The sequence below is a fragment of the Chlamydotis macqueenii genome, chromosome Z (genome assembly GCF_036417535.1).
Source record: "Chlamydotis macqueenii isolate bChlMac1 chromosome Z, bChlMac1.mat, whole genome shotgun sequence".
In the NCBI taxonomy this organism is placed as follows: Eukaryota; Metazoa; Chordata; class Aves; order Otidiformes; family Otididae; genus Chlamydotis; species Chlamydotis macqueenii.
In genome coordinates this window covers 23,267,849-23,328,796 of record NC_141593.1, presented here as the reverse complement: position 1 = coordinate 23,328,796, position 60,948 = coordinate 23,267,849, and the positions used below count along the sequence as shown (strand labels likewise).

General features: G+C 41.2%; 5 protein-coding genes across 14 annotated transcripts in view; all 5 read right to left on the bottom strand.

Moving 5' to 3' along the window:
* Positions 1-2,866: 2,866 nt before the first annotated feature.
* Positions 2,867-24,935, bottom strand: CDK7 (cyclin dependent kinase 7). 8 transcript variants are annotated; one of them, XR_015261406.1, is made up of 13 exons: positions 24,735-24,935; positions 24,239-24,298; positions 22,984-23,017; positions 21,078-21,145; positions 19,182-19,250; positions 17,463-17,573; positions 16,276-16,394; positions 15,133-15,232; positions 13,267-13,353; positions 11,460-11,609; positions 9,617-9,764; positions 3,674-3,827; positions 2,869-3,186 (listed from the first exon to the last, which is right to left on the bottom strand). XR_015261406.1 is itself a non-coding variant. In XM_086770021.1 (12 exons), the coding sequence occupies exons 1-12, from the start codon at positions 24,792-24,794 to the stop codon at positions 6,470-6,472; spliced, it is 1,032 nt and encodes a 343-aa protein (XP_086626147.1). In that variant the 5' UTR covers positions 24,795-24,935; the 3' UTR covers positions 6,253-6,469. The 8 variants fall into 8 exon arrangements, 2 of the variants coding, with proteins under 2 accessions (XP_086626147.1, XP_086626148.1); XR_015261407.1 differs by lacking the exon at positions 17,463-17,573 and having other exon boundaries at positions 2,867-3,186; XR_015261410.1 differs by lacking the exon at positions 21,078-21,145 and having other exon boundaries at positions 2,870-3,186; positions 24,735-24,759.
* Positions 24,936-25,400: 465 nt separating this feature from the next.
* On the bottom strand, positions 25,401-31,009 carry KGD4 (alpha-ketoglutarate dehydrogenase subunit 4). Of its 2 annotated transcripts, none has more exons than XR_015261494.1 (4): positions 30,882-31,009; positions 30,009-30,072; positions 26,952-27,174; positions 25,401-25,663 (listed from the first exon to the last, which is right to left on the bottom strand). XR_015261494.1 is itself a non-coding variant. In XM_086771141.1 (4 exons), exons 1-4 carry the CDS (start codon positions 30,918-30,920, stop codon positions 25,646-25,648), a joined length of 324 nt encoding a protein of 107 aa, XP_086627267.1. In that variant the 5' UTR covers positions 30,921-31,009; the 3' UTR covers positions 25,401-25,645. The 2 variants fall into 2 exon arrangements, 1 of the variants encoding a protein (XP_086627267.1); XM_086771141.1 differs by having other exon boundaries at positions 26,952-27,154.
* A 314-nt stretch (positions 31,010-31,323) lies between these two features.
* CENPH (centromere protein H) lies at positions 31,324-39,017 on the bottom strand. Its single transcript, XM_086770806.1, has 9 exons — positions 38,874-39,017; positions 38,716-38,771; positions 37,134-37,182; positions 36,630-36,704; positions 35,902-35,958; positions 35,234-35,297; positions 34,899-34,950; positions 33,541-33,704; positions 31,324-32,104 (listed from the first exon to the last, which is right to left on the bottom strand). Exons 1-9 carry the CDS (start codon positions 38,999-39,001, stop codon positions 32,012-32,014), a joined length of 738 nt encoding a protein of 245 aa, XP_086626932.1. The 5' UTR covers positions 39,002-39,017; the 3' UTR covers positions 31,324-32,011.
* CCNB1 (cyclin B1) lies at positions 39,012-43,611 on the bottom strand. Its single transcript, XM_086770613.1, is given in 8 exon segments — positions 39,012-39,604; positions 39,688-39,826; positions 40,102-40,212; positions 40,499-40,608; positions 41,002-41,269; positions 41,666-41,824; positions 43,033-43,203; positions 43,432-43,611. Coding segments are annotated over 8 exon segments (1,731 nt in total).
* A 3,457-nt stretch (positions 43,612-47,068) lies between these two features.
* Positions 47,069-60,948, bottom strand: part of SLC30A5 (solute carrier family 30 member 5) — a 19,881-nt gene continuing 6,001 nt past the window's right edge. Inside the window, exons 6-16 of one of the 2 annotated variants that reach the window (XM_086770126.1) lie at positions 60,376-60,463; positions 58,203-58,283; positions 56,845-57,011; positions 55,933-56,221; positions 55,357-55,565; positions 54,501-54,658; positions 53,746-53,875; positions 52,055-52,280; positions 50,435-50,661; positions 48,395-48,523; positions 47,069-47,783 (exon numbers count right to left, since the gene is read on the bottom strand). In XM_086770126.1, coding sequence (XP_086626252.1) covers positions 47,613-47,783; positions 48,395-48,523; positions 50,435-50,661; positions 52,055-52,280; positions 53,746-53,875; positions 54,501-54,658; positions 55,357-55,565; positions 55,933-56,221; positions 56,845-57,011; positions 58,203-58,283; positions 60,376-60,463 — 1,875 coding nt within the window. In that variant the 3' untranslated portion in view covers positions 47,069-47,612. Of the gene's footprint in view, positions 47,784-48,394; positions 48,524-50,434; positions 50,662-52,054; positions 52,281-53,745; positions 53,876-54,500; positions 54,659-55,356; positions 55,566-55,932; positions 56,222-56,844; positions 57,016-58,202; positions 58,284-60,375; positions 60,464-60,948 lie in introns of both variants that reach the window. The other variant, XM_086770127.1, reaches the window with a different exon arrangement.

The following is a 60,948-nucleotide window of genomic DNA, read 5'->3' as shown; positions in this document are numbered from 1 at the left end:
ATCACCTAGGAGTCTTACTTGTGTGTGGCTGCAAGACCATCCCCACCTCACAGTCTAGATGGCAGCACGCCATAATAAACTAATGACTTCCTAATTTTATTTTCTAGAGTATGCACCAGCACCTGGATTATGGACCACTTCTCCCTAAATCCTCCTAGGTAGCCAAGGGCTTCTGGAACACTTGGACATCTTCTAAAAGTCTGTGTATCTAGGAATCGCACCAGGACCAGCTGGCACAGAACAGTATAGCCCAGCTGTAGACCTGACTAAAAGCACGTGGGAATAGCTCACTTAGACACGAAGTTGCACCATCAGCAGTGGCAGCATCCCAGAGGGGCTTTGATGCTTGGCTCGGTGCAGGAAGCCCAAGGGCAGGGCCCGTTCCAGTATTTGCCAAAAGCACAGAGAACGGAGTTCTTGGCCACTAAACTTTACTGATTTGCATCTCCAGTTGCTACTCTGCTTAAAAACAAATAAATAAATAAGCACATTACAATAATGGCTGCAAAGACTCCTATGATGGTTAGAAAAAAGGTAACTTTTATGACATCTTTTGATGTTTGAGCTTTTAGGATCTAAGTTTTCAAGCTGTTGTCAGCCTCTCTAGGGGCTGGAGACTACATCCCCTAGTAGCAGCTTTCAGAAAAGCATTGGTTGGCTTGGAATCTAGTAACAGACTTACATACTGTGGTGTTTGTTACTGCTATAATGGGATCAACACCTTCCAGATTGTGTGTGGAGGTGCAGGGAAGCACACAGAGCAACTGTAATAGCAAAGAGTGCACTGAATGATTGGCCAGTGCAAGGTGAGAGCAACCTGCAACTATACATCTCTGAGATGGGTGGAACAGAGATTGTCAGTGCATGTGGGGCCAGACACGCACGTGTAACTGGCCCTTCCAGAATATCAGGTTAGTCATAGTGCTAAATGCTGGTATCTTCCACTATATCTTTATTAGTGTTCCGTAATTCACACTAATCTTTTTTTAGCTGGGACTAGTTATTTAAAAAAAAAAAAAAAACTAAAAAAGAAAAAAAAAATCAGCGCTGTTAAGTAGTAAAATTGGGTTAGATTCTAATAAAATGAAAGGTTTTAAATCACTTGTTGGACTTGACATAAAGCATTTCATAGCATTTGAAGATTCTAGTATTGAAAAACTGGTATTTCCAGGCAAGTTTGCTTAAGAAAACCTTTTATTTTAAGAATGATAGTTTAATATACTGGTTGCTTAGTTGTTTTTTCACTCAAGTAGTAATTTAATCCAAAAGTGGATTAAAATTTATACTGTTTATTAAGGAAATGTACCAACTAAACCTTTCTGAGTAGGTTAATTTTTGTAACCAAAGTACAGAAGAGTAACATTACACAGCTTCGCACTGAAATCTCCAGGTGCTGCATTTGCACACTCTGTGTTGACCCTTTTTAGCACAACACAATGTAATGCCAATTATAAACATCATTCTTTGTGACCTCTCAGCAACTGTATGCAGTATAGCTTTTCATAAACCTAAATCAGGTTTATGATGTCTCCGGTTTCATTATCACAGCTAATACCTTTACTTTCACATAAGTGACATTAACTCAGGTGACACTAAGGAAACATTGTGCTAGGAGAAAAGGGGACAGCAGAGTTCCCCAGCACGTTCACACATAACCGGCCAAAAGCAGGGAGTCTGGTGCTGCCCTGAGGCACTAAGTCTTCTCGGAGCTGATGAGTGACAGGTGGAAGAAAGGAAGCCTGCATGCCTCCAAGTTACTAGATAAGGTTAATATAAAGGGTCTTATTAAAGAAGTTCTACAGAGATAGGAAGTTAAGCAGGCTCAACCTGCATGCTGAGAGACAGACCAGTTCTCCATCCTTGCAAGGAGATTGAAGGTGGCAAAGTGATGATTCTTGGAGACAAGCATGGGGTTAAGATCAGACAGTTGTTACCACGTGCAACCATCTGCCTTACGTCTGTCATTCACTGCCGCTAGCGGCAGGGGAAAGTGGTCCGCTTGTAAATCAGCATTCCAACTCCTGCAGTTAAGTCTGATAGATGAAAATTGGTTTCTACCATCATATATAAAGATAAAAAAAAAACCCCAAAGGAAGCTGCTGACCTGAAGTTTCAAGTATAAAGGAAAAGCCAGCTTTTCCTTGATTTTTATCAGTTCCGTGGTAGACTTCTTCAGAATTGCCTGATTGCAATTCTTTGTTAATTACCTGTTAATTTTGTCAGTGAACTTTTTCTGAGATCTGAACTTTTTTCCGAAATTCTGAATGAAGAGAGATCTTCATTCACAGATGGCAAATCCATGCAGGACAGCGTAAGAATTCTTTGAGGGTACCAAACTGGAGGTTTCCCAAAACCAAAGCACACAGCTCACAACCTGTTGTCAAAGTCAGCTTAGTGTGACTGTCAGTGTCCCTGCTGAAGTGGCACAAATCTCTTCTAGTAGGCAATAAACCACATTCCACTAATGATTTCCAATTAAGAGTGAAATGCCCCGTTCTCCTCCTCCCTTCTCTGCATACCATTCTGTTCTTATCACAGTAGTGAATTATGTGTATGAAAGTTTCTGGGCACAATTTGAGCTGACAGCACTAGAGGACTTGGTCACAACACTGACGGCCTCTGCACTGACCACACAGCAAGCCTCTCAAAAAATCTTCATGCAGGACCGACCTGCCTGCCTGTGGATTTCATTCCTTGGCAGGAAGAGACAGAACCCTCCCTCCACAGCCCCCTGTCCTATTATTTGAAAGAATATGAGTTTCCAAAAGAAAATAAACACTTTTTCTGAGTAAGTTTCTCACAAATAGAAGAAAAAAAAATACTAAAATGGAATACAGAGACGAGATGAGGCTAGTTTAATAGCATCAAAACTGAGATTTTATTCCAGCTCTACTTAGGGCAGCTTGAAAATGAGAAATTGTCACTATAAGATGAACAAAGTTTGGCCAAGCAGAGTTCTCAAGCTAGGGAGAACAGAGCTGTTTCTGGGGCCTTCCTGGTAGTGGTGATGGGCTTACAGGAAGAACAAATCTAATTCCCAGCAGGTCTTCATTAAGGTAAGAATCAACAGAAGGTTTTCCTAGGCCGTGCTGTATTTTGGAGCCAAAAAGAGACTGCAGCTATGCATGTTTTTTCCTCAGCCTCTCATACTACTGGATATCAGCAGGGTGTATTTCAAAACATAGCCTGCCAAAAAGTGTTCAAAACACTTGGTTAGGTCTCTGAAAAGTTTTTCTATCTCAAGTTGACAAGCTAAACCCAGGCCTACCCCTGGTTTACCCTGCCATTTTATTACAGCCATGTGGAAAGAACTAATATCTTACTTCAGAGACAAAGTTGATATAGTTGAGTATGAAATGCAAGGGAATTCAAAGAAAAGCACGCCTAACTATAGCCTTTTTTTTTGTAACAATCCCTCCCTTCTCTCTGAGAAGCAAGTTAGTATTGAGAGGTCACAAGTGAAACCTGCTCTGTAAAGGCATTGGAGTACATGGAGCATAAACTTTTTGCAGCAGAAGTAATAGCTGAGTAGGAGTTAAGCAAATAGTGTACATGCAGCAAACCAAGAGAACAAGAACAGTTCACAAAAGCCAAGAACAGGTAGTGCTGCCTGCAATGCGGACAGCATCAAGGCCATGCCATGGATAAGAGCATAGCACAAATGCAAAGAAACAAATCAACCTGGCTCTGAACCTTCTTTGTCAGAACAAAAAGGCTGCAGGGATCACGCAGCGTTGGCACCAATCAAGAGCCAGGGGGACAAGATGAGGACGTGATAGCTAGCAGTCCTTGCTTGTTCTCCATGCCACCACAAGTAATCTTGGTATCTGCGAGAAAATGAAATCAGTTTTGTATAAAACAGAGAGCACCTCCCCCTTCTGTACTGTGTGCTCATACAATGAGTTTTGCTGCATTTATTATGGCAAAGTGGAAGGAAAAAGCCAAAGTTTTAATTAAATTGTGTAACAGTATCAGTACAATGCATAGAAGTTAACTCAAATTCTATTAAGTCTCGAGGTAAGAGCCATTAAGGTTGCAAACAGAAGGACTAATTTTTCAGGAAGAAACAGCAATAACTGATGGTAAAAAGGTGGTAAGGACAGAAGAACTGTCTCAACTCAAGAGAGAAGGCATTTAGAGTACGTTCCAGTTTGCAGAAGTGTACAACTGAGACCTTTGCACAAGCATGCATATTGTAGGCTCAAGACAAACCATCTTTTATTATTGTGGTTCTGAACAGAAGCCAAGTAGATTGCAGCAGCAGTATATTCAATAAGCTGGTGTGGTAAAAGATTGTCAAAGCCAAAGCATGACATAAAGCTTATAAGGTAAGCAAGTCACAAATTAAAGAGCATTTAGATAACCAATTGCATAGGACTGTTTATTAAGTTACAGTCACCAGGGGTCTCAAATACTCCTTCCAAAGTTCTGACCTAAGTCACAAAAGTTAAACTACCCAAAAGCCTGAAATGAAGAAAAAGAAACATGAACTCAGCTGAAAATAAGGGTTGCTGTATACCCCCACAGTACAGAACAGGCCCCAGCCGTACATGCGGTGCACAACACGCCAAATAAATTTCAGTGTGGGACCTGGGAGGGAACAACTCCTGAACTTATATAGAAGCATTGCTTTTTTTTTTTTTTTTGAGCATTTTCTGTAGTAAACACAACTGGAAGCATACAGGACAGTAGCCTTGGTCACAAAATATCCTTTCTTCAGCATCTCTCTTAAAAGGCACAGTAACTGTGCTCTACACAAACACTTACTGCCCATCTAACTCAGCACCTACTCTACAACTTTTCCCAGTAGGAGTTTAGAGGGTTGCTGGAAAAGGTTTCCCTCAGAGGAGGGTATAATCTACACACACACAGCATTTGACAAGAAGGGAAGGGTGTTACTCTCAAAGGAGAGCTAGCAGAATACTTAAAATTGGCACTGCCGTGCAAACTCTGTTTGTTATTCCCCATAGTCAGGATACTCACTGAAAAATCTGGTATCTGTTTTAGGGGTGGAAGGTTTCCAGGCTTTGAAGTCCAGTCAGAATGCTGCCCTAGATAAGTTCAATACAAAAAGTTTACAGTACTCTTAACTCTCTCTTCCCTATTCAGATGAATGTATTTTGTACACATACCTGTGAGAAGTAGGACTGCAGTTCTTTTAATCCCCCAGCCTGCGTTCAGGATGATGATGTTTGATTACACAGACAGTAAAAACTGCTGTAACTAATGTTGTTTGATAAACATTTTTTCTACACTGTCAATTAGATCTTAGTAGGAAATTTAAGTTTAATGTTCAACTGCCAACAGCCAATACAGAACACAGTAGGGTACTGGGAAACAAGAGTACTGTTCTCCCTTACAAGGCCAGCATACTTCACATTGGCTCAAGGTAAGAGTAAAATGAAGTAACACAGGAGTAAGAAGACGGTTGCCTCAAGTCTTTTACTAATGCACTTGCCACATACATGCAAAAACAGAATGCTGAAAGGGGTTCACGGGGGGAAAGTGACAATGGCTATCCATACCAGGTATCGCCGAGATCCACTGCACAACAGGAGTGGGCGTGCAGTTAAGCTGCACCAACAGCACCTACTGGCCTGTTTCTCTCCATTGTAGAAGTCTGGTTACCCAGCAGCTACTTTGCAATACAGACATGCGGGAAATGAGGCAACAGAGCTGAGCCCTGTATCTGCACTATGAGCTGGTCAACAGCCAGAGGCTGACAGGAGGGCTGGGATAGTTTTCCCAGCATCTCCTTCCATCTCTTATTGCAGTCTCGAGGCTGTGAAGGAAGCAGCAGTTATACCCTCTCAGATAATTTCTCCTGGAAGACTGGAGTCTAAAAAAAAACCCCAACACTTCACATTCAATCTGTGCATCATTACAATATAGTGGATGTGTCCTCGGAAAGTCTAAGGCATGACCACTGAGAGAGCACGTGCAAACTCATTTGTTATTGCACTGGCATATCAACTGGAACAAAAAAGCATCCTGCCCTTCCCTTATAATGACACAGTTTTTCCAACATTTATTATAGGGCTAGTAGACAATCAATGTGTACATCTAAGCTCCAGGCGAGAAGGTTGTCTTCGCAGTTTTCCTCCTTAGGGTGCGCATCTGTACAGGACAGCATGTGATTCAGCATAAAGGTTGTGCAAAATGAGTCTGTGTAAATCTACAGCCAGCAAATAGTTTGGACAATTATGACCTCAAAACATAGGTCAAAGTAATGAGACAGCAAACCAGAGAAAATAATATTTTGTTCTGCTTAAAAATACTTTTATTCAGAAAAAAAAAAAAAAAAAAAAGAAGTAGAGTTAACGAAACCTCAGTTTCAGTAAGGAAATATTAAATTCACATTTTACATATGAAAATATTACAAAATAACCATCCAGTGACTATTACAGCCGTTTTTCAATGGTTGGGACCCGGGCCATTTTCACTCATTTTCATCCACCTTCCACAGCAATCAAAAAATCAGTTTTTTTGGTAATCCTGAAAAGTGTAAATCACATTGTTATCAAAGTGAAGTGGTTTGGCCCTCTCCTCAAGGTTTTACTATTATTGATATTACTCTTGAGATAAATATACCCTGAGACGCTTAACACTATTTGATGCAGCAGCAAGCATGATGAGTTTTTCCAGTGAATCTGTATAAAGAGTGCTAGAATCAAAGCCCACTTGAATCAGTAAGTGCGCTCTAAATGAGTCCCAAATTTCAGGATTAAGTGTTAATTGAAATTGGGATACATGTAAGTATATCTCTTTGTTAGTATAAAAAGCTAGCCAGTTAATTCTACTTTCACATTTAAGAAAGGCAAGTATTCTAAGGCTTAGCCCTGCCCCACCATACATGCACTCAATGATTTTTCTTACGTGCTGTCACTACTCAGCAATAAGCTGTCTGCAGGAAGTAATAGCTCTTTCAGGCTCTACCTCATTCTTTTAACCATGTCTTTGTTATCAGCTGTAGAGATGATGATGGCAGGAGTACTTTTCTGATTCTATTCCAGATCTTGTCCTCTCATTTCTTCATATGCTACTTATTTATAATGTAGGTAGAACAAACCATAGCTGCCTTCTGAGATGGATATGAAGCTTACTATGAAAGGATCCAACTGTTTTTCCCTGCCCTACAGGCAGAAGTCTCCTCTAAAATACAGTGACATTAAATCACACCCATGAACTTGAGATGAACAATACAAATTCTTAACCTTAGATATGAACAGAATGGTATTTTTTTCCCCAAATCAATGTAGAACAGTTTTGAAGTTAGACAGATTCCCTATACTGTGTTAGCTCAGGAGAAAGTTTAGTGCTATATCCTTTATACTGTTTTGCAAACTTATAGCTTCATAGAAATGTAGATTAATGCAACTAGAAATTGGCGTCCTGGGAAAGGAGTGCTGCTTTTGATTAAGTGTTTGCCAGAGTGGATTAGATGCACAATGATGTCATCGTAGCATCAGTGTCTCCACACACCTCACTGATCAGAAATAAGTGGTAGTAATAGCTAGAAATTATGCATGCTTAATACTTTTCACAGGCAGTCATCCATCTAGTGATAGTTTTCCCCTAATAATTAAAGGGCTGTTTTTTTGAGAAGTACAGCTGCTGCACATTTCAGTTTGAAAAACACACCCCACAGGCTACAGGCTTTTGTTCTTGTGGAAAAGCAGCACTTACAGGTATGGCATAAATTCTTTTCTCCTGGCAACCAGCCCTCTGTGCCAACATTTTATTAGAGGGCACTCATCAGGAATCACTTGGTCCATACTGCTAAGTTCCAGAGCACTACCTCAACAGGGCTGAGGGAAAGAGAATGTACTGTGCAAGATGCAAGCTCAGGCTGGCCTAAGAATTTCAGAGGATGCAACTTATTTTTCTTTGAAATTACTTTTGCACATTTCCACCCTCAATAGTAATAAAATTTGAAGTATAGCATATTTTTAGTTAAACAAAGACTGTAGTATTGTTCTTGCAAACCAATATTCAGATTTTAACTTTAGAGAACACCAGGTAAGGATATCAAATTAAATCCAGAGTAGCAGATTTTATCCTTCCTTGAATTTAGTTGGCACTAGAGGTTCTACCTTTGAGACCCTCAGGTTTTGTCAGCCCAGCTAAGGCAGTAACAGAGCATAATGGATTTTCTGATGTGCTTCAAGAAGCACTTAGTGGAAATGATACTGCTTTTTATACTGATACTCAAATGTCTCAAAAGGTAGTGCTGACATCCTAAATGCCTTAAGTTACAGCCAATCTCAAAACTCCAGGCATTTAACAGAAAACAAGTCCGATTTCTTCTTGCTGAAGATGAGACTTTCGGAAAGATGTTAGATTAATTAGTGTTCTAGCTTGATACAGCTCTGGAAACTCTGCTTCTTGTCAAATGCAAGACTTCAAATGTTGCAGAACACAAGGAAGGACTTCTTCCTCTTTCATCTCTTTTAGTTAACAGGCATATTTTAGGGCATGTACTCCAAAACACTAATCACAGACTCTCACATGGTGTTCCAAAACGAGATAAAAGGCTTACAGTAATTACCTAAGCTATAGTAACTTGACAAGTTCCCAAATGTCAGTTGGCCCATGGTACTGTGGTCAGTGACAGAATGCAAACAGTCAAGTGATTAAATTTTCTTTGAGATTAGAATCTTAAACTAATTTAATTTGACATGTACTAAGAAACAATAGGTCAAAGTGCCTAAAAAGCAAGTTAAACTCTAATAATGTAGCTGTCTCTCTGAAGAGAGACTTTCATAGAGGCATCTCTGTTGCAAAACAATGTTACTCTTGTATCTAAACAGAGTCTCATACTGGCAATAACAAAAAAGCTGATGCTAACCTGACAGCTGCTATCTAGCATGTTGCAGCTGTTAAGATGACCAACTCCAAGTTTAACAACCAGTATTTCCCTCTCTACTAGCAGGTCCAAGTAATTTAGTGTTAGACATAGGTCTTGAGTCCTCAGAGCTTTTCTTGCCATGAAGGTAAGAGGCACTTACTACTGTTTGGAGAAGACTGGAGGCTCCATATAAAATAAAATGTTATGGCATTTTACTTTTAAAAGGGTCACAGAAATGTGCTTAAGGTTCCTTATCCTGGGCAGTCTTAACAGTTAACTTGCTTAGGCTAAGAGAGAGAACAGAAATCTCTCTTCTGAGCCCAATTTACATTCTCCAGTCTGTCATTTGAAAGATGACATGCTATCTTTCCTTCCCCCCCCACCTTTTTTTTTTTTTTTTAAGGGATGTAAAATTAGGTTACTTCCACCTTGGTAAGATGTCTCATGTCTCAGGAAAAATACAGGGCCTCCTAATAGCTTGTAATTTACTAAGTAGTACCACACTTCATTACAGAAATTAATGGAATTGGGTATTTGTTCTAATAAATAGACTTGCAATTGTCATAAAGAGCCTTTTGGTGCCAATTCTGTCAGAACACAGAACTAAGTCATTCTCACCTTAAAGCACAAATCATTAAAGGGCTTCAGCTGGTGCTGGCGCCTAGGGATGTAGTCTATTCAGAGTTTTTGTTCTGAAACACTGGAAGTTTGACATTCTCTCTATGCATGTAGCTCCTGTTTTAAACAAATTAAAGATTAAGAAGTTACCTTGATCTATTCCTTCTGTTCTTTTCCTTTTTAAATTTAAAAGTGCATTTTGTTGCTCCTTTACAGCTTCTGCAGGACAGTTGGGTCTTGGCAGCTGATTTCCTGGAGTGGGTCCTGGTCGGTTACTGAAATACTTCTGTTTCAATGCCTTATCAATAATGTAAGGAAAAAACCCAAGTAATTACTATGAAGTCTGAGAACACCATGTATGAAGAGTTTATAATGACATAACGCACTTGCAATTGCGACTTCAAAACCACTTGTGCACTTTTATACTAGAAGGTGGCCTTAGGGTAAATCAATATTTTGTGTTCTCAGTGACTACACGGCACTTTGATTTGTAAGCCAAGAGATAATTGTGTACCGTTACTTTTAACTGCTGCTCAGACACCCTAACAAAACTCTAAACTACATTACAGGAGGTCTTGTACAAACAGCAAGCTTCTAGCTCTGAAGAGCTTACATTCTTAACAGACAGATCAGACATGAGGATAAAGAAGAAAGTAGGAATGAAGGAAGATTAAAAGAATATCTCTAAAGTCTTGATGAGATCCAGGACCTGGACACTATCTATTTTGCTAGCTTTTATGATAGGTCTTTCCCCAAAATTTCTTTAACTGTGGTGTTTCTACACTGTAAACTGTGAGAAGAATGTAGTTTGAATTGCAGCAGAAGACAAACACAGGATAGCAGGGTTAATTTAATCCTGTGGAATCACATACTTAAATTTTAGGAATTCCACAGCTTCCATAAACTGTGGTTAAGGAAAAGAAGCTAAGCTGTCTCTTAGGTAATCATTACTCTTGCTTATGTCAGTTACATGGTATTCAATGCCAGCTATAAATTCAACCAATATAGTAAGCTCAGGTTGTTTCCTGCCTTAAACTGTGGCAGTGTCAATAAAAACACCACTAGAAAAATCATGTCTATTCAATATTCAAGTCACCATTCTACAATATGACCTGTAAAATGACTTAATACATACGAACTAGTACAGGAAGTGTCTCAAGCACAAAAGAACCAATTATTTGGAAACTTATATTGCAAGTTCTTAAAGATGGTGACCAAGAAAAACCTGAATGTGCTCTGAAAGACTCTTCTAGTAGAAAGATACTTAACACATGCACTGATCTCTTGGATTGGGATCTGCCTTGTCTAACAAGCAATAAGTCTTGGCACTAAGGGGACAGCTCTGTTTCTTGCATGCTTCCCTAACAGTGTAAGGTGACAGAAATACAGTTTTGAAATTGCCAACTTTTTATCTTCACAGCAGAAATCAATATTCTGAAATAGAACATTCTGCAAGATTTTTCTTCTTCAAAGTCCTTCATTTCTCCCTATCAAGCAATAGTGAATAGGAGATCAGTTTTACCCAAGTATAATGGAAAAGGATATTCAGATCAGAATGATGTTTTAAATCACCACAGAATTTCTTGTTAAAAAAGAACTTTAAAAGTTTAAGTTAAATTGAAGAGGAGACCGGATGAATTAAGGATGAAAACCTTTCAAAACCAGAGAATGAGATATGCTATATTAAAACTTAAGTTTCAAGCTTTACATGACTGAATTTTGAACGTCAAATATAGTGACTGTCTGAATGCCATGATTCATATACCTTGTGGCTGTCTACCTTTGCTCTACACTGGGAAAGGAGATGACCAATCAGCATCGTTCATGCCTGTCAGAGTTTTCTCCACAAAACATCAGAAATATGTTTCCAGTGTTTCATAGACAGAGCTATATGACATTTCATTTCAAACTTGGCCTACTGGCTTCAAAGCACATTTATTTGATATTAACAGTAGGTTAATGAACATTAGGACATAATGCAAGTGTACTATACCTGAGTAGCTGTAACCCTAGTACAAGGATTAAATGTGAATAAGCCTTGCAGAAGATTGAGCAAATCATCACCAGCTGCACTGAAGATATGCTGAAGAGGCATTCCAGGGAAAGACTTAAATGTCACATAATCTGGAAGACTTGTCATCCCCTACAAAGACAAAAAACGACATGTATGTTTTTCAAGTTAGAAAGAGCCCAGCTTTTCACAGAAAGGGAACTTCATGTGGCTGTCTTGCAGCAGAAGCAAATTCTCTTTCAAAAGTCCCTGCTAGTACTTGGTCATTGAAATAAAATAAATACAGGAAGAATAGGTCATAAAGACTTTTTTTTTTTAATAACAGTTACAGTTGTTTCACACTTTCCCTTTCCAAGTAATCTGTCCTTCCCTTGTACTTTAGTGATGACCAGTTGTCGTAGTTCAGCCCCGATGAGGACCAGCCTACGCAGTCTCTCTCTCAGTCCCCCCACCCTCCAAGAGAATAGGGAGAGATAATCTAAGAAAAATGGCTCGAGGTTTGAGATAAGGACAGGGAGAAAATCCTTAAAGTTACCGTTACAGGCAAAACAGATTTGACTTGGGGAAAACTACTCATTTATTACTAAAAACAGCAGGATAATGAGAGAGAGAACAAGATAACCTCCCCCCACCACTCCCTCTTCCCAAACTTAACATTATCTCTACTACCTTCCCCCCTAAGCGGCACAGGGGGAAGAGGGAATGGGGGTTGCGGTCAGTTCATCACATGTTGTTTTACACTGCTGCTTCATGGCCGGGGGAAGAACTCCTCACATTCCTCCCCTGCTCCATTGTGGGGTCCCACCCATACGCCATAGTCCTTCCTGAAACTGCTCTTCCATGGGGTGCAGTCTCTCCAGAACCGCTGTCCCAGCGGGCCCTCCACGGGCCACAGCCTCCTTCAGGCATCCACCTCCCCCGATGTGGGCTCCTTCACGGGCTCCAAGTGGATCTCTGCTCCTCCGTGGACCTCCATGGGCTGCAGGGGGAAAACCTGCTCCACCATGGTCGTCACCACAGGCTGCAGGGGAATCTTGGCCAGGAGCCGCATTACTCCTCCCCCTCCTTCTCCACTGACCTTGGTGTCTGCAGCTGTTTCTCTCACAAGAAAAATTCTTCACAACAAGCTGGCAGACACCTCTCAGAATCTCTTCACACTATCCAGCTCGTCTCCTCTCCACTTCTTGCAGCCGGGCCAGGCTGAGTTGGACCCAGTCGGCTGCCTGGCGAGAGGCCAGAGGGTGAGGCCTGCAAGGCCCACGAGGCCTGCGCCTTCCCCTCTGCGCCTCTGCCCCCGCTCAATTTCTTCACATCTTCTCTTCTCCTTTTTTTTTTTTTCCTGTTTTCCCCTTCTTAAATACATTATCGCAGAGGTGTTATCACGAGACATTCTGCTACCAATTGGCTCGGCCTTGGCCAGCAGCAGGTCCGCCCTAGGCCCGGCCGAGTCCACTGAACAAAGTGGAAACTTCTAGCAGTTTCCTACAGAAGTTACCACCTTAGCCCCGCCGCCCCCCCCCCCCAAACAAAACCACAACACCAGTACAAAAGGAACTAAGGCATTTAATTACTGTTACTTAATGCTAACAACACTGCTGTAGTGATCAGAGATTTGCCAAAAGAAAAAATAAATCTCAGCTGCTTATCCTCCACTTTGTGAGATCAGGCAGCTGCCTTCTCAAAATCTACTAAAGTATTCTGGTATCTGATTTTAGTAATCTAATTCCAAAAGTTAAAATAGAGAGTATCAAGTAAAACTAATGTCAGTCTCTTAACCAAAAGGACTCACAGGCCACTGTTCTTCTGTTGGAGTGCCCAGTGTTTCAAATATCCTTGTCAGCTGGTCAAGATCAGAGTCTCCAGGCAAAAAAGGAACCTGGAAGAAGGCAACATTTGATTGAATTAACTTCTGAACTTCATTTCTAGAAAGAAGCTTTGAGCTATCCCTCACTGACTTGATAGCTATCACTGACTTGATAGCAGAGAGCTAAACATACTATTAAACCACCACCACATTAACTTAAAATAATTAAACACAGGAGAGGAAAGATTTTACACGTCAGTTTCCAGTTTAAAGTCATTTGGTTACAGGGACCTTTCCATTGTCTGCTCCCTGAAGTCAGGTTTTATATATATTCAAAACATTTAAAGTGAATTGTAACCGGATTACACAAACAGCAGTTAGACTGATGGAATAAGACCACAGCATGAGGGAGAGTAGTGACCCACTAGGACAGAAACTGCCTAATCAGCGTCATGTCTCATTTAAACTAAGCAGAAGACAGAAAGAGGGATACTTGCACAGTTCAACTTCTAGCTTGTGCATGAGGCACACAATACAAGAAAAAAAAAAAAAAAAACAAACAAAAAACAAACCTAACTTTGTGACCAAAGCAAAATTATGAAGAATTAGAGGCAGTATTTAACTAAGTAGGACAAAAAGACCGTAATGAACATCCCTACTAGGCAGTTTACTAAATTCTGGTGTCATGAAAGCCCCTGGAACTGCTTTTGTAAAGGCTCTAGAAGTTGCATTGTCCCTCAGCCCAGCACGCTCAGGAAGAAAAACGACAGATACATTTAAAACTATCACAGAGATAAAACTGAACCATTACACATTTTCTGCTTTGTCAGAAACTAAAGAATCAACAGAATTCAACAATTTCTTATTTGATTTCTGATTTTCCTTTAGTCTATCCAACTTCAGCAGGTCTAATGCATATTTATGTACGCATAGCTAGTGCTGCTTAAACTGCCACCATACATTTCCATTTCTGAACTGCCAAGCAAATTGTACGTGTGATACACCAAGGCAAGATTGTGTGATAAACCAAGGCAAGATTTCTTTCAAGGTGTTTTCAAATAGACCAGTTCCCCAAGCTAGTTCATGACATGGCCACATAAACATTTTTTTAAAGCACAGCACAAAAACCAAGCAGAGGCCACTCACTCATGGAAGAAGGTAGATTATACTGCAGGCCACCTCACGCTTTCAGCTGTGTCTGTGCCCCTACCCTCCACTCCCCACCTCACACTTTCATGTCCTCTCCAAAGAACCACTTCAGTAAAACATACTTAAGGACCACTACATCTGTATACTGTACTCAGGACTGGCAGAGGATTAGCCTGATGTTAATCTTCAGCTTCATTCCAATATTGTCAACTAACCACAACTTAGAAAAACATCAGTCTTCTGCTCATAAAAAATAAACCCACAATTAAGGTACTGGTGATAATTATTTACAGTTATTGAGGAACAAAGTAGAAGGCACAGAGTATGCATGTATCTATGATGTCATATTTCTAGAAGGATAGCAAATGAAAACTGACAGAAAGCTGTGTGAAAGGGTAACACGCAGAGGACTGGAAGAGTTATCTACTGGACCTTCCCCAAGGTAAGACATTTTTTTTTTACCCAGCTGTTTTTAAAGACTTCCAATGATTGTGATGCTTACAGAACCTCAGTCTATTCCAAAACTTCACTTTCCTTACAGTTAGCAAGCTTTTGGAAGCTTTTTCCCCCCTCCTTGTCTTCCTCCTTTCCTAAATAGCCTAACTGCCTTCACCTGCTGCTGTTAGCAGGAGAGAAGAAGCCTGCATACGAAGCTGTAATGCACTGGACAGCAAATACAAATGCTTACATTTGAAGACTTACCCTGAGGAGCAATTCAGCTAAAATACAACCAACAGCCCACATATCAACACCAACGCCGTACATTCTAGCACCAAACAATAATTCTGGGGCTCGGTACCACCTGAAAAGAAAATACATTTTGATAAAAAAATCACTTGGCTTTGCTCATGTTAAATGCTGTATACTGTAGCAATGCAAGAACACCAAAGAGGAGACATATATATATATATATATCCTGCTGTCCTCTACCCTGCCAAATGTTTTAAGAAACACTGAACACAATTGTGCATTCCTCACCATGGGATCACATATAACCACTAATTAACTACAGTTTTAACTGAGCTAATTAACAAGCCACAGAACTGCAGATGTGCAAGGGAAAAAGTATTTAACAGGCAGGTTTGCATGTTATAAACCAAAATTTTCTTTAAACTTTATGTCACAGAAATGACAGAAAGAGAATTAATTCCAGCTTCAAAAAATCTCCATACCAACATACCTAAGTATAGAGACTAGTTTTACCCAGAATGAACCTTGACACTTGTTTAAAACAGCTACTTCCACTGCCTAAGAACAATCTAGTTTAATGCAACGATCTTATACAAGCTGCACTTGAAACTACTGTATGTTTTCTGCCTTTTGAATAAAGGTGTTGAAACAAACCAGCTTTGCCTGAATAGTTTTAGCATTACAGCAGACAAAAGGATATACTTTGTACATTTTGCAGTGCTGCTTTTTAAAGCATTCCTTAAATAAGCATGCCACAAATAACCTTAGTAAATATTTTAATTGGTTTATACTTTTGTCTCATAATAGGTAAGGTAACTAGCTACAAAAAAGACGCTAGGTCTCATGATTAACAGAAAGTAACAGCTGTCTTGCTCTGACAGCCAGGCTTATAGGCAGATACATATTATTTTCACGTGCTTCAAAAGAGTATTGTACCACAGAACAATCCCTATGGATGCATATTCTAGCAGTTCTTACGGAGACTTTGCTAAACAATGCTTTCTTGTGTTTTCTTTATAAGGCTCTTGCCACTACTGCCATATCACGAGCTGGATGTCAAACTTTGCACATGTTGATTTGACACAATGTATTTGAAGAGACACTGCAAAACAGCTACACAATCACTATGTAAGAAACAAAATAAGAGTGTCTTACCTTGTTACTACCTGGTGTGTATAAACTCTATTTGGGCTTCCAAAAGATTTTGCCAAGCCAAAGTCAGCCAATTTTAATATCCCATTTTCATCTAGCAACAAATTATTTGGTTTAAGATCCTGTCAATACAGAAAGCAAAGAATGAGTCTTGTCAGAGTTGACAAAAACAGACATATAATGAACCTCAAGGCAGGTGTGCCATAACAGTATTCTAAAATACAGGCTTTTGATTCTATTCTAAGTCTACATTGTGAGTAAAAAACTAAACCCAACCAAACAGGAAATCAAGTATTTCATCATACATGAAAATCATAGTGAAACACATCCATTTGAATATTATCATATTTAAGCTGCAGAGTTTTTAAGAAAACAAACAAACAACCCTGCCTTTTGATAGGTTTTAGCTTTGCTGCAGGAACAGCCACTCTGTCTTAACTGCATAGTTGCCAAATGAACAATAAAAGGACCTTGCAAACGTTTCAAGTAACTGTAGAAATCATGAAAGTGATACAGTTTAATACAGTAACAGTACGTTGTGGGTTGACCTCTGGCCAGCAGCAAAGCACTCACACTGACATTTGCTCACTCTGTTCTCATCCCACTCCCCCACCTTCAGCAGGATAGGGAAGAGAACAAGAGCAAAAGGAAGAAAACTCAAGGAGCAATATAAAGGCACTTTAACAGGTGAAGGAAAGAGGAAAAAACCTGAACAAACAAGCAATACAATGGAAATAATTCACCACCTTCTACAAGCAGGCTGATGCCCAGACAGTCTCCAAGCAACAGCCACCTTGGAAGCCAAAAAACCTGCTTCTTCTACCCGTTTTTATTGCTGACGATGGCATTACATGGCATGCAATATCCCTCTGGCCAACTTGGGTCAGCTGTCCCAGCTGTGTCCCCTCTTCACTTCTCAGTGAGATCCATCCCAGCCAGACTCAGTTCACAGTGCTAATCAAAGTCGCATGTAACTTGAGACACTTTTACATAAATATCTAAATTATAACCACATAAGTAATTCTTAACATTTCTGGTATTGCTATTGTCTCTCCCAAACAGCCAGCATGAATGCTTATGAACTAAGAACATGTGAACTTCAGGACTATCTTCATTACATTTTAGACTCAAATCCTGTCAAACGCGACTTTTGTTAGAGCATAAAGGCTGTCAATTTAGTACACTCTTACCCTGTGTAGAATCCAGTGCTGATGTAAATATTCTAATCCTTGAAGTGTCATTAGCATATATGCCTTGATGTGAGATTGGGTCAACACAATACTAGTATCCTTTATAATAACCTGTAAAGTATTAGATTGATAGTAAAGCTTACTATGCAAGATTAACTTACTTCCATTCTTTCAGCTCAAAAATTACTTCATCCTTTAAGACAAAGTTTGAATTGGCAGTCACATATTGTCTATGGTTCCCACTCTCTTTCCAGAAAAATAGGGCTGTTCTAGAGATCAGAAATTGAAATAGGGAGTCCAGATAGCCCTCATGAACTTTGCATAACCAGCAAATGGCAAAGTGGGTGGGAAACATGAGTTTATTATTTCATCTCAGTTCCTGGTTGTAACCCGAACTTACAAGACAAAGACGTACACATAAAAGTGATAAATGTGTCAGTAAACTTCAAATTATGTTCCCACTTATTCCTTCTTTCTCTGTGCAACCTAAGCATCTAATCTTCGTAAATGCAATGACTTCCTCTTTTGTTTCCATGACGACCAGGAGGTATGGCCACTTCACTATATTTTAACAAATCTATTTACATTTTCCACATTCTTTGATTTTTAACATTAAAATTCTAAGTAAATATCCTGTTTAAAAGTATTTTCTACACTGCTCTCCAAAACTTGTTTGTTAAAATTACTGTTCAGTTCAGTAATAGCTTCTTCTAAGCTTTAAGTTGTTTGAGAGTTACAAAATAGCTGTCTAAGACGACAAAAAATTTCATGTACACAGCACATGCTCAATCGCAAGAGGCTGCACTCCCAAATGGTGGCCTGAGTGATATTACAATATTAAATGCTTTGCATACCACAGCATTATGTAATACGAGAGTATTTCATTCCTCTTTGTACACCGTATCTTCATCAGCTCTAAATGTCGCATAGTTCCCAAGTAAGAACCCTCTAGAAAGTCTACTTATTACTTTAATTTCTGTTAACAAAAAACTGATCTAACCTCTTCAGTCATGCATTCATTTAGGTCTCAGCAAGCTTGTCAATGTTTTATTTTAACATTCTAAATGCTAGCCCCAGTTAACAGCATATATGTAATAAGCTAGCTTAACAAGTACATTAATTTCAGTCCAGAGTAGATATAATGTGTGCATATAAAGATATAACATGAATTGCCATCTAGGACACTCCTTCAAAACAAAGAATCTTCCATCAAAATATTCCATCAACAGGTTTCCTCAAAGACAAACTGACTTAAGGTCCTGGAGAATGAAACATCTGTAAGATGCTGGTTTGCAAGTACCGGGCATTGTTACATTTAAACGAATGGTTTTAATGTGTGAGATTTTAGTACCAGCTCATCACTTGGCATATTTTAGTATCACACTTACTTGAACATGTTTGATGACATTATGCTTAGAAATTGCACTCTGAGATGCTGATCTATGACTGAGATTCTATGCTCTCACTGGAGTCCTAGAAAACTGACATGGTAAACATAATCTGTTTCTTGAAGATCATGCTGACAAGTATTTAAAAGTAAAGGCATTATCAGCTAAGAACTCACAAAAATTGTCAAATTATTCAAACTACTTTTAAGGCATTACCTTAATCAACTAACATAATGAAACTCACCTCTCTAACATGGGCAAATATAAGCCTGTTAAAGTATTTTCAAAAACTATTTGAAAATACAGAAATGAAAGAGTTTAAAAATCTTACCTCAAGATCTGTTTCCATAAAATCAAACACCAAACTAATATTGGACTTGTGTCCAAATGCATCTAGAAGCTGTAAAACAAAATACATTATGATAAAGCATATTCTCATACTTCCAGTTTTCTAACATTCTGCACCACTGAAGTCTGCATGTGGATTTTCAGCTTGCTGAACTGCTTTATTTTTTTGACTTCCACTACAAAAATTCCTACACAGTTTAGCTTCTTAACTTAGTCTCAAAAAAAAAAAAAAAAAAAAAAAAGAAGAATTAACTTTACTACGTTAGCTACAACAGATAATCTAATGCACACTTTGTTCTCTCCTCAAACTTTGCTGTTCTAAAAAACCCCTACCCTTTCTTGAGACCAGATTAAGTTTTCCCGTGGATTCAGCTCTGTGTATCTGACTCCTGTAAGCATGCAATATTCAGAAATTCTAAGTGTTAGGCTTATTAACCTCCCTTCAAAGATATTCTTAGGTGTGTATTCACCTTTGCAGCAAGCTCTCTAGGATAAATAAAACTCTATGGACAGTACCCAAATGGCCCTTTCTTAAGATGAAGCTGTGTGATGACAAAATCAGTTTTTAATCTCAGGTAAAACAAGCATGATGACAAGTAAGAACAACAGATCATCTAGCACAGTATTCTGCTCTCATGATCAGGAAGGTATACTCTCCATGGTGTGCTTCATTCCTTATGGTCTCAGTATGATGACCATGTGAATTACGCAATTGCAAGATGTGTGTAACAGCAGTGACTGTGCTCATGCTCTTCCTCTGCAGAAACCATGGAAACAGAAGATACTATGCAGATGAGCCTACAGGCTTGGCCACTTTTTGTAATTCATGCCCCTTACACTTCCAACATCCACAACAGTTTTACTAGGACTGCTAAGACGGGTACAACCTACTTATGGACCTGCTGATCATAAATTTGCCTAATTCCTTTTCAAACTGCTGATGCTGTCTGCCTCTACAACACCCATGGCTACAAATTTGAGAAATTCACTACATGCTGTGTAAAGTAGTATGATTTCCACACACCCCCTTCTCCTGACCCAAATATGTTTTACACACATTTCCTATTCCTAGTATTGTGGGGTTTTGCAAGTATCTGTCCTGCATGCACTTGACCTACCACCTCACTTTTGTTGACCTCCCCATTCCCAGCCTTTTCCTCTCCAGAATGAGAAATCCCAGACCGTTTCATAAAGATGTTCCATCCCTTTGTCATTTTAGTTGTCTTTTCTGCACATTTTCTAACTTTGATAGCTAAAGCAACCACCTGGAAAGTAAGTTTGCAATCCAGAAAAGAATAATATTTCCACTCTGCAAAAATTAAACAACGTATCTGGAAAACTCATGTTTGGTCTAATGCCTACCGCAGACTTTCAAATTATCACTATTAGCTAATTTTAAAAATCTTTAGCTCCAGCTGGGTATCTGTAGCTGGAAGTCAACCTAAATGCAACTGGAAAGATACAACTTCTACTCCTGCTAACAGAGGTTTTAGATATTAGCACTAAAACCTAATGAATCTCACTTTACCATTTACAAAAGCTTGCTTTTGGCTGTAACCACTTCTGTGAGAAGCAAACAATCAGGTAAATTCAGCACTGCACTCATTTGAAAATCTATCAGAGAGATGCAAAATCAGTTAATCTAAATTTCCACCATTCCCAAAAAAAAAGCAAGATGACTTCAAAATAAACTACTTTGTCTTTCTTATTGAAATGGGTGTTTTGCTGTAACAATTGTTTCACTGCTCATTTTGGGTTGGAAAAAAAAGGCTCAAAATTAAGTGGCATCTCCGTGACCCAATTAATTCTAAATTTCAGTTTGAACCTGTACCAAAAGTATTTGAGGCTTGTTTCTAGAAGTAGCATTCATTTTACGTACCCCAATAATATTCGGATGGCTTAGCTCCTGTAACAATTTTATCTCCCTGAGGGCTGTTCTGTTGATTCCTACATTGGGGGGCGGAGGAAGGGAGCGGGGGAAGATGAGAGACAGAACAAAATTTAAAACTTTAGATTAAGCTCCAAATAAACCTCTAATTTTGTTACTCACTGATGATTTACTACTACAAACTACTTTCTTACCACTCAACAATTTGTTAAATAACAAGTACATTGCCATAGATAAGTAGATTGCTGCAGAATAAAAGTGGACATACACTTTGTTCCACGGCAAATAAATTCTATGCCACAGTAATGAGATTTAAGTTATGAAGCAACATGTCCCCCCTTCAGCAAAAAAGGGAAGTTCTTGCAAAAGCCTAGAAAAAAGCCACCTTTTCAGGGTATAGTAAGCTTTGGTTTAATTTTAAAGAAAAGTTACATCTTGCAAATATCAGTTCTTCAAAGCATCTCACTTCCAGTGGGAGGTACACTGACAAACCTCATGAAAGTAACTATTCTTTTTGACGTAGCATTATTTAATAAGTCAAGGCACATATGTCTGTCTTTATTCATGCTGCGGAATAAAAGGTACAGCAGCCAAAACCTGCTCGCCCTTGCTTGAATCCTTTAATAGCCAGATTTTACAGACGAAAAAAGAGGGGAGGGAATGGTGCACACTGGCAGTCACACTGAATGCACTGCATCAAACCATTACTCTTGCTGAATAACAATTCCTCTTTCAAAAACGCTGGTATGTATGGCTTGTATGAAAACTGATTGGCAAGCAAATGTTTCTGTGGTATGTTGCACAGGAAGTTTCAGCTGTGCATGAGCTGAAAAAAGTGTTCTCCCAAAACTTAGGGCATGATTCAACACATAAGACTCTAACAAAGATCTAGACAAATCTATATGGACTACTTTACACTCCTGGTTTGCCTATTTTAATTATCTATTTTAGAATCAAGTCGACAATGGCTTCTTTCAGGTGGGCAAAGCCTTAGATTAAAAAAAAAAAAAAAAAGTACACCAATTTATCAGATAGCACAGGGAAACCAGACATGATCATTATTTTTAATAACATCCTTGAACTAGATAGACATTGTATAGGCCAAAAGCAATGACTGTCCTTAAAGGACATTAGTCCACTGAAGGCCAGATGGATCACAACTCACAACACAGTTGTCTCAACTGTGAGACCTGGGGATGAGTGCTCAGTTTCTCTTTAAGAATTCTCCCCTTGGAATAGAGTTGGAGAGCTGAGACCAAAGACTTCACAAAACAGTTGGTAACCCTATGCAGGATCCCTGAAGGATAGCAGCCTGCACACACAGGCTGTAAGAAAAGACCAGGATGATCAAGTTTTTACATCCCTCAAATCATATGGCTGGTCAGAGCACATGATCAAAAGACACAGCTCTGCGGGCATGATTTCTCTACCTAAACCAACCCACATAGAGACAAAAGTTTTAAGATCTTGTTTTTTTTAACTTTTGTCTCAGCATAAATCACAGAAATAGACCAAAGGAAATACATTAAAACAGCGATAGATACTCTCACCTATCTTAAATATTCAAAGCACAAAGATGCATCAATATAAAAAGGTATTCTGAAATCGGTGCTGTAAAGATTAATATTGTATGCTATATTCATGTTTGTATTCCACTTAAATTGAGAAGCCAGCCATTCACATACTCATATTTAGAAATAATCTATGCATGTAGGTATCTCTGCTGCTTTTTTCTGTCCCCGCAGTTTGGGACGTAATCTTCTACCAAGCCTTACACTAAAAGAGTTGAGCTCATTTTTCTCAGCCAAGTTATGGTGTGGGAAAATAGTATACCAATTTACAAAAACAAAGCAGACAAAGCACAGCTTCTGCAGCACGAATTTGTTTCAAAACTCACCATCTTTAGCTTCTGATCTATGTCCCAGCTTAATCTGAAAATAAATGTTTCATATTACATAAGGTTAAGCCATCTGCCCCAAGAGTAGGGGGTACATTCTTCAGTAGTACTCTTATAAGACAGAATGGAGTTCAGTAACATGAAGCACTTCACCAGCAAGAGTTGAGGTTGGTTTGGTTCCCCCCCAACCTTAAAAAATTAATTGTCTCTACAGCATTAGGTTTTAGGTTTTATAAAAAAAAAACCAAACACTGAAAACAGACATAATACAAACTGGCAGCATAAAATGCTTTGTAGCCACAAAGCTTTATTACACCCCTAATGAGCTTCTCCCCAAGGAGAAATGAGGGCAAAGTAATTGACAGTCATCTTAGAATAATTATAGTAAAATGAGCATACTCTGTAAACTTGGGCTGGCTTGAGGTCCCTCTGTCTCAGTAATCTACTGCTCTGAAATTTTCAAGTCCAGAATCCCATTACTGATATTTCCAGATGATAACAGAAAATATTCTGATACAAACAAGAATGCTTTTCACAACAGCTGGTACTAATAGCAATCATACAGGAAAAATATAATAGTGCCAAAAGGGATCAGTGTATCAAACAAAGCTACTTACTTCTGCTACAGTTCAACTAACCAAAGCACTCTAATGTGCATTGTTGATCCCTCACAAAGCACAGCTGATCACCTATTTTTAATATAAAAACTTCCTGCAGTCTCTTCAGATAGCATGAAGTAAAACACTTCATGAAAACATAAGACATTTTCAACATGTGTACTCAAACAGGTAAGTTGCAGGTCAAAGATCACTTTTATCAAATTTTGTCAAAAAATAACCATCAATTCTAAAGAACTTAATCAGGAGTAATACTCCTGGACTGAAGGAAATTGGGCACAGCAGCAAAAAAAAGTTAAAAAAAAAAAAAAAGCCACTAACAAAGTCTGACGTTTGGAAATGCATGGGGATTTTAAAAAATAAATCTGTTTAACAAATAACTGAAATGTCAAGCTATTGACCAGGTAACCCTTCCAAAATTCAGAAATGTAGTAAGACCGAAGTTAGTATCTCTTTGGCCTGTGAGGGAGAAAATGTATTAAGGATAGGTTAACTAGATCATTTAAACAAAACACTCTAGAAAAAGAAATATATATGTTCTCCCACTACCCATTAAGACGGTCAAAAAAAAGATCATTAGGCAGGTCAAGAGCAACCAAACACTTGATCATACAACGGGAACATACTCTGTCACTCACCTTTTTAATAGCCACGATTTGGTTGGTGTTCTTATCCCTGGCTTTATAGACAGTAGCAAACTAAGGAGGGGGAGAGAGAGAGAGAGAGACAGAAGGGAGGGGGGACACGGAGGGAGAGAGGCTCCGGTGACCAGCGCATCCTTCGCGCGGGCTGGGCCCCCCCAGCCCAGCTCCTTAGGCGGGAGAGCTGCCCGCGCCGGGGCCCTCCTTCGGGAGGCAGCCACGGAACCCTGCGGCCAGCAAGGGGGAAGGGATCACCCGCCCCCCACCTCGCCCTACAACCGCGGCACCCCCGGCCCCACAGCGGGGCCCTGCCGCCGGCCGCGGAAGGCAAGACGGGGCTGGGCCCGGCCGCAGTCATAAAAGGGGCCCCCACCGGGGCCGCCTGTCCGCCCCTCACAGAGGGACCCCGGGCCTGGTGGGCTGGGGGCAGCCCAGGGGGCTCCCACAGACACCCCTCCCCTCCCCTCCGTCGCGCGTCCCAACGGCCGCTCACCTGCCCCTCCCCCAAGAAGTCAAGCTTCTCGTAGCGCTTGGCACGCACCCGGGCGTCCATCGGCGGGGCGGGGGGGTGTGGGGGGGGGGACGGTGGGTGTGAAGCGACGGGGCCGGCGGGGGAAGCAGCCCGGCCGGCGACGGGACTTTAACACCGCCAGCGCCCGGCCCCGCGCCGCTTCCGGCCACGAGCCAGCCCCGCCCCTGGCAACCGTCACCCCGCCCCGCCCCCTGCGCTCGTGGCCCTTGCGGCGCCTCGCGAGAGTCGCCTGAGGCTCCGCCCCGGTGAGGCGGAGGGAAGGGGGCGGGGCGGCGGAGCGCGCACGGGCTGGCTGCTGTGTGACGCGTCGAAGGGCGCAGCGAGGGCCGGGCGCTGCCATTTTACTGAAACTCCATCCCGCAGCTCCTCACTGCCGCTGGACACAACCGGCCGGCTGCTGAAACCGCCAACGATTCACATCGTCCCTGAGGCTCCTGTTCCTGCTCCCTCCCCACCGCAGAGCTGCTGCTGAGGGAAGCAGCTGCGTCGCTGTGAGGAACAACCACAGAAGTCTCTAATCTCTGGAGAATACTTCAGTGTCCCTCTCCTGCCCGTAAAATCATCCCTGATGAGGCATCAGAATCCTTTTAAGTAGAAAAATAAAATTAGTCAGTTCTATTGTCAAGTCACAGCTAATTAGAAAAATATTTTAATGGTGTGGACATCAAATATATTCAATGGGCGGTCAGCCATCAACAGAAAATCCTCCTCAATCACAAATGAATACATCGTGTGGTGTGTCAACCTTCTCACCCTTCACGTGGGTTTTTATTGAAGCTATTAGTATACAATCATTTATAATGTTAAGGAATCGCCTTTATTGTGAATACAGTATTTCATTCTTCAACAGTGGCCAACAAACTTGTCCGTAGTTATTCCGGACCTCCACGCTGTTAAAAAAAAAAAAAAAAGCAGACAGTGAAATACATCCCACTGAAAGAACAGGAAACAGAGATCAAATCTTCTTCTGCACTGCTTCAGAGTAACAGCCAGAGTTCTAGTTTTAATTTCTGATTTATAAATTGATTTTTAATCTATAGAAGAACACGCACAGAGTGTCAAACACCAGCATCTACCAGTAACAGCTCCATTTTTTTCAGAGAATACAAAAAGACCAACACCTGCAACCTACAATTACAGCTGCTTCCACTTCTCCCACTCCGAAGAAACCTGACTCTTTCTCAGTTCACAAAGGTCTGACAAACACAGCAGTAGTGAACACAGGTTTCAAAATTATTTTCACTGCCCAAATTCCAAAGGGCAAAGTAAAAACAAAGCCAAGGCGAGCCACTACAATCTTTATGAGAAATCAGAAGGTATTCAATTCATTATTTTGCCAACAAAATTATTTCACAACTTACTTCACCATTAGCAAATTTAAGCTAGAGGTCAAGAAGTGTATTACTATGGGAAATAACTAATTTTATTTCTAATTTTAATACCCTACCCACGTACGTGCAGGGAAACAGATTTCCTCTACTAACATGGTTATACTGCAGGTCTCGTTCTCATTTAACAAAGCTATGCAAGCACCTTTTAATTTCAAACTCACACCCATCTGGCGACTTCTTCAAATTTTGTGTATTCTCAGTTTTTAAGCATCGGTGTTTGCAACTGAGAATTATTACAGAACAAAAGCAGGTATTTCTTGCCCTTCATGTACAATGCCGTACTTGAAAATACTGCAAAAAATATTTGTCAAGTTTAATAAAATGTTTCCACTACCAGAAATACAGGAGTTAATTTACTAATAAATAACTTATAAAAACTAGTTTGAGAAATATTTTGGATTTCAGCCACGTGGTAACAGCCTTTGCTCTAAGAGTGGACTCCTGTGCTCCTGTCCAGCTTTCAAATTACAGGTTAAACAGCTGTTACAAAACAGGTAGTGGCAGTGATTAACGTAGGCTATGACTATCGCTAGCTATCTGCATGTCTGGTTTAAGTCCGTATCTCTTTTACTTAAGCAATACCATGAGCCACTAGTAAGTGAGAGTTGGCTACCTTGTGTATTAACAATTTGTAGTTTGGGTGTTGTGCATCAAAGCTATGAAAGCTGGGAGCGTACCCTTACCAGGAATTATGATGCAGTACTGTATTTGAAACTTTGAAGAAGGTGTAGAAATCAGCTAAATGCTAGGTAAATACAGACAATACAGACCAATAAATGGAACTTACCTGAATAAATTCAACCTCTTCGTCTGATAGAAATTTCCTTCTGTATTTCTGAGGTAAGGTTCTCGCTAATTCAGAAGTGTCTGGTGTACCTTGTACTCTACTAACAGGTGAAATACTTTGAAAGGCCAGTGATCTGCCTCCTGCAGACTCCTGTGCTTTCGAAGCATGAAGAGATGGCACACTCTCTTGTAGAGATTCCTGTACTGAAACCCAGATTGCAAGTCTATTTACAGAGATATAACAACACTGTAAAATTAATTAATGCCAATAAAAGCTACCCATTCTTGACAATTTTCTTCATTATAACGAATACTCAAAAGAATTAAGACACTCCACTTCTCACAACCTGTTTTTACTGTTGTTAAATATATCAAAAGCATACTGAAAAAATTCTGACAGTGAAAGAAAGCATGTTTGAGCGGCAGAAATACTGATTCGGAAACAGAAAATAAATCAGTGTATATCCTACCAGAGGCTTTTTCACTGGGAAGCTGTACTTACAGAAAAAACATAAAGTATCATAAATATGTGTGTGGAGGCAATTTTGTAGAAAGGTAACTAAGATAAATGACTAAGATCCACTGAGATTATGTTTTTTTTTATTTACTGTGACTGTAAAGACAGACAACTGAAAAAGAGGCAGAAGCTTACTGAAAGATAAGGCTCACAACTATGACATACTACAACATGAAATGCAGTGTTGCACCCATTTTTAATATTACAAAATGGCATCGTATCAAATTTTGTTACTGATACGTGTGCATCAGCAATGAAGGTTAATGAAAGGCAGAGACCAAGGAGCACATGAAGTACTTTACAGGTGAGGGCCAGGAGCTAGGCATAAGGAATTCATATTAGAGAAGGTGCCTTGAGTTTGAGGACAGGAGGAGAGACGACAAAAGGGCAGTGTTGTCAAAGTCAGCATGAGGAATCTTAGGGCTGTCCCACAATGGCTGATTTTACAATGGAAGTATGCAATTACTGGACCAGGCAGGACAGAATCTCACAGTCATATGTTAACTTCATAAGCACTCAGACCTCTACCTATAAGGTTAAAACACCTGAAAAGCAGACTGCCTCCACAAGAAGTCCATCTCAGTCTCCTGAAAAATGAGCACAACAAATGCAACATCTAAACAGGTGGGGCATTTTATAATTTTTTATAATTATAAAATAAGCAGCATCAAGATTGGATGAATCAAAGAATGCAAGGAGTTAAAATACCACAGCATTGCCTGCCTCTCTCCCTCTTGCATCCAACAATATCAATGAGAACAAAAGTGAGGAGCCAGTTTTAGCCATATTGAGTCCGAGTCAATGCCAGAATTGGGATATCAAACACGTGCAGCAATGTATCAAACCACCACTGGTAGAAAAAAAAAAAGAAGAAATTAAAAAAGCCACCATCGAGAGGCATATTCAGAAGTTCTCTGTCAGAACACTGTATCTGAAATTCCCAAGTTCATCAGGTGGTTCAGGAACAATGGAAGGTCGCAAACAGAGTGAGCCTTAGTGAGTAGAAGAGAGCCCATCAGAAGCAGCATACTCTGAACAGAGGGCAAAGTATTTTTGTTTCAATAAATAACACACCTCATATATGAAAAGACAAGAAGCAGTTTCTTCAAGTTTGTTTCATACACCACAAAAAAGTCTAGAGATTTGCCAAGTATTTTACTTTATTGTATATTTCAAAGTCTAAAGTGTAATTGGAGTACATGGCATTAGCCAATTAAAAACATCAGAAGTCAAGACTCAAAAGTACCAGATTTAATATGCTGTTGCTTTAGCTCAGATACAGTCTCTACTACATTCTTCCCTTTCCTGTTTGAGACCATCATGTTGCAGCAGTAATATGGTAAAAGAATTTGGCTGGCCTCTCAAGCACTGACATCCCTAAAAGTTTAGTCTTGATCTACAGTGTTTGGCTATGTAGAAGCAACAGCCTGGGACAGTGAAATGCAGCTACTGCTACAGGATTCAAGCAACATGAGATAGATTGCAATTTACTAATGAAACTGATTAAGGTAGAAAAGTCTAACTTAAAAGATATAATCACAAAAAATCTTCTGATACACAGATAAACAGGAGGTAGGTAAGACATTTTCAAGCCTTTGAGAATGCAATTCACTGGCATGAGAGGTGGTGCATTTAGCTGAACTGTGCAAAACATACAGAATTCTGACAGAAAGCTATCACAGAAAATAATTCCTGAAGAGTTCACAGGTCAGTCAGAAGTGGCACTGATGCGCACTGTAGATAACTTTGTAATGTTAATGGGTAAACTAAACTTAAAGCTGAATCACAAAGATGATAATGCTGTGGCAAATAATGTGGTATGGTTATCATTTCTAAAGATGTGAGAATAACAATGGAGCTCTTAAGACATCTACTTCAGCTTCAAATGCTTTCTTGACTGAACGGGAGTATTAAAACAACATACAGCTCATATAACTTTGATGCTTAAATGTAACTGTACTAGGAATCTCATAAATATCAACATAGATATAGGTATAAAAATTAACATCAGAAATTGCAAAGAAATTATTTTTTTTTCCCTCAGCACTAAGTAGTAACGCAAGGAAATAACTTCTTAAAATGTACAGTGGGGTGGCTCTCCCAGCTATAGTTATGGTTTTAAATACCACAGATATCGCACACTCCAACTAAGAGAGAGATGAGGAAAATGCAACATCACTTCTGCAAATACCACTGAATACCTACAACTGCGTCAAACTGACTTGGGCACAGTCACTTCAGCCAAATACTAGTATTTGCAAAAAATACTAAGGACTTATATATAAAGTAGAAAAACAACACTGGAAATCTTCATGAATCTGTTTTGACCAAGAAATAAACACATGCATGTATGGAGTCTGTGAAGTCTGAAAAGGGAGTCAAAGCGTGGCCTTCAAACTGGAACAACTATGTTGCAGAAACTCTGCTCAAAATCAGTTGAGTTGCGTAGTTGAAGCATAAAAATTGCATGCTGGTTCTTACATAAAACAGTTACTGCAAAGAAAGGTGGCTCAAGTTGTATGTAGAGACTAAATAACTTACTTTTAGGTCTGGGACTACTTTTTCTGTCCGGAAACTTAATTAATGGAGTATGCGGCTTGACCACCTAGAACAAGGCAAGGTAGTAGGAGAAACAGGGAGAATAAAATGTATTTCTAGACACACATTACCGTCACAATAATAAAATGGAACATACAGCATATTAAACAACCACTTCCACACCACTGCTTTCTGTACCACCACTCCGATAAACTTACTACCTATTAACGTTCCATGACCACCCACGGAGAAGCCTCACCTCCACAGACATTCCTCCGCCCTAACGCCCAGAGACGGTTCTCTGCCTTTTCTCAGGGCAGCCAGCTCCCGCGCCTGCAGAAACTGCCACCGCAGTCGCATAAATGCAATTTTAAAGTTTCAGCACACGGACTTGCTAGCTGTGCTCTGCCTGCACATACTACTTCAGGTGGCTGGACGGCACTGACGTGTTCCATTAAGGGGAAAAAGCCTCTAAATGATAAAGCCTAGCAGTGGAAGCTGCACTGCTTATTTCTGAAACGCGTCTTCTGAAGAAGACTCCGCGTCTCACCTTCACCTTGAAGAGGAATGGCTTAGGAAGGAGTTGCCGGCTGGCGCCTTCCCCTCTTCAACAGCGCACAGAAGGCTGCGGGCTGCCCTGCAGCATCCTTAGGTAACGGAGAACCGGGCACCGGCATCAACCGACCGGCGGCACCGGGCGGGCCCCACCGCACGCCTCTTCCCCCGCGCCAAGGACACCGGTCCCCCCGCCGGCGGCTCAAGCCCCGGCCGCCTCAGGCCCCGGCGGCCGCCCGCCAGCCGAGGCCCGCCGCCCGAACCGGGCTCCCGGGCCCAGCCCGCCACCCCCGCCCCGGGCCGCACGCTAAGCGCTGTTACCTGAACGACCCTGGCGGCGGCCGCCATCTTACTGCCCATGGCGACAGCCCCCGCCGCCGCACCCCGCCGCCCGCGCCTCAGGGGCAGCGCTGAGCCACGCCCCCCAGCGGGCGGGGCCCGCGCCTCAAGGGGGCGGGGCCTGGGCAACAGGGCTCTGCCCAAATGCAAATACAGCGAAGGGCGGGGGCAGCACGGTAAAAGTTAAAAAATAATCCAAACAACGAAAAAAAAAACCGCTTAAAGTGAGCCTGCGTTTTATTTTTATTCCATCAAGATACGTTCCATTGCCTTTTAAAAGGTGATATCCACTTAGCAAATTAAAAGTGACGGTGTTTTAACATGCTACACGCAATGGTCAATGGTCAATTTTCTTCACACATTAAAAAAAAACCAATTGACAATTAAACAGGGTATTTAAGATATCAATTTAAAATACATTAAAAATACATTTGAAGTACTGCTTAGCCACAAGATGGATCGGATGAAGTCACCACTTCTGTTTTACCTGCAGTAGGGGTTGTGTCTACTGCCGGATGCTCCGCTTCCCTTACTGGCCTGTAACAGTCACCAGTGGCTGTTATGAGTATGAACTTTTTGGTGTTTAAATTTATACATAACGCTTTTAATAAGAAAAAAGGAAAGAAAACCCCAAAGACTGACTTAACTAAGTTTTCCAGTTTGGGCTTTCTCCAGTGGCAGCACAGGGCTACGTACCCTCTGAGCTCTGCAGCCAGCTGATGCCCAGGGGAAGAGGACAGAAACAGCGCTCTGAGCCTGGGTATAAGCCCATTTCTACATAAAAGCTTTGAAATACACAGATTATTCTTCTTTCTTCAGCTATTGCTGTCTTTCAGAGGGAGACGAGCACTTGGGACAGGACAGCTATGAAGTGACTCTTCAGGTTGTTTCATCAGCTACGCTACCTGTTCAAATGTTTGTTGTGTACCAGGAATTAAATTTCACTTCAGAGAGTTGTGTGGCCACGTTCTGAGACTCTATAGAGGCCAACAACTTCCAGAAAGGTTAGATTTTCAAATTCTTAAAGTGTGCTTTCATAATGCATATTAATCTATCAAGTGCAGTACACTGATTACACACACTGTGTAAAATAAAACACCGTTTCTCCCGACTCACAGAAAATAGACATTTTTTTCAAGCTGTAGAACAATTGCCTTTAAAGATGGATCTTCTGCCCAGTTAACTCTGCTTCCAATTATAATACTCTATAAGAAAGAAAGATTATTGGTTAAAAAAAAAAAGCCTTTAAAGAGGATTATTCCTAGTAAAATCTCTCAAAAGCTGTCTGGGCTTTAATTTTTAATTTGGAAGCCCTTGAAATTCATAGCAGTGCTTGGAGTAGGTGGGATGGAGGGAAGAGGAGAAAGGGAGGTATTGTTCTGGATCCTATTGTCAATACGTAGGGAAAAGAAAAAAAAAAAAAAAATGGTGCTTTGAATCTCCTAGAGGGACTTGCACAACATCTCTATTTTAAACATAGACATTTAGAGGATTTTTTTTTTTTTAAACACATGAAATAAAGCTTGCCTCAAACACAACATAATGCAGTGAACATTCTCATTCTGGAATGAAAATGGGAATTATTAAAAAGAAGCAAAGTTTTGCTTTACTTATAGCTCAGAATATTTCAGGAATACAAAATTAGAAGATAATTCTAGGAATCTAATCTGAAACCTGCTAAAATGTTTGATTTCTTGTTCTCAATTTCTCTCTTTTCCCCTAAGTTTTTAAAATAAACTTTGTGCACACTTAACTGGGATTTCATAACCTATTTGCAGATGAACTCAGGAGCACTGCATTTACAATTTACTGTTCACTGTGGCTCCCATCTTTGTACTTACGTCACTGATCTGTGGAGCCCGGCAAAGGAAGCCAGGACAAGTCACACAGTTAGAGGCAGAGCACATGAGTGCAGCACAACATACGTCACCTTTAGCAGAGCCCCTCTGCACACAGGATGCTGGAGGAGGCCCTTCCACCCCGTCCCAAATCATGAGGTTTCCTTCCTTTGCATGACTCCACACTCCAGAGGACCTGCCAGCTGCGTGGGTCCAGCCTAGCCAGTGGCATCTGGTATGTGGGTAAGCAAAAGGTTGAAGGCTACGCCACTAAATGTATTTGGAGACTGGCCGTGGCTGCAGGCCAAGGCTTTCACAAGGCTGCAGTGGGCAACACAGAGAAGCGCATGTGGTCAGAAGGGGGAGACTGAGGAGCAGCAGCCTGGCTCACTAGTATCGTAGGATTAAGACCTACTTATTTTTCCTAACCATGAGAATAGGACTGATTTGGGGACATATAGGGGTGACTCTCAGTGTAAGGAAATATAGCCGCTGCCATGACAAACATTCTCTGAAAAACTTCATTATTTTTGTACTTTAAAGCAACAAAGGAATAAAGATAGATTGATAGGCTGTCTCTAAACTCTGTAAGTAATTATTCCAGAGAAATTTGTGACAGTTATCACACTTACTGCCTTTAAAGCAATAAAGTTTTCCTTTCATAAAGCTGTTTATCCATCACCATTGTTACTTAAAGTTTTTAGACAACACAATTTTGTTTGAAGTTACATTTACCACAAACTATGTTATCTTGACAGTAATGCAAAACTGCAAACTTGCTTCTAAAAGCTACAACACATTACCTGGAATACATTTTGAATTACTGTGGTCAATTGTCTTTCTTTTTCTAAGTTATTGCGTATCTTCTCCAGTGTTTCATTTACTGCTGTACTTGCTTGTTCCTCCTTTTGTTTTTTGATCATGGTATGAATTTGCCGTAGTTTCTGTCCTCCAGCTTTTTTTAGTGCTGTCCCATTATTAGGAAAATGAAGCATTAAGAAGTAGTTAGGTGAGCAGTAGCACTAAAGATATGCTTTTTCCCTCTCAGACCTCTAAGGCACTTCCACTTGCAATAACCCTGACTTCACACTCCAGCCCTTGCCTCCAGTATACCTCAAGGTATTCCTTTCACACAAGAGGCAACACGTGCTGCGGCTTCCTGGTATCAGAGTACATCAGTTGGTTCCCTGGCTGCTAGCAAAACAGAAAGCACTTTGTATGCTGTCTGCATTTCCATCAGACATGGACAATAATTTGAACATCCATCCTACACCGTCTTCGGCTGTCACAACTTTTACAGTCAGAGGTGTTTAAGACCTTTCCCCCTTTTTAAAATTTGATCATAGGCAAATTTCAAAGTCATACAAGGGACATACAGACAGCATCAGTGAATATTACTATTTTTTAACAGGAAATCAGGCTAAGAACTAGATTGAATAAAACCATTTAGGGACAGTTCATACATTGAAAGAATGCTGACACAGCATCTCTTCCCTTATTTCCAAACATATTAAGAATGCTTATTTTTCCTATGAGGACAGATATTTCATTGTGTTTGTTCATTACCATCAACATATACACCACTTCCTATGCATGATTCAAATAACAGTTGTTAAAACTGTTGGCAAACCTGGTCATATGACAGTAGGAGCATTCAAAAAAAAAACCCCCATATTTAACTTATTAAGCTCTGAAGTTTGACTTCACATCTACATTGACCCACTCTAATAAGCCTACTGAATACCAACATATATAGAATTATGAGAGTTCTTTGTGAATAAATCCTCTCCTCTATTCTACAAACATGTCATAAAGGTGTGGCCTGACAAAAAAAGAATCCTTTAGGTGTTGTAGGACGGATTTAAATGACTAAATGATGTGCAGTTTTCTGGGGAGCTTTATTACAGTAAGTAATGAAATACCACCACATTCTTTTTGAGTATCTTCTTGCATCTCTTATTCTAAGATGTCAATCTCATGCTCAACTAGACAACACCCCAGCTCATTTTTACAGTATCCTAGTCTTTTCAGAAATTTTATAACTTCTGTGTTGAGAGTTTCGTGGTTACTTCAAATGTAAATTAATATTGCCACAAGAACTACTATAAAATATGAACTGTACATTAAAATATAAACCAGTCGATACAACTAACACACTTACAGAGTCTTTTCCTTTTAAGGTCAATCAATTTCTGTTCGTTCTCACGTGTTTTCTGAAAGAAAGAAAAAAAAAAAAAGTATTTCCTAGACTCTTGGCTCCAAAAAATATTGGAAGATGCTAATTCAATCCACAAGAGCAGTTAAGGGCGGCTCTAGAAGCAGACTTTCTTACATAGTCATTTAAAATAACAATTTCAGTAATTTTAAACCACACCCTTTGGGCCACATATTTAGCTTCAAGTGACTCGTGCAAGCCAGTTACTTTCAAACTGCACTCCTACAACCTGAGGTTGGAAGACTCACACAACTGCAACAGAAGCTACAACTGCCACTTACCTGCTGACATTCAATTACCTCCTTGCTGAGCATTACTATGTGTTTCACAGTTTCCAAGATCAGTCTAAGGAAAGAAACACAGTTGTATATCTTAAGACTATTAATATGAGTCACCAGCATAAATGTTTTAATCAAAGTTATTTAGATTAAACAAAAAGTCCACATTTCCGCTAACACCAAAATAAAGTATTTTTTTTAAAACAACCTGCACACTTTCTTTTTTACAGTTATTATATCAAGTATTGTTGTAGGGGCCAAATAATCTCCTTATTTCCCTTTCAGTTTCCCTAATGTATCAGTTAAGTCTGTCTAACATTTCAAATCATAGAGCTTGGAAGGCATCAAGGAAGCCTAAGCACCTGAGAATGGTTAACAACTGAGCTCCTGAATTCTGGCATGTGGCGGGGACATCATGGAGATGCAATGTTTGCAGCTGTATTTCTGAACAGAAATGAAATTTCTCATATTATACTTCATATCCACCCTGGGTATAAGAGGTCTGACCATGCTGATTCTAGCCAGAAGGTGGATTGTAAAGTATTCCATTAAAACGAGAAAGAAGCTTGCTTTTGAAAAAGGTACAATGAAGTAATGTAGAAGCATATCACATTATACTGTGTAAAGTCCTTCCTTTCTAGCCATCCTTTCCCCAAGAACACCTTACTTACTGTGACTCATTATCATTTTGCTTCATTTTGTTTCTCAGGGCAACCATAAGCTGGATCCTGCATAGTGTGGGGAAGAAACATATAACTGATAGGAATTGATAAGAAACAGAGAAGTAGATTTAGATAAATAATGGAAGAGATCTTTCCAAGGTTCCATTTATGTCCACTTTCACATTGGAATTACATATATAAAATACTCAGTACCTTTTAAATATCACACTTCTTAAATAATGGGGCTTAACTCTCAGGACAAGAAAGGCGTATCAATGATCATTTGTGAGAGTGACAACTTTCTCTCTTGCCAAACACACTCAGACATCATTAATTCCAGAGTCTGCAGAAGGGAAGCTGGGCAAAGGTGGGAATTCAAATAAACAGCCATGTAACACAAGAGAGGTAGAACACCTATCAACTTCCACCTTTTCATAGGCATTTGTAAAACACTGCCAAGAAATGTTCACTGATTTATATAGTCAGCCTTTCACAATTTTGCAGGAAACTTTGGGTTTATACATTTCAACTTGTAATTTTTTTTGGTTTTGTTGTTCTCTACAGTATTTCCATCCGCATTCCTCCTGGTTCAATAGTACTAAAGTCCTTCATATTTGTAACATGCACCGTATCACTTTGTAATACTATTTTAATCAGAATTATGTATATGTGCATGTATGTATGTGTGCACACATAAATAAAAGAAAATCTCCAGATAAACAGGAAGAAAATTCTACCTTTGCAAGGCTAATGTCTTGTTCTGGAAAGAGACTTTTACTTCCTCCATATTTCTTTGCAAATCTTGTCTGGCACTGAAGGAAAAACAAAGAAACAAACAAACACCACAAAGCCAAAGTGTGAAGATAACAAAAAAAATGTAAGAGCAATATCACATTTTTAACTTGCCCTCTACATGTCTAAGTAAGAATTTTTCCTGTAAACCACAAATTAGTAAGGCTAGGAATATTTTAGCATGTAGAACTGTATTACTGAATTCTAGCCACCACAGGAAAGACTGCAAATTTAGACGCTGCATCAGATACAGAATTATGTTAGGAAATTCAGTAAAATATCTCTCCCGCATATTTTCTCTTAATTTCCTTTGTTTTCACCAGGCTCCTGCAAAGTACTGATTGTTAATCTGGATATTTGCTAACAAGAGAATCTCCAAGTTCACTTCTCAACCCTTCTCCTCTTTGTTTTAAAATATATCAAAAGTTTGAAATTATCCAATGACATACTTATCAATAAGCTTCTCTTCAGTGACGTGATCAAGGTAACTTTCTTGACCTGCAAAGAAAGAACGGCACTAAAAGAAGCGCAACAGAGACTTTTAAATACAATCTGCAGTGCATAAAAGATAAGCAGTTTGATGGCTATACTAAAAAAGTATTTCTTATTTCTACCTCAAAGCCTTATCATCTCTTCCACTGTTAGTGAGACTATACTATCAATCAGCTGTATCAGAGAAATAATTAGACTTCAAAATATTTCAGTTCAGCACTTTTTAGACATGCCAGAGCTGGCTCATAGCATTGCTGTATATATGTAGCTGGCTGGTTCAGTGAAAGAGGACACAGGTAACAGAAACACAATGGGAACAAGACGAAACACCCTAAATCAGTATTGCTGCCAAACACTTCAGCAAACTTTTGGTAAGACTTCAGCCCCAGTGATTGGATTCCTGAAAACCATCATCACATGTCAGAGTGTTAGAGTGGTCTCAAATGAAAACCCAAGAGGAAAAATAGCAGTGGGCAATAATCACATTTGTAAGCATTCAAACATGTCTCAAAGAGTTGTAGGATATGCAGCCAAAAAAACCATTTCATTACTATAACAAGCACTTTTGATAAATAATTTCTTTACATGTATACTACAAAATCATAGAATGGTTTGGGTCAAAGGGACCTTAAAGATCATCTAGTTCCAACCCCCATGAAAAGAGCAGGTACACCTTCCACTACAACAGGTCACTCAAAGCCCCATCCAACCTGGCTTTGAACACTGGCAGGGGCTGGGCATCCACAACTCCTCTGGGCAACCTGTTCCAGTGCCTCACCACCCTCACAGTAAAGATTCCTTCTGTATATCTAGTCTAAACCTACTCTCTTCCAGTTTAAAGCCACTGCTCCTTGTCCTATTGCAACAGGCCCTACTAAAAAGCCTGTCCCCATCATTCTTATAAGACCCCTTTAAGCACTGGAAGGCCACAATAAAGTCTCCCTGGAGCCTCCTCTTCTCCAGGCTGAACAGCTCCAACTCTCTCAGCCTGTCCTGACAGGAGAGGTGCTCCAGCCCTCTCATCATCTTCATGGCTCTCCTCTGGACCTGCTCCAACAGGTCCACATCCTTCTTATTTTGGAGGCTGCAGCACTGGATGCAGTGCTCCAAGTGGGGTCTCACCAGAGTAGAGGGGCAGAAACATCTCCCTTGGTCTGCTGGCCACACTTCTTTTGACGCAGCCCAGGATGTGGCTGGCTTTCTGGGCTGCAAGTGCACGTTGTCAGCTCATGTTGAGCTTCTTTGTCCACCAGTACCCCCAAGTCCTTCTCCTCAGGGCTGCTGTCTCGATCCCTTCATCCCCCAGCCTGTGCTGATACTGGGGTTGCCCTGACCCATGCACAGGATCTTGCACTCGGCCTGGTTGAACTTCATGAGGTTTGTACGGGCCCACCTCTCCAGCCTGTTCAGGTCCCTCTGGACGGCATCCCTCCCCTCCAGCGTGTCGACCGCACCACGTCACGTTCCTATTACCGTACCGTCACATTAAGAGGAAGCACAAGAAATTGTTGGAGCGAGTTAGAGCAGGGATAAGCTTACCTGCTTGAACTGCAGTGCGGCACTCCAGGAGCTGCTGCTTCATCTGGTCCCTCAGGCTGCAGCAGAAGCAAAGCGACAACGGTCAGACCCCGCGCCGCGGCCCCACCGCGGCCGCCGCCCCTCGCGCCCACCCCGGCCTGCTCGGAACCGGCACTGACCGGAGCAGCGCGAGGACGTCCACCTTAGTCTCCAGCTGGGGCAGCGAACAGCCGGCGGCCGTGGCCGCCGTGGCCGTGGCCGCCGGGGCCGCCGCCGCCGCGCCCGCCTCCCGCTGTAACGGCTCCATGATGGCGCCTTCAAACATCCCGCGCGCGCCCCTCGGCGATTGTTTCTGCCTGGTGGGGCGGGGCTCCCCAGCAGCCCACGCGCTTCCGGCCAATGCTGGGCCTCTTCTTCTGCATCGGCGTTTCGGCACTCGGCCGCGCTGTCTTAGGGCGGCGGCGGGGCGGCCGTGCCTGAGGCAGGGGGGCTGGCGGCGAGGGGGGGGCGTTTGTTAGCTCGTTCTGAACGGGTGAGGAGCTCTGTACGCGCGGTGCACACAAGGCAGCCCCTTCTCCCGGGTGTTTTTCAGATAAATAACGGGAGGGAAGCAGGAGCACGGTTAAATATTCGTGGCAAAGGAGCGGGGCAGGTGCAGCTCTGACCAGTATTCTCCGAGAAGCAGAGCTGGGAGTTGCCGGATGAATTACAGCTGCGCTACGATCAGTCAATACCGACCTGTACTGCAGCTTAAATAACGCGGCGGACGCTGTCTCTGCCACCACATTAGTGGAGCCTGCGTGGACACGGGCCTGTACGCCTGTGGAGAGGGCCAGCAGCCCCCCGGGGTTAGCCCTCGGTGCTGCGACACCCCCACGGGGGTGCCTCAGCTGCCGGAGGGAGTCAGCTACTGCCACAAACAAGTAAGAGAGAAAAGCACTTTATTAAAAGCTTAAAACACACGAAGAGGAGATAGACACAGCTACTATACACAGTGGCACATAGTGCCAAGGTACAGGCGTTTCAACTTTTGAATTAGAGGTTGGGCTAGATCCCATATAATAGAAGACTCCAGCTGTGCAATGCTACTTATGTTAGCATTTTTCCTGCTTGAGTATTTGTTCTTGATCATCTGCAGAGAGGTAAATTTGATTAAGTTCACCCTGTTCATAGACTTAGACTATGCCAGCTCACTAGAAGCTTGGTAGGCAAGCCAGGCTCATCCTAGCACACCAGACCAGTTCATAGCTGGCTGGCTCATGCCACTTTGGCTAGATAGAGGTCTTTAACCGAAGTGAGCAGGTCTGATCCAAGTCTGATAGCAGTGGCTCAGCTAAGCCAGCTCCAGAGTGCCACATACTGACACTTAACTACACACACTCCCCACCTGCACTGCCAGATTCTTACCGTGTGCTTGATAATGCCCTCATTCACAAGAACTACATTCTTTGCTAAGTGCTGCATGACTGGTAGAAGATCACTCTCAGTGTAAGACATGCAGTGTTGCAGAGTTGGTGTCTGAAAGGAAAGGAAGTCATTAGACAAGCCTGCTAGCACAATCTGAGTACACCAAGTTTTGTCTTCTGTTGGGCTTGGACAATTGTGGTCTCCTGTGTCACACGGGAGGGTTAACAGTTACTGCCCTATTTCTGTCCCGCTTGTAATGGGCCACGAGGAGACAAGAATGTGCTGAGATATCATGAGGGAAGCAGAAGACGTGCACTTGGCCCAGAGTAGCCTTTTAAGCTAGTGTGCAGGCGCACCAAGTCCCACAGTAGGAGGTGGGCTGACAAGGATGACTTACCCATTCGCATCCATTGAGGAGTTTCAGAGCCAAACAGGAAGCAGCTGCTGCAATCTTGGATGGAGGGAAGTGAACCATATCATAGTCCTAACGTGCTGCTTGAAGTTTACCTGCAGTAAGTCAGAGTGGAGTGTTAGCTATCTCCAAGGCAAGCCTTTGTTTAGTCAAGCAGGAAGAAATACTTCCTTAGCAAACATTAAGAGCTATAGGCTTGAAATTCAAGTGGCTTAATCACAGAGCCATTTTGAGCTGTTATTAAACTGCTCGTAGTCTAAGACCACTCCTTTCAATGGCAGTCTAGCAGTCACCTGCAGTACTGGGCAGGCATTTTAACTCTGGTTTTGAGCGAGTTAAGCTCACGTGACTGAAAGCAGGCAAACAAGACCTGTTTCTACATGGGAGACAGGTCTCAGCCAGGTTCAGTTGCTAAACTGTTGCCGTACTCAAAAGTTTTGAACAATTTTAGCAAGCTGCCACAGTTGAGTATTGTGTTTTCCAGATGCTGCTTATAGTAACACCCATTCTCAGCGTTACCTTAGCAATCTTTGAAGCCCTTCTCAGGAAGTGTGGAGGGAGAGGGCGACCCAGACCAAAGCCAAGGGCTTGCAGGATCTTTGTCTCCATCTCGCAGATTTTGAGCTTTGTGTAAGCGTAGTCACTTACATAGGTAAAGTCTCCAACACATGGGGGATACAGCTCTTCGTACTTGCAAGCTATGAACATAGCTGTAACACCAACCAGCTGCAACATCATCCTCAAAACAGCATTGTCCTGTAGTAAGAAGCAGTAGAGATTTATCTGAATGACTTGGTTCAGAACACAACTTTTTAAGGTAGCCAGTGTAAGGTTGGTTGTGTGGCAGGATGTTCATACTGGTATATACACAATAACTGTACAGCATTTGTTGCCTCTTGGCATCTGCAGGGGTATCAGAAGCCTTTGAGATCAAATCAGAAAGAGGAGTAGGCAATTTTAATACATCAAGTCACTGTTCATAGCTGGGAGGATTATCTGGTGCATAAAATTCAACAGCAAATGCCCCTTGTTGGTCAACTGTATTTTATTAAGGGTAACATGTCTAACCATGTAGGGTGTTACCAATCAGTGCTCATTGTGCTTTTAGCTTTGGGGAACAGCATTGCCTGACACTAGGTGAGAGACACTCACCTGCAGGAATAGATCGATGATAGCAATGGTCATATACAAGGTCTCCTGCTGGAGTATGAACTTCATCTGTACTTGTACAAGCCAGTCTATTAATATGGTCCACATGTTCCCATTGATTTCCTGGCCAGCCAGGTATTTGGGTCTGATACGTTGACTTTCCTGTGTGGAAGGAATAGGGTCAGTAGATCTAGTCACGTAGCTGAAGCATTTGCAATGCCTAACCTCCATTGCATCTTAAGGCCTGTCAAGGAGTTCAGTACAGGCAGAGCCCAGAGGTGTAGGCCACAGCACACAAGGTTTCTTTCTTTACTAGAGCTGGTCTAGAAAGAGCATGGTACTAGTACTACTATTTATAGAGTCATAGAATAGTTTGGGTTGGAAGCAGCCTTTAAAGATCATCTAGTCCAACCCCCCTGCAAGAAGCAGGGACATTTCCAACCAGATCAGGTTGCTCAGAGCCCCATCCAACCTGGCCTTGAATGTTTCCAGGGATGGGGCATCCACCACCTCTCTGGGCAACTTGTTCCAGTGTTCTATCGCTCTCATTGTAAATTTTTTTTTTCCTAATATCTAATCTAAATCTGCCTCCCTCTATTTAAAAACCATTACCCCTCATCCTATCACAACAGGCCCTGCTGAAGAGTTTATCTGCATCTTTCCTGTAGGCCCCCTTTAGGTACTGGAAGGCCACTATAACGTCTCCCTGGAGCCTTCTCTTCTCCGGGCTGAACAACCGCAGCTCTCAGCCTGTCCTCACAGGAGAGGTGCTCCAGCCCTCATCATCATCTTCATGGCCCTCCTCTGGACCTGCTTCAACAGGTCCATGTCATTCTTATGTTGGGCGCTCCAGAGCTGGACACAGTACTGCAGGTGGGGTCTTAAGAGAGTGGAATAGAAGGGCAGAATCACCTCCCTTGACCTGCTGGCCACTGTCCTTTTGGTGCAGCTCAGGATGTGGTTGGCTTTCTGAACTGCAAGTGTTGGCTCATGTTGAGCTTCTCACTCACTAGCACACCCAAGTCCTTCTCCTCAGGGCTGCTGTCATTCCATTCTCCACCCAGCCTGTATTTGTGCCTGGGATTGCCCCAGCCCACGCACAGGACCTTACACTTGGTCTGGTTGAACTTCATGAGGTTTGCATGGGCCCACCCCTCCCGCCTGTCAAGGCTTGTTGATTGGTTTAACAACCAACATCTGCTTATGTTATCAGCTCAGTTTAATCTTGTATTTTAAGTTGAGGGATCACTTATTAATGCCTCAGGAAAATCCATAGGTGAAAGTGAATATCAGCTCCAACCACACCTACAATGGCAGGTTTACTCCATGTCAGCAGATGCCCCTTGCAGTTCTGACCTACTCCTACCAACCTGAAGGTCTCTCTACAATTTGTAGATGTTTTTCACATAGTCGCTGCAGAGGTTTGGGTCAGTGCCATCTTCCACATCTATGTCTTCCACATTAAGCAAGACATTAGGAAAAGCTTGATGCAGCATGTCCTCTGACAGGGCACATCCAGATGCATTCATGGGGATTGGAGACTAAGGCCTCAACTACAAGGAAATTTGGGATCTGCGCAGGCCGCATCTCCCTCTGTAGCCCAGTGCAGGCCAAGCGAAGCTTGCAACCAGCAGCCCCACAGTGCAGGAGCACTGTGGGGGCTCATAACCCCATTTCAGGGCATGGAGCGAGGCTGTGCCCTGTTCAGGGCTGGTGCAGACCAGGGCCAGGGAGGGGGCACATGGCCCCGACTGGGCAACAAGCGGTACCTGGGAAGGCTCCAGCTGGGGCTCTGGTGCTGGCACCTCCTCCTTGTTGGCCATGAGCATCTTCTTGGTAGCTGTGTTCTCTAGGGAGATGGTGGGCACAGGCCTGATGCCCGGCCCCTGCCCGCAGTCCCACTGCTCCACCGCTGCCTTGGTGGCAGCCCGCTTCTTCGGCTCGGCCATGCGGTTGCCGATGTCCCTCAGGGCGGTGCGGGGCCGCAGCTTCACCTTGGGGACCGTGGCCACCGTCGCCATCCGGCGCTTGGCGACAGGCAGCGATCTTCTCTTCGCCCTGGCATCGGTGGGCATGAGAGCGTGCTGCGGGGAGAAGGGAGGGCGGTCAGCGGCACCGCCACGGCCGGACACCCGAGAGCTGCAGGAAGGGAACCGGGGGCGGGGCGGGGCGGCACGCACCCCTGCCCGAAACCGGCGGGCTGGAGGCGAGGAGCCGGGGGAGAGCGGCACTGGCTACACACCCGCCAAGCCGGAGGGCTGCAGATGCGGGACGGGGGGTTGCACAGCCGGGGGCATGGCCGCACATATTAGGCCGGGCAGCGAGCCCCACCCCACCCACCCACCCCCGCGTCGCGATGTGACAGCTCGCTCCGCTGTCCTCTCCTCTCTGGGCCGGGCAGGCTCGGCTTGGCTCGTCCCGTCCCGCATCTGCCTTGTCAGCCATGAGCGCCATGGCGGGACGGCAGGTGCGGGGCAGGTGCGGGGCAGGTGCGGGGCGGAGCGGCAAGCGAAGCACAGGTCTCCCCAGGCCCCCACGTCTTCAACTCCGTCAGCCGCCGCCGCTGAGTGGCACCCGTTGCCTCCCTATTGGCTGCGGGCGGCCCCGCCCGCACACGTTCCTATGGCGACCGGCGACGAACGGCCACGCGGATTCGGAAAAGGGGGGGGAGTGGCCCACTCGTGCGCGCCCCTGGGCCGTTTTCGGGTTCTTCCCCTCGTCCGCCAGCAGGCGGCGCCCGAGCCCGCGTCCTCGGGGCGCGAGGCGCGGCCCGGAGCTGTGCGCGGAGCCCGCGGCGGCGGCGCGTTCCGGGGGCGCGCAGCGGCTTGCAGCGCCAGCTGCCGGAGGCGGCGCCCGAGCTCCCGGTCCCGCCGGGATTTCTCTTCCTCGCTCCCGGCCCAGGGAGGGCTTGAGCCAGAAAAAGTCAAGAGGTGCTGCACAAACTGAAAAGACTGCTGGAAACAACATTTATTTTTCATTATTATACACACATACATTGCCTGCCGCCAGATGTACAGTGCATGGCAGCTGCTTATTTTAAATCTGTGTTTTAATCTTCAAAAGAGTTCTGTTGCACCTGCCTGCGTACAAATGAAATGACCCGCACGGAAGCTGCCCCGCTGCAGAAACCATGGAATCACAGGATGGAAAGTGGCCGCGTGCCTGTCATGGTGCAGGTTTGCACTTGCCTGTGAAGTATCCAGGCACGAGCTGATCCTCACTGGCATGGCCATCTCACGTGGTCCCAGCCCCCTTAGTTTGTTTCAGGTCCTGTTGCTGGCTGCTGAAGTAGGAAATCATCGTTTGCTCAGTTGTGGCAAGCATGAAAGCTTCTCAATTGTTAAGCAAACTTGATTTGAAAAGAATCACCTCCCTTTTCGTAGAATCATAATCGTTTGGGTTGGAAGGGACCTTTAAAGCTCATCTAGTCTGATCCCTCTGCAAGGAGCAGGGACATCTCCAACCAGAGCAGGTTGCTCAGAGCCCAGTCCAACCTGGCCTTGAACGTTTCCAGGGATGGGGCATCCACCACCTCTCTGAGCAACTTGTTCCAGTGTTCCACCATCCTTATCGTAAAAAATTATTTCCTTATATCCAGTCTGAATCTGTCTCCTTCTGTTTTAAACCCATTACCCCTCATCCTTTCACAACAGGCCCAGCTAAAAAGTTTCTCCCCATCTTTCCTGTAGGCCCCCTTTAGGTACTGGAAGACCACTATAAGGTCTCCCTGGAGCCTTCTCTTCTCCGGGCTGAACAGCCCCAACTCTTTCAGCCTGTCCTCATAGGAAAGGTGCTCCAGCCCTCTGATCACCTTCATGGCCCTCCTCTGGACTCTTTCCAACAGGTCCACGTCTTTCTTGTGTTGGGGGCTCCAGAGCTGGACACAGCACTGCAGGTGGGGGAGCAGAGCAGAGGGGCAGAATCACCTCCCTGGACCTGCTGGCCACTCTCCTTTTGATATAGCCCAGGATCTGGTTGGCTTTCTGGGCTGCAATTGCACATCGGCACATCTACCCATCACGATGGGGCTAAGGCTCAGTTTAGTGAAATGTTGTCAGGTCCAGTAGAATCACCTTCAACTTGAGTGGCACGTGCAAATATTAACTGAAGCTTTTTGTGTGAGAATGGTTTCCAAAATCAAAAGATCACCCTAGAGAGCGTAATTCTAGCACTTATTTGGGCGTTCTGGAGGAGGCAAAGTGAGAAACCACTGCTGGCGGCATAGCTCAGAAGAAAACAGGATCAAGCTTCGAGAACTCTGCTGGTTCTGCAGTGCTGAGAAATGAGGGACTGTGATTTGTGCAATCTTCACCACTCTATGTAAAAGCAACACAACTTTTAGAAACTTTCTCACTGCAGTTTTTCAAGTCAGTCCTGTACTGCAGATGGGGTTTAAAGACAGCATGGGAGAAAGAGAACAGAATGCAAATTTGTTTTACAGTTACAAAATAAACTATGCAGTTTGCATAAACAGCCTGATCACAAGAGAAGCAGAATTACTGAGGGACATCTCAAACTGCATTGCTGGTGAATCTGGTCTGATCATGTAGTTCCTACACCACTCAATCCTCAAATTCCAGTAACATCAAGTCCAGTCTATCATGATACCCGGGTACTGATCCTAAAAACCAGGATAAGCAAACAATATGACAAAATAAGAGTGCTGTGATACATGGAATGGAGAAAGATGTACTCATTCTTGCTAACCACTGAACTGATTTGCTGAATTTGAAGGAAAATATTTAAGGGCTTCACACAAGAAGAAAAAGGGGCACAGGAAGACTGTAAACAGATGTAAGGATAACTACTTCTGAAGACCTATGTTATTACCCTGTTGACAGGTTTTCACTAAAGACAGAGATTTGTTTTCCTTGTGGTATTAAGCCCTCAACATACATAATTCTTTCTTAAACACTCTTTCTCCTTCCAGTCAAGAACCCTCTACAGTTTGTTTCAGCAACTTGCCAAATCCCAAACTATGTTCACGGTTTAGACCTGGACTGCTTGCTTCGGTAATACACAACAGTAGCTGGCTTCAGCACAGCAGCAGCTGTGTCACGGTATTATGAAAAAAAGCAAGTTAATGACAGAGTAACATACCTTGAAGAGGTGAAGTTTAGCTGAGTGCTAAAATGCCCACTGATTAATTACCTCTAAGCTTCAAACTATTGCATTTGCAGTTATACATACAAAAAGGACAAAAAAAATTATTTTACAGAGTTTTTTTTTTGGTTCTGAGTCTTCACAGGAAACAGAAAAGTGTTTACAATTTTTTCCCCTCCCAGTTTCTCACTGTTAACCTGTGGATTTCTCTTCTTAAAAAACCAATTTGATATAAATTTAAAATGGCACCATCTATTTGCTTTGATGCATTAAGTTTAGAAATAAGATCTGTACACTGAGACATAATAAAAACTGTGTATTTCTATTATCTAACAAAGTGTGCAAAAACCATGTCTTCCTGTGGTTTTGTACTCCCCATAATAAACATGTCTTTTTTTTTTTAATTCAAAGAGTCTTCAAGCTATGCTTGAAAGAAAGAAAAATATTTTTCAGTTGATGGGATGCTTGCATTCCAATAGAAACTATTTCTGTTTCTCACTGCTAACATGAACATCATTATAACCATGATGTTCCACACTTAAGAGAAAGCATGAAATATATCCATGCTCATCCACAAGTTGCAAGACTTCTGTTTAATAAACACTAAGTACAGTATTTAAGATTTCCATTCTTTTCATATACACAGCAAATATTCATGTCCATCAGATTTCCTTTACAAAAGCATCTTGATCCAATTTTAATATAGATAGTATGCTTAAAAAATTCAAATATATAGTACATTTTTTTTTTCTGTACATGTATGTGCAAGATCTCCTGACAAAAAGTAATGAATATGGAATCCTACACCTTCACCATTTACACCTCCTTTAGCGAACATGACTTTGTATCACATGATGTAAGTACCATCTTTGTAGTATTTCATGGATTCCAGTTGCTGAGTCATTGCAAGGACATCCTGAAATCCTGTACTGAGTCCCGACATGTGTTGAAAATAAGCTTCCTTCTCCACCTGGACAGTTAGGTTGTTTACACCAGCATCTTTCAGAATCGCTGTAACCTGAACAGAATAGTATGGTTAACATTAGTATTACACTTGGTATGCATCCCACAGTAACCTGCAGGATTCTGGCTCTGAAATACTGCAGATTAAAAAAAATACCATCATATAGAATTCAGTTTTCTGGAAAGCAAAGACTAGCTTCACATGGTATGGCTTTGCAACTTCTGCATAATATCTCAGTGTCTTGCATAAGGAAATAATGTCTTTTTATGGAAAAGAAAAATCTCAAGGCAGACAGGTATTAGTCAGCCAGTTACAAACACACAATTAGCATCCAGATATCCCTATTGTTTACTGCCTGTTTTGCAGCATGAAATCCACCTCCTCTTCCTTTTCCCACAGCAGATGTAGAGCCACTTTCAACTGTGAGGAAAAACACCCCCATATCTTTGCGATTTTGGCAGATGTTTTAGGAAACAATTTTTTTATGCAGCTAATTCCAAGCTAGCAGGCAAAGGGGGAGTACAGCATTAGAGATCAGCTCTGAGACATCAATTAATAGCTACAAAAATAATCACAAACAGCAGCTTCAAACTTCAGTCTATGACTGAAAAAGGGCTACAGAGTAAGAAATTAAGACATTAGGGTCTAAAACCCTTGCAACTTACCTGCTGTACAATTCTCTGTTCCATCATATCTGATACGACTTGCACATGTATTGTACCTGCTACAACGCTTGCAGAATGACACCAAAAATGAGGATCTCTGTAGGATATGACTCCCTCTATTTTCTGAATCTGTAAAGAAATTACGTTACAGACAATTAATTTAAGAATACATTTTAAACTTGTGTATGTGCATGAGTATTGGTGGTAAATATTTCACAGGGAAACAAAGCTGTATAGCAAAGCAGCTTTCCAGCTAAGCTGTATACAGAAATCTGTAGTATTGAAAGGTCACCTTACTACTACCATCAAAGACTAGAAGCTGAAAGTGAAAACAAATGAAAAACCCAGCAGAGTGCAATGCTAAATAGGATGAGAAAAAACTGATGTAGCATACAGAGCACAGTTACACCAATGGACAGACGAACCAGAAAGTTGTCAGGGCACTTAACCATGTCAGGGCATCTGTTACCTCACTATCCAGGATAAGCAGCTATTTAGTTATCATAGCTGGACTTAATTCAGAGATGTAGTATCTTCCCATAATATATAAATTTTTGAAATTGATCTTTGTACTGGGTCTGGCTGAGATGGACTCAACTCTTTTCACAACAGTGGGTGAGGTGCTATGGCTTGGATTTGTGCCTAAACCAGTTTTGATAACGTACCAGTGTTTCGGCTATTGCTGAACAGTGCTTGGGCACGGTCAAGGCTTTCTCTTTTTCCCACTCTGCCCTCACTTCAGCAGGTAGGGTGGGGGCAGCTGGGACAGCTGACCCAGGTTAGGCAGAGGGATATTGCATGCCATATAATGCCATGCTCTGCAATAAAAACTGGGGTACAGAAAGAAGGGGTTTTTTTTTGCTTCCAAAGTGGCTGTTGCTTGGAGACCATCTGGGCATCAGTCTGCTAGTCTGCTTCTGGGAGATGGTGCACTGCTTTTCCCTCCCGCGCCCCCCCAGATCTCTCCTTCACCTCTTAAACTGCCTTTATATTCCTCCCAGATTTTTCTTGCTCTTGCTCTTCCTGTTCTCTCCCCTGTTGCACTGGCAGTGGTGGAGGTAAAGGAGGGAGCAAGCAAGTGGCTGTATGGATGCCAGGCTGCTGGCTGAGGTCAGCCTATAGCAAACATATTGTTTTACTGTGATGTATTTTTAAAAATCCTTTTCTTATTATCTTTTAATGAATTGCTCTTTTATTGTTTTAAAAAAGTATTTTCTTCTTCTTCAGTCTCTAAGAATTGCCATCTTCCCTCATCAAAAAGTGAGACCCCACTCTCTGCCTCACTTTCCTTTCACTACACAAGTCTCTTCCAGCCAATTTCCATTTATTTTTTCTCTCACACAGAGAAGAACACATCTCCCCCTCTACTAATTTACAGGACACCATCAGGACAGTCTTCCTTGCTGCCTCTAGTTGATGGCATCCTCGAAGAATACGTAACTAGTTCTTTGACAGAGAGCAGCTCTCCACACTGAGTCTGCACTATGATTCTGGGCAGGAACTTCAAATGAGCCAACAGTAAAGACTTAGGTACAGCCTCAAAGCAGCCTACTGCAGCAGACAGGAAGAGAATGGACTAGAATGAAAAAGTAATTAGAAAAAACTTTACTTTTGCCATCTCACCTACTGTGAACCAGCACACCTTTCATGATATGGACAAATAAGAAAACCTGCAATTACAGGCTCAGGATATAATCCTGTAGCCTGAACTGTACACATCAAACTTAAAAAGGTCGCAAGCTTCCGGCAATTGCTACATTATTTTCTTAGTATTAAGTACCTTTCCCATACTGTTACCATATGTGTCTGAAATGAGCTACCCATAAAAACAAAAAATAGTACAAGCTTTTTTTAGTTGCAAAACAGTAGAACTCCTAATCCTCTCATATCTCTGCAAAATAGATTTAAAACAACTTGAGACATGAAGTTATCTAAGACAACGGAAGCTGTCAGACTGAACTCCTTGAGTTCAATAATTATTAAAACCAGTTATAGCTTTGCATGTTTGTATATGAAAACATTTAGAATGGCAGTTCTGACCTTTTCTAAAGCAGCATGCAGATCTTTCTCCTGTTCCGGAGGTATCCTCAACAAAAGCACTTGACAGGCATCTTTCAATAGTGGGATAACGCTAAGAAAAATCAATGTAGCAATAAAAAGAGAGCAGAGTGGATCAGCTATGAGCCATCCAAATTGTTGAATAAATATCGTGGATACGATAACACCAACACTGCCAAGAGTATCTGCTAACACATGCAGAAACACACCTGAAAACAAAATAAACTGAGTGATTAAGTTGAACAGTTCTGTTTAAAATGTATGTATATGTTAAATAGTGGAAACTTAGTAGGGTTTATTAAATATAATAAACACCCCTCAAGCTAAACAGAGGCAATTATATGCCTAATGTGGTGCAAAAATAAGAAAAAAAAACACTTAACTTTTCTCATGCTAACTGACAAATCAATGTAAAAAAAAAAATACTCTATAGTGCAATGATCTAGGCAGGTATTTGCAGATTAAGCCAAACATGAATACTCCTTAAATTCTTAGTGGAATTTGTACTATATAGCATAATCATTTAACTCTGTATAGAGGGACTCTCTGGTCCTTAACAGATGATAAAAAGATCAGTATAAATGCGCTGGTCTGCTAATGTAGGCAGATATTAATATACCATTTGTTTTTTTATTCCTGCTGCTGCTAGGAATTTTATACTTTATAATGCTTTAATGGTGGGTAGTATTCTCAAGGTACACTCAATGGACATAGAAAAATAAATCTCTAACCATTTGTAAGACTAGTGCCAGTTAAGCATCAGGATTTGAAAGAATATTGAAATAGCTAAGAGCATGGGCAGGCTTCACAAAAATGCCAGAAAACAGAATAGCCAACTGAATTAGGATGTAAAACAACAAATGAAATATGAGACTATTAGCTAAAATGCTTATGCTCTGACCAGCTTACAGAAAAAACTCATTCCTTTATAGATTTTTTCTTTTATAAACCAGGCAGTTGGTAAATAACTACTTTCTAACTACTTGGCAAAAAGTTCTAAGAAGTAGCTATGCTGAAATTTTATATACATTGCCCTTCTCTGTTAGCTTCTGATTTTAGATTTGAAAAAATAAAAAAATTTCATCTTTACCACCTTATCTTCTGAATCACAAATAGAAGCATATTCTAGACTGCTGGTCTGCATTTTTACGTCTGCTTATTATCCCCTTCCCCAGTGTTTTTACAACCAGCTGTCATATGATACCTAGAAGTATGGCAATATCTTTATAGAGAAGTCCTTGTACTTTCTTTTCTAGACAAAACTTTGAAACAAGGACTTTAAGCTTATTCAGTAAGGTTTACAATGATTATATATTAATGTTGGTGAAGACTATAGGCTAACGCTTTTTATTGGTCCTTAGGTATTGCCCACATCCAAGAAAGCCATGCAAAGCAACATTTCAAGTTATGTTTCTTGAAGTTAAACTCATTAATGAAGAAATAGTTTGAGAAATTCATGTATACCACATTAAATGGCTGTCAGATCACTCCTGGAGAGAGATTTTAAGAGTGATGCATAGTACTGGGTCTGATTCTGAAAATCTTCAAAGTCTGCTGCAAATCACACACATCATCATTTACGATTCAACAATCTGTACTTGCCTCTCATGTTGGTATTCATGCCTCCTCCAGAAGACCCGTGGGAATGTCCGTGGCTGTGCCCATGGTCACTGTGGGAATGGCCGTGCCCATGGCTGTGGCTGTGTCCGTGGTGAGAATGGCTGTGATCGTGTGAGTGACAACCTCCGCGAGAAGCCCCATGGGAGTGAGCGTGGCTGAAGGCACAGATACCAACAAGGTTTACGATCAGCCCTCCAACAGAGACCGGCTGTGAGAGGGAGAAAAGTCTTTAACATCACTATATCCTCCTAGGTTTTCAAATTTATTTTCTAGAATATGGTAACTGAAACACTGTGCACCTAATTAAGAAAAACCATGTAAGATTTATAATCAACTGAAGGATTATTCTAATAAGGATTCCCCATCATATCCTTTCAGCATACAAGCTGGTTTCAAAGGAATTTTCTTCCCCTCTCAAAAAAATCCAGTTCTCCTCAACCTTCCCAAAAACCCCAGCCAATAATCACCACCAAAATGCAAAACCTAGTATTCACAAATCCAGACAAGACAACAAATTTAGTTTTAAAAAGGGGCGATTTATTTTATTTACTTTCAAAAAGAGATAAAGTGGTTTGAATACAAGCTTTGCTTTGCTTTGATTGGTAAAAAAAAAATAATTATATTGTATTTAGGACACAAACTTACCTAAAATTGCACTTAACTGAAGAAAGCAACTACTGCTTTATTGGTTGAGTTGTGCTTTTTATCTGTCTGCCTATTTTTCTACTCTTCTCAAGAAAAACTAGCAAAGCATAAGAGTAATTCCAACTAATGAAGGAGTTAAGCAAGTCCTACTTGGGGGCTATTAGACCTTTCCTTGGCTATGCAGACTGTGCTCGTTCACGTAGAGGGGATAACTCCTTCCACCCCAAGAAACAAAATCAGTAGTTGAAATGGAGTGAATATTGAAGATTAAAAAGGAAAAAAAAATCAGGTCTCAATTCCAGTAATGCATATTTCTAATTGTGTCTACATAAAAATCTTTCTCTTTGTCACTGAGAGAGCAGGACAGCACCAATTTGTGTGTGTGCATGTGAGAGAGAAAACAAGTGAAGCTGGAAATGAGGTTAAGTGACAGCTTGGATTTGCAGAATTTCATAATAAAAAAAAAAATAGTTTGAAAGAAAGGGACGAAAGCTTGAAAGTTTAAGTGGGGAGCCCCTGAAGAGGCTATGGGAGGCAGAGAGACACAGCTGTAGTTAAGATTAGCTATGCACAGCTTCATGATTATTTACGCCATAGTAACACACTCAGCATAATGCTGTGAATTCAGGTGGAGTTTTGAAGTTCGTCAGAGACTAATACAAAATCTTTTGTGTAGTAATCGACATTGGTACATGTAACAGCACAACCAAATTTAGTCTTCTACAGACTATCTCCTTACCATGTTTTACTGTAGAAAGACCACCACCTAAAGAGATTAGAGCTGTAACATCTCAGAAGAAAATTCAATTTAACTGTTATAATTTAAATGTATTCACCCCTATATATTTTTGTATTTTAAATCTAGATATAGTTTGGATTTTCAAATCAGACTATGTTAAAAAATCAAGGCACAGTTTAGATCTCTTGAGTATGCAAGTTTAGTCTCCTTAACTTTTTCTTATAATTAAGATGAACATAATTGAACCATTAACTGCCAAACAACATTCAAAGAGAATGACAAAACTTACAGTTAGCATGTTTGTGTCTATGTCTGGAGGATCCACCAGTCTGGCCACTGATTCCATGAAGACAAAGAAAGCAATTACCATCAGGAAGAGGCCATTAATAAATCCAGAGAGAATTTCTACACGTCCATACCTGAAAGCAAACATATGTACCTTTGAGAGTGAAAAATGGGTACTCTGAATAAATACATAAAAGTTATAATAAATAAAGTTATGATATATTTAATACAGCATTAACATTTATTTGATTTTTTCCTCAGTGCCACAAAATTATGCCTTAATTTCTGTGTTATTTATTTTTGACCAAGAGGTAGCTAGTCCAAACACCAATAGTATAAAACTATAATAATATAAGTATTTTTAAATATATATGGCACATTCAGGGCTTCAGCTGCTAAAATATCATGCAATTTAACCATATAAATTTTGATTATGTCAGCAGAATTGAAATCTTCATGTAAACTCTGACTTTTAATATCTATTTTTGTTTGACATAGATACATACATAGAGTGAGGCAATTTCTAAATAATATTCACAGTGATAAAATTTTATTTGTAGAGATAAATGAAAATTACATTTCAGACAATTTTTCATGGGGGTAAGAGTGGAATAGCATGAACACAAATGGAACAAAAGACAAAGTAAAAAACCCACAGAAGCATGCACCATTAAAACATCCCAAACATACTTCTATAGCAAGGCATTTTGAAAATGAGCAAGAATAATAATTTTCAGATTAGGGATCTAATATACATACCCATAGGAAAATATGCGAGTTGCTTTCCATCTTGTCATCAGAGCTGCAAAAAGCCCCATCACTAACGCAGAACAATCAAAAAGCATGTGAAATCCATCAGAAATAAGACCAAGGCTATTGGTCCATACTCCATAAAAAAGCTCCACAAAAGTGAAAGCCTAAAACAAAAAAGAGTTTCAATTTTTCCTCAAAGATTAACTTATAATTTAATGCCTTGGTAGCTAGCAGGAAACTATTTCCTGTATGATTTACTATTATTAATTGGTTTGTCTATAAACTTTCTTTCCCATCTTTCATATTCCATAATGGAATTCCTTGAAGTTATCATGGATACTTCAAGTTTCTCCCCCTATTTTCTTCAATAATTGCCAAGGAACAAAGAGAGATCTTTGCAAAAGAGTTTCTATCAGTCTTGCTTACTGTATGATCTTTTCCTATTCAAGAAAGAGAGAAGCTAGAAACAAAACCAGTCTACTCCAAAATGATGCTAATTGTTCCCACATTTACTATTTTATTGTCCCCATCCTTGAAGGGCTTTTTAGTTTCAGCTTATCTGCTGGTAACATTGAGATACCTCAATCTTAAACATACCATTATACAAATATTTACTTACTGGTATAAGTTACACATAGAACCCGTGTCACACTGTGACAACAAATCAAAGTGACCTGCCACTTACTGTAAGATTAGCATAAGAATATCCTATTTTCACATTCCATCTAATGAAACTACTCTATCAAGGGTCACTTTAAAAACAATCAATCATGGGAACCTTTTAAAGAATAACTGTTCTTACTGTACCATGCATGTACTACTGTGATTTGGTTTGGGAAAAAAAACAACCCCATGCACTTACCAGATTTAGGCACAAGAAATAGAAGATCTGCCTAGAATCATACTCCTCAAGGATTTGTTTCAGTGACTCCTTAATAAACCGGGGTAATGACTGAGAGCTCTGCTGCAATGCATCACCCATGAAGTTATAGAGAGGAGTGCCTTCAGGGGAATAGCCAATAAGGGTACCCTTCTGCCCTTTCCTGGAGGGGGAGGACAGGATATTGGCAGCTGCAAGGAAAGTACTGAAGTTTTTGTTGCTGTTTCTAAGCTTCACAGCTATTTTATAATGTCTTTTATCTGCAATCAAAGCTTACAAGAAAACTGCAGGCAGCAAAGTGATTGTCAGCTTCATCTTTGAGGTTTATCATTACATTTCATTGCTATGTAAAATTAGATCATCGCTTCCACAACAGAGTAGATCTATTACATTATTTTTTTTGTAGACAGACAGTAAAAGAGCACAAAGTTCATGCCCTTTTTATTAAAAAGAATCCACAAAAGCCCATCCAAAACAATTCTGCACACATCCATTTTCTGATTGGCTTCCCAGCCACACAGACAATACATTTATTAAAAGACAAATAAGAATACGTACATAAAATGAAGAAGACAGCACTCACTACCACCCCTCCAGAAAGAACATGCTCTGTGCTTTCATGGTGTGGTGGCTTGTTCATAGCTCGAAGCTGGTCTGTTATTGGATGTGTCCAAAAGTTGCCAAAAAGCAGTGCACTAATGAAAGTAAGAAAGGATCCATATCGAGCACACGTGGAAGCTTCCATCTTGACAGAGCATATGGACTCCACATAGAAATCCAGGATCACAACAAAAAAGATGACTGTTACGAAAGGCATGATGAGAGAAGACCAAGACTCTACTTTACTCTGCAATAAAAAAAAAAATTCAAACAGGATTGCTCACCCTTAGATGTGATTGTGTATACAGCATTAAATCTAATCACTTTCATTACAAATGTTTTCAGTGATCCATCAAAACATAAATACTTTAATAGTTTTAATTTATCATATAAAACCAACATTCCAGCTACATAAAGACACATATAGCTAATGTGCACTGCAGTACCTTATTTAAGGTACTTCTACGTGCTTAAAAGGAATGCCATATACAACACCACGTTTGCAATTGTCTACTCTCCCTCAGCATGCAGGCAAAACAAACATGTATTTAAATTACAATAATCTACTCCTTAAGAATAAAAGAGCCCTCTATTTATACAGTCATTAATTCTTGTGCAATGTTAGTACGTGACTCCAGGATATAATACCTGAGCTAGAAAGATGAAATAAAGTTATCACACAAAAGGGGAATTTAAGGTATCACACAGGTATACATCAAAATAGAGAGGAAAACTTTCAAACAGAACTTACTACAAAAATAAAGAAAGCAGCTTTGGTAATTTTAAAGATATTTTAAAGGAAAGATTTAAATTGCACTTCAAAGCAGAATCATTAGAAAAAATTATTTATTTTTGTACTTGCTATCTTACCTCTGTTGTCAGAGATAGGACAATGACCCATGGGCACAACAGAAGGACAGACACAAGATGAGACAAAGCTTGAAGACGCTTGGCTCCACCTACATCTACAGATAGTTTTCGGGATGCCATGTGAAAACCAACCTTACAGCACAATGCCAGTACCAGCAGCAGTACTCCTCCCTGGGAACACAGAGGGATCCCATTAGCATTTCATAAAAGCCAAATACCTAACTCCAAACAAAGTGACGTTTAGATGTAAAAAGATTAATATGCTTTATTTAACTTATCAACAAAAGCCAAAGACAGGATATTTCCTGTAATTGTTACTCTAGTTAAAAACAGTAACATAGCATACATGGTTATACCTCAGCACTATTCACAACAGCCTAATATGACCTGAGGTTTAAAACTCTCAATGGTGTTAATTGGAATACAACAGCAGCAAATTGGTAGTGAACAGCATAAGAGGAAAAAGAAAAATCACAGAAAACTTGGTTTTCCATCTTCCATTATTGAAAAAGTGTTGAAAGCATATGTTAACCCCCAAAGTGTCATGTCACCAAAGTCTTTCTCCAAGTCTTTCATAACCTTTTAATTCACTTACCTTTAATTGCACCATACCATATTTCTTCACAATATTCTTTCAAATTGTTCTATAAATGAATCACAAGATATACACACAGCATCTCATCTCCCTTAGATCACACTTGCTTTGTGCGCAGTTAACCAGTCTCTCTAACATTTGATTTATTTTTATATTAATACTGTGTCAGCTGCTCCATATACTTTTTTTTTTCCTGTTTTAGTCTTCAATGCAGCCACTTTTGCAACAAGACTAAGCTAACAGAACAACTCAATCAGGCAGGTCAATCCCATGTAGTAAGATTTTGATATTCAGTTATTCAAGCCACCAGTTATAATGGGACTATACCACTGAGAAGTATCAGAATCTGTGTCTCCAAATACAAATGACTAATGTAAAGGAAAGACTGTGGAAAGAAAAAGCAGCAGCAACAAAACACAGATCTCCAAAATGAAGAAGAAATGGCTTGTATGCAAAGCACTATGAACATCCAGAACAGTGATGACAGAATGCTTTATGATAATTTTAATGAGACTTTTAAAATCACGCATTACAGCAAAGTCCTTATCAGCTGTACAAGCTGAATATTGTACGGTTTGGCTTGCTGTATTCAAGTTGCTTACACTCAATCAGGATGCAAAAATAACATTGCCACTGCATGCCAATATGGGGTGGGGATGTTGAACTTGTTTTGGTTTTGATTTAGGCTTGGACTAGCTCTGAGCTGGAGAAATTCTTACCTACAAAACTTAAATAAATATTAACTTACTAAAATATAAATTACTTGCCTTGTGATCCGCAACACCTAGGAAAGCAATGATTGTATACAGAACATGGGTAAGAGCACTGTCATGATGTCCCTCAGCTAAGTAAAAAAAATTAAGGAAGAATTTAATTTGATTAATTTTTTTAAAACCAAATAATAGGTAAAGTAGCAGAAGACCACAGAAAGCAAAAGTAAGCAAACTGAGCTTTAAGGTTTGTCAGATCCTTTACATTTAGGAAAGATGAAAGGATTTCCACAGAAAATACATAGTTTAAAATATTGAGGGGGGAAAAGAAAAAAAAAAAAGAGTATTTTAAAACATGAGAACATAGTCACTGCTAAATACTGCACAGCAGTGATGACACAGGATTTATGTTAATTTTGTCAACCAGACTTCTAAAAATATACTCAACAGCATTAAAAATTAGATTGATTTTCACTTAAGCACTAAAACAGTGAAGTGTCTAAAATATGGTCTATATCTTTCCAGTTTCTAAGTAAACTTTAGAAAACAAAGAGTAATTGACCATGAAGGACAAGGAAGTGATTCAAGGCAGCCAGCATGGCTTCACCAAGGGCCTGACAAACCTAGTGGCCTTCCACAATGGCATGACTACATCAGTGGACAAGGAAAGAGCTACAGATGCCATCTATCTGGACTTCCGTAAGGCCTTTGACAGGGTCCCCCACAGCATCCTTCTATCTAAATTGGAGAGAGATGGATTTGATGGATGGACTGTTCAGTGGATAAAGAATTGGCTGGATGGTCACATACAGAGATTACTGGACAATGGCTCACAAACTGAACAGAGGTCAGTGACAACTGGTGTCCCCAAGGGATCCGTACTGGTACCAGTACTGTTTATTATCTTCATCAATGACAGACAGCAGGATTGAGTGCACCCTGAGCAAATTTGTTGATGACACCGAGCCAAGCTGTGTGGCTGACATGCCTGAGGGATGGGATGGCATACAGAGGGACGTGCACAAGCTCGAGAAGAGGACCCCTGTGAGCCTCAGGAGGTTCAATATGGACAAGTGCAAGGTCCTGCACATGGGTGGGGGCCACCCTTGGTATAAATACCAGCTGGCAGATGAAGGGACTGAGAGCAGCCCTGTGGAGAAGGACTTGGGAGTACAGGTGGATGAAAAGCTGGATGTGAACCACAATGTGCGCTTGCAGCCCAGAAAGCCAACCACATCCTGCGCTGCATCAAAAGGAGCGTGGCCAGCAGGTCAAGGGAGGTGATTCTGCCCCTCTACTCTGCTCTCATGAGACCCCACCTGGAGTACTGTGTCTGGCTCTGGAGTCCTCCACACAGGAAAGGAATGGACCTGTTGAAGCGAGTCCAGAGAAGGGCCACAAAAATGATCAGAGGACTGGAGCACCTCTCCTATGAAGAAAGGCTGAAAGAGCTGGGTTTGTTCAACCTGGAGAAGAGAAAGCTCTATACCTAAAGGGGGCTTACAAGAAAGATGGGGTCAGACTTTTTAGCAGGGCCTGTTGTGACAGGACAAGGGGTAATGGTTTTAAACTAAAAGAGGGTAGATTTAGACTAGAGATAAGGAAGACACTTTTTACAATGAGGGTGCTGAAGCACGGAAACAAGTTGCCCAGAGAGGTGGTAGATGCTTCATCCCTGGAAACATTCAAGGTGAGGTTGGATAGGGCTCTGAGCAACCTGATCTGGTTGGAGATGTCCCTGCTCCTTGAAAGGGGGTCAGACTACATGGCCTTTAAAGGTCCCTTCCAACCCAAACCATTCTATGATTCTGTGATTCTATGAATCCTTCTGGATATATAGAAAAGATTGCCAGTCAGGCTGTCAATCATTTACTGCACACACTTAGGCTACAGCCATTATGTCTAGAATTTCCAAAAAAACCGAGTGCTGATCAAAAAAGCTTCTAGCTATCCTAAGTGGTCTGGTATGTGCAAATGGGCAGGGAGCATTTAACTGCAACTTAAAATCTATAGCTGTGCTCTAAATTATCAAAATAAGCAATCCCATTAATTTGGTTGTAAATAACAGCAATTAGATGTAAAAGTAAAATCCTGTGCTATAATATTCTCAAAAGGTAATATTCCTATCAAGAAAAATGCAAGCATATTTAATTCAGTGCACTTAACTTCACATTCTCTCTGCTCCAGTACTAACAGGCACTTGGTCTTACACACAGGAAAGGATACGATGTTCTGCTATTTTAGCCATGAGGTCATCATTATCAAAAAGTAATAAGCAGATGACAGCTATGATGAAAAATGCAGCACCTCTTGTCTGTTAAAAAAAAGAAACAAAACCACAAACAAACCAGAAAACCACCTCAAATACTTTTATAATGTGGTGATACAGATTAATGTAAAATATCTGGGAAATCAGTCCCCTCCCTCCTCCCTCCCAGATCAATGTAAGGATATTTTAGTTCAGTAAGAAAAACATGAGAAAAAACCCTGTTTTTTTTTTTAAGTGACCTTGGCAATATAATTTGATATTTATTCCAGATTTACCAGGTGACTCAGGGCAAATCACTTCTGTAACAAGCTAGACGTCTCCATCTTATGAATTTCAAGTATGATTGCTTCCTTCTTTGTGGTGTGTTTCTGCCTGCCAGAATGCACAGCTACTTAAGCCTGATGATTTAATATTCTGTAGCATTAAGGAGCTATAAACAAGATCTAGTGGACAAACTGTAGAACTTTTTCTCAGGGGAAGTGAAGGCTAGAGCACTGTGCAAAGGCTCTGAGAAAGCAGAGCTCTGCAGT

Coding starts and splice junctions, on each gene's coding strand:
- CDK7 (XM_086770021.1), bottom strand. CDS start 24,794: ATGGACGCCCGGGTGCGTGCCAAGCGCTACGAGAAGCTTGACTTCTTG. Junction 15,233..16,275: donor ACACACCAGGTAGTAACAAG/GTAAGACACTCT, acceptor TTTTCTTTTCAG/GTGGTACCGAGCCCCAGAAT. Junction 13,354..15,132: donor TAGCTGAATTGCTCCTCAGG/GTAAGTCTTCAA, acceptor GCCTTCTTCCAG/GTTCCTTTTTTGCCTGGAGA.
- KGD4 (XM_086771141.1), bottom strand. CDS start 30,920: ATGGGCAGTAAGATGGCGGCCGCCGCCAGGGTCGTTCAG. Junction 30,073..30,881: donor CCGCCGCCAGGGTCGTTCAG/GTAACAGCGCTT, acceptor GCCTTGTTCTAG/GTGGTCAAGCCGCATACTCC. Junction 27,155..30,008: donor AAGTAGTCCCAGACCTAAAA/GTAAGTTATTTA, acceptor TCTGGGTTTCAG/TACAGGAATCTCTACAAGAG.
- CENPH (XM_086770806.1), bottom strand. CDS start 39,001: ATGGAGCCGTTACAGCGGGAGGCGGGCGCGGCGGCGGCGGCCCCGGCG. Junction 37,183..38,715: donor CCGCACTGCAGTTCAAGCAG/GTAAGCTTATCC, acceptor CTTTCTTTGCAG/GTCAAGAAAGTTACCTTGAT. Junction 32,105..33,540: donor TAATTCAAAATGTATTCCAG/GTAATGTGTTGT, acceptor TCTTTCTTATAG/AGTATTATAATTGGAAGCAG.